The 65,975-nt window shown below is 41.2% G+C and overlaps 2 protein-coding genes across 11 annotated transcripts; one reads left to right on the top strand and one right to left on the bottom strand.

The window, feature by feature from the left end:
• Positions 1-5,240: 5,240 nt before the first annotated feature.
• Mbd3l1 (methyl-CpG binding domain protein 3 like 1) lies at positions 5,241-12,476 on the bottom strand. 8 transcript variants are annotated; one of them, XM_060369990.1, is made up of 5 exons: positions 12,286-12,476; positions 11,455-11,514; positions 10,057-10,120; positions 8,838-8,905; positions 5,241-5,982 (listed from the first exon to the last, which is right to left on the bottom strand). In XM_060369990.1, the coding sequence occupies exon 5, from the start codon at positions 5,962-5,964 to the stop codon at positions 5,395-5,397; it is 570 nt and encodes a 189-aa protein (XP_060225973.1). In that variant the 5' UTR covers positions 5,965-5,982; positions 8,838-8,905; positions 10,057-10,120; positions 11,455-11,514; positions 12,286-12,476; the 3' UTR covers positions 5,241-5,394. The 8 variants fall into 8 exon arrangements, with proteins under 8 accessions (XP_060225973.1, XP_021519265.1, XP_060225971.1 ...); XM_021663590.2 differs by having other exon boundaries at positions 12,337-12,476; XM_060369988.1 differs by lacking the exon at positions 10,057-10,120.
• Positions 12,477-15,546: 3,070 nt separating this feature from the next.
• LOC110565817 (zinc finger protein 558) lies at positions 15,547-42,173 on the top strand. Of its 3 annotated transcripts, none has more exons than XM_060369967.1 (9): positions 15,547-16,032; positions 16,184-16,292; positions 29,030-29,146; positions 29,722-29,810; positions 30,365-30,491; positions 36,290-36,385; positions 37,001-37,095; positions 37,550-38,325; positions 40,804-42,173. In XM_060369967.1, the coding sequence occupies exons 3-9, from the start codon at positions 29,116-29,118 to the stop codon at positions 40,823-40,825; spliced, it is 1,236 nt and encodes a 411-aa protein (XP_060225950.1). In that variant the 5' UTR covers positions 15,547-16,032; positions 16,184-16,292; positions 29,030-29,115; the 3' UTR covers positions 40,826-42,173. The 3 variants fall into 3 exon arrangements, with proteins under 3 accessions (XP_060225950.1, XP_021519262.2, XP_021519260.1); XM_021663587.2 differs by having other exon boundaries at positions 15,547-16,037; XM_021663585.2 differs by having other exon boundaries at positions 15,548-16,032; positions 37,550-42,173.
• Positions 42,174-65,975: the final 23,802 nt, after the last annotated feature.

The raw sequence follows: 65,975 nt of genomic DNA, 5'->3' as shown, positions 1-65,975 counted from the left end.
ATACTGAAAACTGTCTCTATTATCTTTGCAAATGGCAAATATCAAACACATACAGTCTGATAAACTGAGCAAAAAGTCTGGTATGTGTTTACATTAAGTTCTAGGTGAATGATTAATCAAGGACAGAAAAAATAATTAACTGGAGATGGGGTGGATATGACAGTTCAGCAGATAAAAGCTCTTCCTACCAAGCTTAAAATCCTAAGTTGATTCCTAAGATTCTATGGTGGAAGAAGATAAGCAATTCCCTGAGTTATTCTCTGAACTCCACATGGGTGCCTAGCACCACATGCAAATGCATGCACACACATATATAAATGTAACAACAATTAATTAGAGTATAGACATAAAATGTTACTTAGAGATATACTGAAACACTGCATAAAACTAATATTGAGAAGTCTATATCTATCTATCTATCTATCTATCTATCTATAGATATAGACTATATCTGTAGTCTGTATCTATCTATCTATCCATAGATCTGTTTCTATATATAGCACCTATATATATGACATCTATACCTATCTATGAACATATACATAGGCTAGAGAGAGAGGCAGAGAGGGGAATGGATCTATTAGAATGGCTTACAGTATATGGTTCGGCTAGCCTGGACCAACTTGTCTACCAACCTAAGGTCGAAGAATTAAGTAGCTGTTCAGTCCATAAGGCTAGATGTCTCAGCTGGTCTTCAGTATATGCCACTGTCCTGAAGAAGCAGACTCTACTATCAGTGAAAGTATGCATTTGCTAGTAAGAGCAAGAACAAGAAGAGAGAGCAAGCTTCCTTCTTCCAAGTCCACAGGCTGCCAGCAGAAGGTGTGACACACATTAAAGGTGGATTTTCCTATCTCCAAAGAGCTGGATTAAAGATGTAGCTTCCCACCTGAAAGATCCACTTAGGAGTGGGTTTTCCCACTTCAATTAACTAAGTAAAAGAAAAATCCCTCACAGGTGTACCCAGACATTTGAGTTTTAGTTAATTCCATATGTAATCAAGAATAGTCATCACAATCTGTAAGGACAAAACACTGCATAATTCTCTGGCTCTCCCTGTAGCTCTGGAGTCTGTGCTTGCAACTCTGCCACTCCTTCAAATGCTCCCTTCCCCCCCCCCCCCACTTCTACCTCCTCAGCTGCTGGGAATATAAAAGCCTGGGCTCGCAGGTCTGGCTAATTCCATGGCATGTACAATAACTCCTGTTGATCTTAAGCAAAATAAGTTTGACCTAAAAAGAAATATGCAAGCTGAGGGCTCAGCTTAGTGGGTAAATGCTTGCTGGGCAGATATAGAGTTTGAATCCCAGTCTGGACACAGTGGCATTCATCTGTAATCCCTGCATGCCTGTGAAAAGATAGGACAGAGACAAGAGAACACATGGAACTTCATGGGCTTTCGGGCCTGTCTTAAATGAGGTAAGAAGTAAAGATTATCACTAGAGGTTATCCTCTGACATCTGTACATATTCTTTTTATCACATGTGCCACACACACACAAACACATGTTGGGGGTGGTCGACTTCCTTATATAGTTACATAGTCTTTTAGAAAGCCAGATCTATAAAAAATAGAAAATAGAATGGTTGATATTATGGGCAGGACAGAGGAGTATAAACTGATGCAGATTAGAGAGCATAAAACTGAAGATGTGTAGAAAAACTATGTCCAGAGTTCTAATGCGCAGTGAAGGATTCCAGTCAGTTAAACCATTTTACAGCATGGTTATGCTGTATAATGGAAACTGCCTAAGCCAGATTTTAGGTGCTTGTAACAATGTGAAATGCTGTGAGGTGCATTGTCAACCTGACTGGCTCTAGAGTTACCAAGAAGACACAATTCTGGGTATGTCTGTGAGGACATTTTCAGAGGGTTTAATTGAGGAAGAAAGAACAAACTACCGTAAATGGTACTGGCACCATCCCAAGCCACGAGGTCTCAGACTGAATGAGAAGAAAAAGAAGGGGGGGGTGAGTGGAACCCCAGCATTGTCTTGCTGTTTCCTGACTGCAGACACAATGTAAGCAGCAGCCTCACACTCCTGCTGCTATGCTTTCTCACTGTCCCTCAAAATGTGAAGCAAAATTTTCTTTCTTCAAGTTGCTTTTGTCATGTATTTTATTAATGATTAGAAAAGTGGGCTGCTGCACAAAACTAAAGTCAAAGTGGATCAAGGACCTCAACATAAAACCAGATACCCTAAATCAATTGGAAAAAAAAGTGGGGAACAGCCTAGAACTCATTGGCACAGGAGACAACTTCCTGAACAGAACACCAACAGCACAGGCTCTAAGAGCAACAATCAATAAATGGGACCTCATGAAACTGAAAAGTTTCTGTAAAGCAAAGGATACCGTCATCAAAACAAAACGACTGCCTACAGATTGGGAAAGAATCTTCACTAACCCTTTATCTGACAGAGGACTAATATCCAGTATATACAAAGAACTAAAGAAGCTGAAAAGCAGCAATCCAAGTAATCCAATTAAAAAATGGGGAACAGAGCTAAACAGAGAATTCTCGACAGAGGAATATCGAATGGCAGAAAAACACTTAAAGAAATGCTCATCCTCATTAGCCATCAGGGAAATGCAAATCAAAACGACCCTGAGATATCACCTTACACCCATCAGAATGGCCAAGATGAAAAACTCAAGCGATAACACATGCTGGAGAGGTTGTGGAGAAAGGGGAACCCTGCTCCACTGCTGGTGGGAATGTAAACTGGTACAACCACTCTGGAAAGCTATCTGGCGCTTTCTAAGACAAATAGGAATAGTGCTTCCTACAGACCCAGCTATACCACTGCTAGGTATATACCCAAAGTTTGTTCAAGTACACAAAAAGGACACTTGCTCAACCATGTTTATAGCAGCTCTATTTGTAATAGCCAGAACCTGGAAACAACCCAGATGTCCATCAACGGTGGAATGGGTACAGAAATTGTGGTATTTTTATACAATGGAATACTACTCAGCAATCAAAATGGAGGAAATCATGAAATTTGCAGGCAAATGGTGGGATCTAGAAAAGATCATTCTGAGTGAAATATCCCAGAAGGAGAAAGACAAACATGGGATATACTCACTTATATAGACCTATAAGATATGATAAACATAATGAAATCTATACACCTAAAAAAGATAATCAATTGAGCGGACATGGGGTAAGATGATCAATCCTCATTTAGAAAGACAGATGGGATGTGCATTGAACGTATGACAGGAGTCTACTGAGCGCATCTGAAAGACTCTAACTAGCAGTGTTTTCAAAGCAAAGACTCATGACCAAACCTTTGGCAGAGTACAGGGAATCATAAGAAAGAAGGGGAGTTAGTCTGATGGGGAAAGGATAGGAGCTCCACAAGGACCAAATATATCTGGGCACAGGGTCTTTTCTGAGACTGACATTCAACCAAGGACCATGTATGGACATAACCTAGAACCTCCACTCAGATGTAGCCTGTGGTAGCTCAGTAACCAATTGGTTTCCCAAAGTGAGGGGAACAGGGACTATTTCTAACAGGAACTCGATGACTGGCTCTTTGGTCTCCCCACCCCCGAAGGGAGGAGCAGTCCTGTTAGGCCACAGAGGAGGGCTTTGCAGCCAGTCCTGAAGATACCTGATAAAACAGGATCAGATGAATGGGGAGGAGGTCCCCCCCATCAGTGGACTTGGAAAGGGGCACGGTGGAGATGAGGGAGGGAGGGAGGGAGGGACTGGGAGGGAATGAGGGATCGGGACACGGCTGGGATACAGAGTTAATAAAATGTGACTGATAAAAAAAAATAAAAGAAAAAATAAAAAAAAAAAAAAAAGAAAAGTGGGCTGGAGAGATGGCTCAGAGGTTAAGAACACTCGCTATTCTTCCAAAAATCCTGAGTTCAATTCCCAACAACCACATGGTGGCTCAAAACCATCTATAGTAAGATCTGGTGTGCAGGCAGAATATTGTATAAATAATAAATAAATCTTAAAAAAAAATAACAGCCTTGGGTGACTGAATGAAAAGAGAAAAAAAAAGTAACACATAACAACTGTTAATTTGTAAACATTATCATATCATATATGTATATATATATACATATATATACATGTATGTATATCAAAACACTATCATATACCTTTACACAGATTAAGTATTATCCTCACCTACATCAAAGAAACTTTTCTTTGCAACAGATACCATTACAGAAAAGCACAGAGTTGTAGAATACAGTCCCAGGGGACACATGTACAATATACCTGCACCTCAGGTTCAGGGATCATTGCTGAAGAAGGGACAGAAAGATTGTGGCATTTCCTATGACACTGTGCCTCCTAGAAATGACAGAAGATTTAGTAATTTTTAAAACATTGTAAATAAAATACAAGGATGTTAGGTAATTAGTAAATGATGGAGTTAAGAGTACTTGCTACTCTTTGAGAGGACATGATTTGGTTTGCAGAACCTGTATGGCAGCTCACAACTGTCTCTAACTCCAGTTCCAGAGGATCCAATATCCTCTTTTGAACTTCATAGGAATAAACCTCACACACTGTTAATAGGCATACATGCAGATACAACATTCATATAAAAAAATAAGCACTTTTAAAAATAAAATAGTGAATATAGAAATATAATGAGAAAAAGAAAAATCTTTTCTCACATCAAACTCAATTTCTCATCTCAAAAAAAATTATTTGGGCTGGGAGAGATGGTTCAATACTTATGAGTACTTATTACTCTTACAGAGGTTCCAAGATTGGTTCCCAACACCCAATGTTTGATGGTTCACAACTGCCTCACCTCAGCTCCAGGGACTACAATGCCCTCTTCTGGCCACTTCATGTACCTACTCTCTTGTATACATCAGAATGCACAGCAGACACATAATTAAAAATAACTTGCTATGTTTTTGCCTCCCTGAATGTCTACGTACCATGTATGTGTGTGTACCTGGTATGAAGTACCAAAGAGTGCACTGGATCCCCTTGGGATTGGAATTAGACAGCTTTAAACTGCATTCTGGATGCTGGGAATTGAATTTGGGTCCTGTGGAGAACAGCCAGTGCTCTTAATCACAGAGGCATCTCTCCAGCTCCCAAAATAATTAAAAATAAAAATAAAAAATTACTGGGCTGGGTAATATAGCTCTATGGTAGAACATTTTCCTAGTAGGAATGGGAAGTTGGTTTGGATCTTCAGCACAGAGTAAGAAAGAAGGGATAGAGTAAGAGAAAAAAGTAGTAAATTGTACTTTTCACATTGCACAAACACTTTAATAAAGTATTGCTAAGTTTAAAGTTTCAAGGTCTCAAAACAACAAAATACACTGAAAAGAGGTATTAAAACAAGGCCATTCCCCATTTCATCCAGTATCTTCTTCCCACTCCCCCTACCCCTAACCGCATTTATAAGTTTTCCTTACTTAGCCCCCTCACTTTTTCTGCCTCATTTGCTATCCTGTGTGCAATCAATGCAACTGTCAATCTTTCTCTTGCTTTCTTCACTTTTCTTTCCTGGTTACTAATATCCTCTTCAGTTACCAGAAATTGTTTGCAAAGGATCTGTGGGATATTTGCTTCTGGAATCATCTTCGCCAAATGTGAAGTTGACTCAAGGGTGGGCATGAGCCTGGGGTCAATGCTGTTGGTTTGAGTCCCTGAAACAGATGCATCTGTGTCTCTAGGTGTAAGGTCTTGCAGAGCTTTGGCAAGGTCTGAAGTGCTCAAGAGTTCTCCTGCACTGCTGCAGGCCTGGAGTCCTTGCAGTCTCTTCTGCCAGCAGGCTTGTTCAGGCTTCTCCAAGGTCTCCTCCCACTGATGGTATCTTACCTCATTGCCCAGATGCGATGTGATTCTAGTGACTGGCCTCTTGAATGTGTAACTGGACATCCTCAAGGGGATTGAGGTGCTTAAACAAGGCTTTGGCTTTGATGAATTCTCACAGTCACGTTGCTTCCTCTGTGAAGTCTTGCCCATCTGACTCTGTAAGTAACCCTATAAACATAAGTCATGAAGGTGGATCAATGTGATGGTGGCTGTCTTCTTTTATTATTTATGTGGCACTTACCAATCATGAATGCTGCAGTTAATGCCCACCTTCCCCACCTCCCTCTGGTGACAGATCTGACCTATATTAAGGAACATCAAACAGATCTAAGTTAAGCACAAAAAGCTCAAAGTCAAAACTCTCCCACCACTTTGCAGAACTCCCTCCTTTGCTTGAGTGTTCTTTGTTGGTTTGTTTTTTGTTTTTGATTTTTCTGGCTCTACTGCCAACTGCTTGAGTCCTCTTATTCCCTGTCCTGATACATAGTCCGTAGTCTTCCTCTAAGTCCCTAATGTTGCCATTCTTCTTTGTTATTTGACTATGACTTTGTTATGAACCATCTCATTTTCTAGCTACATAAAACACTTAAATCAACAATGAAATTAGGTTACAAGGGCCCGAGGCTGCAATAGAACAGTGTCTCCTGGACACAATAGGGCCATTGCAATCAAAACCAAAGCATCCCTAATTACTTGCACAAAACCTGTACAAGATCAGGCCAGCCAACATTACAGCACAGATATGGGAGAAGCTCATGGCATCTGATGGCTGCTGAGGGAGGAACAGTGAGTTTTCTTCAGAGATATAGCCCCTGGTGGGATGCTCCAGTGGCTGGCCCTGCATCCATGCACATACTGGAAAAACCAGTATCAGTATCAGTAGCTTAAAAAAGGACACAAAATTAGGAGGGAAAAGTATGATGAGAGTATTTGGGTAAAAATGGATAAATACCTTTTTTTTTTTTTTTGCTGAGACAAAGTTTCTCTGTGTAGCCCTGGCCTGGATGTCCTGGACTCTCTTTGTAGACCAGGCTGGCTCACACAGATCCGCCTGGCTCTGCCTCCCTGAGTCCTGGGATTACAGGCATGTGCCACCATTCCTTGCTAATAATTTCATACATGTATGAAACTTTCAAAGAATAAATATTTATTTAAAAAATCAATAGTAAAACTACCAACAATATCACTCTTGAAAAATCACTACAAGACCTGAGACATATTTATCAATCCAAATAGTCATGTTCTTAGTAAGTAATTTAGAAAATCTATTCATATGGGAGCAGAAAGAAAGAAGGAAAAATTTTGATGTCTAGTGGGTTTTGCTCCATTTTATGTAACAGATAGAACTATTAACTATTTCTCAAGATCAAAGTTGACTCCCCACTACTTATTTTCACATTATTTTCCCTTTTTATTTATTTTTGTCAACATACATGAACTACACAAAGAGGCTTCATTGTATTCATAAATAATGCACTTTGATCATAGTCACTACTGCTATTGTTCTGTTACAGTTTTCTTCCTCCTTTTCCTATTTCCCTTCTACATTCCTCATGTTTCCCTTTTCTCATGTCATATTCTTTTCATTTAAAACACACTTTCTATGTCAAGGTGGCTCTGAAGGTAAGGGCTCTTGTTGCTGAACCTGATAACCAGAGCTTGACCTGCAGAACCCACATGACCTGTCCTAATCTCCACATGCTTGTCATGGCATATCTAGACCTGCCCTCTACCAAAAAGAATACAAACGTCAAAATTATTTTAAATATGTAGTTTCCACATGAGAGAAAATATGGCATTTATCTTTTCTTTTGCATGCGTAAGTGTAGCATGTGCTTATGTGGCTGGGAAATGGACTTCCACTTTATTTATTAAGCCAGAGTCTCTCATTGAACCTGGAGGTCACCAATTCTGGGCAGTCTAGCTAGAAAGCTTGCTCCTGAGATCCATTTCTGCCTTCTCAGTGCTGGGATTACAGGTGGCCACTACACTTGCCTAGTTTTTGTTTTAATATATTTTATCTTAATATCAATTATATCATTTCTCCTGTCCCTTTCCTCCGACTAAATCCCCTGTATGCCCTTCCTTGTTTTGTTTTTTTAATTCATGACACCTTTTTTTTTCATTAATTATTGTTACATGCACACCTGTATATCCATATATTACTAAAGATTGGCTGACTTCTTTATGTGGGTTCTGGGGATTCAAACTCTGATCCTCATAATTACACAGCAGTGTTTTATCACTGGGCCGTTTCCCTAGCCTGGTATTTCTTTACAAGTCTGACTTTTTTCACTCAATATGATGATCTCTCGTTCCATCCACTGTCCTACAATTGGCACAATAGTACTCTTCTTTATGGTCAAATAACAGTCCATTGTGTAGGGACTGCCTATGGAGGTCAATTGATATTTGAGTACTTGCCTAGCATGCACAGGACCCTAGGTTTGATCTCCATAAAACAAGAGTATAGTGATACAGGTCAGTAATGATAGCACATGGGATATGGAGGCAGGAAGATCAAAAATTTAAGGCTATCCTTAGATACCCAGTGAGTCTGAGGATATATATATATAGAGAGAGAGAGAGAGAGACAAAATTCTATTGTCTATATATTGCATCTTCTTGATCCATTCATATGATGATGGTTGTCTGGGCTGATACTACAATTTGACTTCTGTGAAAAGTGTTCTTTCAGATTAACATATGAAGTACAAGCATTTACAGATCAATATGATGATGTGGTACATATATACACTGCATTATGATTAAACCAAGATAAGATAATTAGCATTTTAATCATTTTAACATTTGGCACTTCTTTGTGTTGGGAAGCTTCAAATTTCTTTCCTAGTTCATGATATGTATGAAATATTGTGAACTACAGTCACTCACTGTGTTACAGAATGTACCCATAATCCAAGCTCCCTCCCTAGTCCACATTAATATTCAATTCTATGATCTGTGATCTCAAAATATCCATTGGTATTAGTGAAGAGTTTTTTTCCATTTAGCTTACCTACCTTGTAAAACGTCAAATCTGGACCACTGCCATCATCACCATGCCACAGCTATTGCTGGCATTATATACCTGTTGGAAGAAAAATCACACAACAATAGTAGCACTATTTTGGTGCTACTAATATAAGACACTAACACTAACATGGAGAGTCATAATGGCTAGGCATTTTTGCTGGAAGTTGGTCTAATGCTGATTACTAGCCCCGAAAATATGGTTACTGCCCGCTGGATACACCCATCCTTGTTTGTGTAAACCTGCCTAAGACATACTAACTGGTTGATTAAACAGCCTATTCCTGGGCAGGGCAGAATGGGGTGGGCATGGCTAGGGTTCCTGGGATTTTGAGAAGAGAGGAAGAAGGTGGCCACCATGGATTAGCATGGAGAAAACAAACAAACAAACAAAAAAACCATGAACATGGAACTGGAGAAAGGGCTCCAATGATGGTGTGGAAAGGCCCAGATAAAGAATAAAAGCAAGTACCATGGAATTATGGATGAAAAGTGGTCCAGATGAGGAGGATTAAGGTAGATGGCATTGTTTGGGGGCTGGGAGATAGACAGTAAGGCTATTAAGACAGTGTAAGTGAAATATCTGCTTAGCTCAAGGTAAATAAGGCAATTACAAATGTAACAGGTGTCTATGTTTTATTATTTGTGATAGCAGGTTATATAATTCTGCTGTGATAATCACAGGGCAAACAATAAAAAATATATAGCCCAACACCTTTCCTTTTTAACTTACTACAACACATTTTCCTTTCTTTTTATGTGTTAGTTTAGGGACTCATTGAATTTCCCTTAGGCCTGTTTGATACTTTCTCCATTTGTACTTTTTCTTATTCCCCTATTTAGGTCCACTTCCTGTTGCTGTGATAAAATATCTTGAAAAAAGGGATGGGAAGAGGGGCTTATTAGGCTTATAATTCCAGATTATCGTTCACCACTGTGAAGAAGTCAAGGCAGCTATTTACATCCACAGCACAGAGCAAAGGAAAAAACCCTCACATACTTACACACTCAAGTTCTCTTAAGTCCTGCCATCTTCAACATCTCTTTTTCTAATGAATCCTTCCTTCAGCATTTATTCATGTTTACATCTCTCTGAACTATATAAAAATCCCTTGCCTACTCTATCCCTTCCTCTTATCAGAAAGATACATCTGTATTATGTCTGCTCATAAAGGAACACCTACATTATATTTTTCTGTAACATCTCACCTCCACCCAGTGCCTTGGAGTACTTGGAACTTTCATATGCTGTCATCATTCTGTGGCTCCTTCCCTTGAAAAAGTCACAATGACCCTTTGTTATTAGAGCCCAAAGGAACGTTTCACATAATCTTTAAGTGGAAAGCCTTTGAGATGTGAATCTTATTTTACAATTGTGTGGGAAGTAGGGGGTATTTTGTATTTCTTTCTTTCTCTCTTTTCCTCTCTTTCTTTCTTTCTTTTTTTGGAGATAGTTTCTGGCTCCAATAATTCTTATTGGCCTTCAACTTGCTGTATAGTCCAGGCTGGCCTCAAACTCACAATCCTATCTCAGCCTTAGCCTCTCAAATAAATTATCACACCTAGAATAATCACAAATAACATGTGAATACAGAGCATGTACATATGAAAAAATTCAACTCATACATTGATATGTGCTATTAACAGAAAATACACATGTAATTTCTAAAATGTATTTTTTAAAAATGTAAATAACTATAAAAACAATAATGGCTGTATATTTAAAAACTTGGTAAGGTTTTTATATTTTCAGCACAAACAAGTGATAAGTTTTTGAGATCGGCATATTTAACATGATTTCAATATTTTACAATGCACGCGCATATCAAAACATCACATGGGCACATGGTACCTCTTATGGCTTGAATCTAAACTGTATAGGCTTATATAGGCTAATATTTTGAATTCTCAGTCCCTAGCCTATGGCAGTGTTTTGAAGGTGCGGAGCCTTTAACAGGAGGGCTCTGGCTAGAAGAAGGAAATCAGTGAGGACAGGCGATGTGAACATTATAACCATCTCTGGGTGCAGATTAGCTGTCTCTGCCTCCTTGTCTGCCCTTACGCAAACTGTCTCACAACAATCCAAAAGCCATGAGTCCTCCCAGAATAAGACTGTAACTTTCTGAAACTGTAGCACAATAAATTTTCCCTGCCTTAAATCATTTTTATATTTTAACCAGTGATGCAAAAGTAACTAATAAATTGTTCTATAAATATGTAAAATTTCTGTTGTTTTAATAGCTAAAAACAAATTTAATTTACATAAAAAGAATATTAATTCTATGTCACTGCATATAAAATATAACTTTTATGTCTATATAATGCTTCAGGTTTTTGGTAAATTTTACCATTCTTATGTCTTTTTAAATTTTTGAAAAATAAGTATATTTGTGAAGTGCAATGCGATGTTTTGAAGTATTCTCTGTCAGTTTTAACTCTTACAGCTGTTTTTTTAAAGATTTATTTATTATCTATACAGTGTTCTACCTGCATGTACACCTGCACGCCAGAAAAGGGCATTAGATCTCGTTATAGATGGTTATGAGCCATCATGTGGTTGCTGGGAATTGAACTCAGGACCTTTGGAAAATCAGCCTGTGCTCTTACCTCTAAGCCATCTCTCCAGCCCACTCCTACATGGTCAATCAGCTTTGAAGGTAATTCTCCCTTTGGTGGCATGAAAGATACAGGGTACAAAAACAAGGACAAAAACTGAGATTTTCTAACAGAAAGAAAATAATCTGTTTTTATTAGACAGAAAATAGATGAACCAAATGAGAAGGGAAGAAAGAGAGACAAAGAAAGAGTAGACAGATGTTGAGAAATAAATAACAGAGGAAGATAAAATGAAGACCAAAGTGTAAATGGAAGGGGTAGAAAGAAGACAGAGACTGAGAAGAAGATGGAGGAGAATGATGAGGAGGGAGAGAAAGAGATGGAGGAAGAGGAGGGACATTCAGATGAACAGACACAGAGAAACAGAGTACAATCTCAAGATAGCTATAGATCATATTCTTTTGATTTAAAAATTATCATAAAATTTCCAAAACCTGCAATCAGCCCTCTGTCCCGTCCTTCAGTGCCTGGCTCAGTAGTATTAGTATCTTCACAGTGTTGTACAACCATCATCACCATCCATCTGGAGAACTGTCTCATTTCCCAAATAGAAACTCTTTTCCTCCTGTATACTAACTCTTTATCGTTCTTCCCAGGCTAAGGCATCCACTATTCTATCTGCTATGTCTACGGGTTTTACTATACTAGAGATGGCTATATATAGAAACAGACAGCATTCATCTTTTATGACTAGCATACTTCACTCAACAAAATGTTTCATTCGTGTTGTACTATATGTCAAAATTTCCATTTTTAAGGCTGACTCCTATTCTAGCCACAGTTATTTTAACAATGTAAAGGGCGAAGTTGCTGGCAACTCACTGCCTAACTGATGCCTGCACAGGTCTCTACTGAATGCAGATGATCGCTTACAGTACATTTCCTATCACACGGGTGACTGCAGTAGGCATGGAAACAGGAATAGAAATCCATCTCTGTCTGGGAACTGAGGTTGTTATCCTGGCTCCAGTCAGTTCTGCTGCTCGCACTCAGCATTGTGGTCCTTGTTTCTGTTCCTGGGAAAACCATTTCAAGAGAACAGAGAATGTGCAACACATACACTATATATATATATATATATATATATATATATATATATATAAATACACTATATATATATAATAAATACACTATATATATATATATATATAAATAAATAAATAAAGGTTGAGGCAATGACCTCCAACACAGCCAAAGATTAGTCTGTCCTGCATAAAAACCCCCATTTTATCACATCATCATTTATTGGGCTTGAACTATATAGCTCAGTGAGTATGAGTACTTGCCTCCAAGCCTGGCAACTTAAGTTTGATCCCTGGGACCCACATGGTGGAAGAAGAGAAGTGACTCCTGAGGAATGTCCTCTGACCTCTGCATCCAGACACACACAATAAAGAGAACTCATTTTCAAATTAGCACATATTAATTGCACAAAGAAATGGGTTTATGACATTTCACTACTATATTTTCTCCTAGATTCCATGCATAACAGAAAGCACACAATATTTTTTCTTTTTGAGACTGGTTAACTTCCTTTAATATGATGATTTTAGCATAATAATCCCTTTTTATTCACCCGCCCCCCCTTTTTTTTTTAAATAAATGACCTATTCTTTATGGTTGGATAGAGTCCCACTATATATATTTACCACATTTTATCCATTCATCTACCAATGGGACATAGGCAAGTTGCACCTTAGTTCCTGTGAAAAGTGAAGTAACAAACGTGAGTATGCAAATATGTCTATAGCAAGCTAATGTAGAGTCACCGTGGAGGTAAAACCTCAGTTAAGAAAATGCCTCCATCAGATCAGCCTGGGGACAAGTGTGACAAGTATGTGGGGTAATTTAACACTCATGACTGATTTAGGAGAATCCACACCACTGTGGGCAGTGCTGCCCCACGCAGGAAATCGTAGGTTGTGTGAGAAAGTAAGGTGAACAACCTAGGGGACTAACACAATAAGCAGTGTTCCTCCACATTTCCTGGGCAGAAGCTCTGCCCAGACGTCTTTCCATGATGGACATGGACTGTAATCAGGATGTCCTTTCTTCCTTAAGTGGCTTTTGTTATTGTTGTTCTATCCTAGCAGTAGAAAGCAACCTAGAACATTGACTGATTCTTTGTAGTATATGTCCAATAGTATAGCAGGAGCTTTTATCTCTCATTTAGAATGCCTTTCATCAAGTAAACAAACAAACAAAAACAAAACAAACCAAAAACCACCACCAACAAAAAACATGTTGTTAAAGACACAGTGTTAAGAAAATCTTATGCACTGTCTATGATAATGCAAAATAGTGTGTCCAGCATGGGAATCAGTGAGGAGGTTCTTCAAAACATTAGCACTACAACTATCACATGCTCTAAATATAGTAATGTTCTTTATCCCAGGAGGCCCTATCCCATGTTCATGCTAACAGTGTTCTGTTCATTGCTGCAATTATTTTACCACAACCCATTACATAAATATGTGTGAAACTTTCAAGACATAATTAAAGCCATGCACACGCCTGTAATCCCAGCACTCAGGGATCAGAGGCAAGTGAATCTCTGTGAGTTAGGCTAGCCTAGTCTACAAAGTGAGTCCAGGACAGCCAAGTCTACACAAAGAAACCCTGTCTGGAAAAACCAACCAACCAACCAACCAAATAAATAAACCATAATTAAAATATATAAATAAGGAATGTTGGCTTCCAAGAACCAAGCTGCTGAAAAATATGTACAATGCAATTTTGGTAGGCTGCATAATCATGAAGAACAGACCGAAGAAATGTTACTGTTGAGTGGTGTTACCACTCCCTCTGACAGTGTGAGCCTGGGAGAATAGAGCCTAAAAATGAGGTGGACTAAAATCTCATGCAACAGCCAATTTTATTGGGAGCATCAGACAATTTATATCCTGTGGGTATCCTGAGGGTTAAGCAAGGTCCTATGAACAAAGTTCACATGAGTTCAAGCTGTGCACAGTCACAAGGGCAAGGTGTGTTCACGAGTTAAGGCTGTACACCAGTGGTTCTCAACCTTTTCTTAATTCTGCTGTGACCCTTTGGTAAAGTTCCTCAGGTTGTGTTGACCCCCAAACATAAAATTATTTTCGTTGCTACTTCATGACTATACTTTTGCCACTGTTATGAATCATAATGAAAATATCTGTGTTTTCTGATGATCTTGGGACACACCCCCGTGAAAAAGTCATGATTCCGCCCCATGGCGGGGGGGAGAGAGTCGTGACCCACAAGTTAAGAACCACTGCTTATACAGTCATGAGGTCTATCCTTGCTTGGAAACACCATCTGAAGAGCAAAATAAGCTTAAGTAAAGCCACTCCTATTTACTACTCCTGGGAGCAACATGAATGCATACTCCAAGATCAATTTTGCGTTTGGAAGGCTGAGGTCACCGGACTCTGGTCGTGTTCTTTTAAAATTTCCTCACAAGCAGTCAGATTTCTCCTTAGACTGCTTCATTTCATGGACCGTGTTCTGAGAAGATACAATGAGGGTTTTCTCCAGCAGCATCCCTGGGGAAGATCCGTAAGCCCATAGGGCTCACACGCTTCGCAGAACATACGCTCATCCATATCCCTCTCTCTGCATCTCTCTAGTCTCTCAAATTCCTCGAGACAGTAGCAATCCTACCTCACACCCGACAAAACCATATGCCCACCCCTGAAACCAATCTCCATCTACAGTCAACTCAGTTCACTCGCGGCTTTGTTTCTGCCCATCCTCCCGCCCCGGAACGAGTCCCCACCGCGGCCACTTCCTCGGAACTATCTGCCCCGTTACTTACCTAACCTGGTCCTCTAAGCTTGGCTCTTCCAGGTTCAGTCGTGGTCCGTTCCTCCAACAAAGCCCCGCCGCCGAGGCCGCCGCTGGTCTCCCTGGCTGACCTAACCCAAAGTCCAACTGTGTACATTGCCATTAAGCAAACTGGGAAGCACACTTAGAATCTCGAGGGGTCCAAGAATCCCAAACCTGCCCACTAACCCTGCCCTGAAACCCGGACGAACTTCCGGGCGGAAGTGAGTTGGGAAGCAGCCGGCACAGAGGCGGAAGTGGAAGCGCAGGGCGGAACTAAGAGGAGCCCGGCTTAGGGAGCTGGTGAAGCTTCTCTTTGGCGGCGGGGAGGAGCCTTGCAGTGCATGCATCTTCAGGGCTTTTGGTCAGCCGCGGGCATGCTCTGCCCAGAATCCCTGGATTCCTGCTTCCTCCCGGACGCCTCGGGCTGAAAGCCAGAGCTCTGGCACCTCACAGCTCTAGGGTTGCTTTTTGTTCTCACAGAGGCGTGACGGGCAGAGCGACTGTCATCCAGCGGGAGGCTCAGAACGCTGTTCTGTATTCTGGCATGCAAGGAGGAAGCACAGCAAAGCAGCAGTGGTGCTGAGTGTGAAATTCCTTCAGCTTTGTGAAGTTCAGCCCCATCATTTTTAGACCCTCTAAGCGACAAGGCATGTTTAGCCTACATCGAGTGACCAGAAGATACCTTTCCAGTCAAGTTGAGGAATTCAATAGACACACCATTTCAGCTTCTGCCTGCCCTTTTGAGCTCATGCCTGCATAGAGGTCCGGTAATTACGTTTTCCCAGTCTCTTATTACATGTTAAATTTGTAAATACAGGTGGAAGAAGGGTGATGAAAGTTTTGTTTTTGTCACAATTTTAGTTCTTTCTGTAAAAGGCCTCAGCATCAGTTTTTGTGTCTTTTTTTTTTCCAGACCAGAAAAACATCACTCAAACTCTGATTTGTGTTGAAACCTCAGTGTGGTGTTGAAAATGCCTCAGAACCCACCTGCACTCAGTCATTGATGAATTTCCTGTAACCAGGTAAGTATGATGTGGAATGTGAAGCAATAGAGTTCCAGCTGACCCTGCGGCATGGAACTTCTGTAGGGCTTTTCTTTTGCTTGTAACTATACTACAGATGCGACCACTTAATGAGAGTTATCTCAGAAAGCTGTATTTTTTTGTAATGTTTGATGGGTTATATTCAAGGGATGGATACAGATGTGCAATAAGTAAATGTAACTCAGTGTAAATTACACAAAATGAGCATTTATTAACCACGCATATGAATAAGCATATAAATGCAGAATTTTCTTGTGTGCCAAGTACCAAATTTTTCGGGATTTTATATTAAATACAAATATATAAGATATGTACATGTATTTTTAGTACTTACAAGTCTTCCCAGTAAATGCTAGAACTAGCCAGTGGCATTTTTCAAGCCCATTCTATGTGACTTCTGAAAACTTGTATGTCTTCATGAAGTTTTAGAATAAAGGGGCATGTATGAAAAAGATGTTTTGACTTTTTTAGGAACAGCAACCTAAAGTTGAGTAGATTAGCTAGGTGTTGATAAGATTGAAAACATGTGAAAGAATATCAAAGAACAACTTTCATATTAAAGGGTAAGATACAAGGCTGTCCTTCCTACCTTGCTTCCTAAAAGGAATTTAACATTTCTGAAATAGCAGTATATTTTCTATAATACAGAAGATATTTATTAGCTAAATTGTTTGATTTCTTTTTCAGTGCTGGGAATCAAACACTTGTCATGGACAAGCTAGGCAAGTGCTCTTCCGCTGAGCCACATCCCTACTTTTTGCCATTTTTTATTTTAGCTTTCGTATAATCATATTAAGGGAATATTTGATTATTATGTAATTGATTGTCATTATTATGCAAGTTAGGATGATCAAGACCCTAATCTTATTCAAGGCTAAAGAATGTTCTGGGACAGAGGACATTGAGGATTCAGAACAAGCCTAGACAGTCTAGGACAGTTGGTTACTTTTATGAGCTGGGCCCTGGGTTTGATGCCTGAGGCCCGAAACAGACTTTGTTCTGTATCCGTGGAATGCACATTCTAACAGAAAAGAGAGTAAAGATGAGAGTACTGAGGACTGAATCCAAGAGGAGAGCAGAGCCATTTGGAAAGTAGTAGTAATTGGTTTGTAAGCTAACAGTGTCTGTTATAGTCAAATTACTGTTTATAGTCAAATTACTATAAACAGTGGCTTCAGATGGCATGGAAACATAAAAATTCTCTTGAGGTTCTGGAGCTCAGACTTTCTAAGTGCCTCAGGCAGCTTTCCTTCAAGCTTTTAAAAAGGCCTTTCCCATGTTAGACAAACTGTCCACATCCCTTGACTCCTGGTTCTTTCCTGCACACACACACACACACACACACACACACACACACAATAGTCTCTCATTCAATAGAACCCAGGGTGGCCTCCAACTCTTGGATCCTTTAGGCCTCTCCCTCATGAGCGCTTAAAGGCATACACCGTTTTACTTGGCCATCTTTCTCCACTTTTAAAACGAACACGGAGGTATCTTCAGCTTTCTTTGCCTCTGTTTTTGTCTGCCTTTCATCCTGTCTCTATTTCTTTCTCTTTCTGTCCCCTCCTGTCTTTAGCTGTTCTGTTTCCCTTCGTACATCCCTCACCTTCTTTCACTCTGATGCTTTCTGTTGTCAACTCTCAGATTCTGTACAGGCCAGGATAATGTTTTCACCTAACTCAATGTTTTCACCTAAGTTTTCACTCAAAATTTTTAGAATTCTTTCTGCAAAGTACGGGAACATACTCATAAGGGCTGCAGGTTAGAACTGAGTCACATTGGGAGTGAGGGGAGTTATGAATCTGTCTTCCAAAAAGCCTCAGGAGCTGAAGACTCCCTGAAAATCCATGTTATCAAATTGTCCAAACTCCTTAAGTGTTTATGTTCTGTCCTCTATCCTGTCCCATATGCCCTACACTGCTTTTCTTGGAATGCAAAGATGGTCAACTCATCCCCAAAAGCTGCTCTCATGGTGCTTAATTCAGACAAAGGAGACAGAGACCTCCACTTCCTGTAAAAAAAAGAAATATCATGTCTACACATACTACTTTCTTTTTGTTTTTTGTTGTTGTTTGTTTCCAGACAAGGTATCTCTGTGTAGCCTGGGCTGTCATGGACTCACTTTGTAAACTGGGCTGACCCCAAACTCAGAGAGATCCACCTGCCTCTGCCTTCCTGAATGCTGGGATCACAGGTGTGCACCACAGGATGTGGCTTATACACACTACTTTCTTTGTGCCTTGATTTTTTTTTTCCTTCATTTAAATTGGAAATAATTTCTGTCAGTACCTGGAGATGTTTTCATCTTTGCTTTTTGTTTTTTCTGGCTTCATGCTTCTTCATTATGTAGTAGCTTACAGTTTTATTTAAAACTTGCCCATTTGGTGATTTTATTTATGTATGTGCTGGAGCCTGCTGGCAGAGTCAAACAGTTCTTGAGTGGGGAGTGAGAATTGAAAGAAAATTTAAAAACTAACACACTACACATGGGCTCTGTTTGAGAGGGCTACCAGTAAAAACTGTTGCCAGTTTATTCCATAATCCCTTTTCATATTCAGAGCAGAGCACCTCAGTACAATGAAGGGGTTCACAGAGAAGTCACACTTGTTTACCTCAACCACCTGTCTGCATAATCCTCACACAAACAAAAGGAGGTGAACTCAGCAAAACATCCTGTCTGCTGTCTCAAACAAAAGGAGGTAAATTTTGCAAAACATCCTGCCTATCTCTGACTCCAGGTGAAGGCCAGGGTGAAAACATGTTTTTCCACTGAGAGCTCAATAACAAAGCAGCCCGACAAACAAGTGGCTCTCCACATGTCTCCCTTTTTTATATTTTAAAAATTGACCATAGCTTAAGAGCTATGGAGCAGAAGACTGTGCCTGTCTTAGGCTGTCTGTCTAAAGATATATATTATTCTTACCTGTCATTGGTACATGAATTCCATCATTTATGCCCTGTCTTAGGTTGTACTTCCAACCTCCATTAAGGTAGACACTGGAGTTTAATCTTACGCAGATCAACTTTAACATTCCAAAAGGCCTTGATGAAGGTTTTAATTATCACTGGTAGGAGACATGCTCCTAATAAGAGTAATAAGCCAAGTCCTATAACATTCCATAAAAGTGACTTAGAAGATGACCCCTTATCAAAATACCAAACCTGAAAAATATTGACAGGAACTATAGTAAAAAGTTGCTGAACAACCAGAATCTGTTGTCTATTTGAAAGCTTAGAAATACAGTTTGTTAGTTTACATTGATGGCAAGAAACATTAAAGTTTAAATCTTGTATAAAATTGTTAACATTTCCAAACAACAAAGCATAGGAGAATTTACATAGGCAGTTACAAGGCCTCCCAAGAGTTTCTGTGGCAAGCTTCTAAATATAGGTCTGCTGAAAACCAGAATGAGGCCACCAAAGTCCCATAGTCAGTCCACTTTTTCATTCTTCTGATTTTGTTATGAATTGTCCTGATTACCAGATCAAGTCCAGTCACATTGTACCTAAGAGGTTTCTCTGCACATCTTCTCCCAGGAGCAGACTGAAACAAAGGTAGGTCAGGAGCATGAGCCCAATACAATTCTCCATTCACTGTCAGTAAAGAATTCACCATGGTCAGCAGCAGGAACATCCTCCTTCTCGGGAACATCTCCTGCAAACTTCATCAGCCTTTCTGGGATCCACCTGGATTCTTCAGTGTTCTTCAGAAAAACACGAATATGCTCTCTTCCCCATATTAATACAGGGTTGGGGCCCTGCCATATTCGAGTAATTGGATCTTTCCATTTCACTTGGGAATAATTACCTTTGGTATTAGGGTGCCACAATTGATCAGCCACAGAGTGGCCTTGTATAGCCACATTCAAAAAATTTAAAATAAAGAGAGCATGATTAAGATTTGGGGATATGACTCTCCCATTTTTATTCTTTTACAGATTTTTAAAATAGACCCAATGACGAATAATCTAAAACCAAGACATTGAACATGGTAAACTTATGCATCAAAACAGACAGAACACCTTGCTATTTGTTAAATTCAATTTTTATGACCACAGAAGCTTTGTAGAAAAATTAAGCATAGTTTTCTATGCTTAAGTGAGAAGCTGCCTCTTCCCCCCCACCCCCCGCTCAAGTGATTTTCACTGTAGCTTGACATTGCTCAGCAAATTCTAACTTCCATAACAAATGATCTTCTCCTGCTAAACATTCTCTTGCTAATTGCTGCTAGTTCCCTGGGCAGAGAGCCTCAGTAGACAAGGACTCTAACAAAACTTGAGTAAAAGGTGCTATAGGACCATATTGAGAGCATGCAGCTTTCAATTATTTTAATTGTTCAAAAGGTATAGGAGCGTGGACTCTCAACATATTACCCTGTCCATCAGTTTGCTCTATAATTGGAAAGCCATAAAACTTGTATCTTCTCATTCCTGCCTAGCTTGTTGTAAAGAAGCTTGTGAGAGACCAAAAGATAAATTAGCAGCTATTATTAAGACCTAAAGTAGGTACTGTAAAGAAGTTTAGTAATGCCCAGAGGGGAAGAGCCACCTCACTGTGTTCTTTCCCCACCCACTAGAGATACAGTTACTAGGAAACTGGACCATCCCCCTAGGGAGGGACACCTGGTCATTAATGGTCTGGGGACCTTCCTATAGCCAATCGATTCAAAATGTAGCATTTTGACCAATAGATGCTTGCCAGGCAGGAATTGCCCCTGCCTTGGGCACGCTGGGAGGGACCAGAATCTATATATTACCCAACTAACCTGGGTGCAGGGCGCTCAGCTCCCACCGCCGAAGTGTTGCAGGCCCAAGCTGCAGCTTGTAATTTACAATAAAAAGACCCTCATGTGTTTTGCAACGGAGTCGATTCCTGTAGATCTTTTGGGGGCTCGCGAACTGGGTATAACATTTAAAGGTCCCACCGAGATTCCAGGCCCCCCCCAAGACCTCAGGACTGATCCGGAGGGTTTCATACCAGCTGGTAAGTGTCATGTCTGTGTCTTAGTCTCCGTCATTGTCGCTTTGTATGGTGTGCAGTGTTCCCATTGGCGCCTATCTTCTGTATTCTGTTCTGCCTCGAAGCATCTGTATGAGTGACTAAATGTGATTTAGACAGACATGTCAAACAATCACAGTCACTGAAGTTGGGAGAGATGTCCCCCAACTTCATCAGTATCTGGAGGTGGTCTAGAACCACCCACCACTCTGAGGCTTCTGTGGCAGAGGAGCCAGAGTGGGAATCTGAAGGTCTGTTTTTAATTTGGCCAGCTGGTGAGTGTTTTTTGTCTCAATGTCTCTGTGCAATATTTGTTTGTATCTACCTTCTGTTTTCTGTTCTGAAAGGCCTCATGAAACTTGTTTAAAGTGTATGCCTATATGTTTATAAGGTCTATGAACACATATGTATAGGTTACCACGTGGTATATGAAGTGCCTCAGTGCCTCACCGCCATCTTGACTTTACCATGTGGTTTATAATGTGACCGCCATCTTGGTATGGGTTAAAAAAAAGGGGGGGGAACCTTAGTCAGATAATTTTCATTTCCTTCTAGGTTAAAAGGATGAGTTATTTTAAATTGGTATTGGTTTTAGAAATTGAATTGCTTGCACTGGTAAATTCTGGTTTTAAAATCTGGTTTTGACTTTTAAGATAATGGTTATACCTTGTGACTTTCTGACTTCTCTCCTACAAAAGGGGTACTTTATTTTGATATTGCAAGAATGGGTTTTTTAAATTGTTTAAATGTTTAAGGCTATACAATGTTTAAAGTTTATCAGGCATTTGGATATGACAGTGATCTTGGGCAGTCTAACAGAAAATGTGAAAGTTTCTCCATACTTTAGGGGAGAAAATACTTTGGTATTTATTTTATTAATATTACTAAGTAAAACTAAGCCATGTGGTTTGTGTTAATTGAGAAAATTGCAGTTTTTAGAATGTATCTTATGTTTGTTTGTTAAGCTGCTTTTATGGAAAAACATGTTTCCACCTTGTTCTTTACCTTGAGACAAAGAAAAGAGGAAGTTTCACCAAGTTCCTTAAAACTTGTTCTAAGTTCCTTAGAGTTTATGTGACCTTGGACCATCTTATCTGCTACAGGGAAGTAATTTTAGAGAAAGAATTTGGCAGTTTCAGAACTCCTCTTTGTATTAATGTAACTTGTTTTTTTTTTTTTTTTTTTTTTTTTTTTTGCTTTGCCTATAAAAAAGCAAATCGTACATAGACTCTGGACTCCAGCAGGATCATATCAGAATGAAAAGGACCTTGATGAGAGTTTTATTTTGTCTGAAAAGCAAGAGAGAAAGCAAAAAAGTAAGAATGTTTGGTTAAGCCAAAAAAAGGAAGCTAGGAACCTGAAGGTATATAGGATGTTGCAGAAGGTTAGTGTATGGATTATAAAAAGCCAGAGCGTTAATATGATTTGAGAAAAAAACTGTATTTAAATATGTTATAATTCATTTAAAGGCTGGTGATTCCTCATTGCAAAATGTTTCTTACGCTCTTTTAAGGGAAAAAATTCTAGCTGATAGGTTTGGTATGGCTAGAATAATTCTTACAGTTTAAAATTGTTCTGTACTGTTCTGTTATGCAGTTGGTTCTAAAAGTTATTTGATCACTATGTTAGAACTTTTGGTTGTGCGGGATTGTGGATGCTCCACAATGGTTGCTGTATCATCAGCAACACCTAATGGCTATGTTTGGTATTGTCAGTTGCGGCCTGTGCTAACACGTGGCTAGCCGCCATGATGGTTCAGGGATAGAGAGCACATGAAGCTGTAGTTTTGGTGCCATATTTGTTTAGGGCTTCCAGCTGAGTTCAGTTACACGTGGCCAGCCGCCATGCTAGTCCAGAGATAAATAGAGGGGATCCATGAGTTTTCGATCATCTTTGTTTAGGTCTGTGAGTTATGTTCAGTCCTCTGATTAGTGCTAAATGCAAAGCTTTTTACTGTTCAATTTTAATGCAAGTAGTAGGAGCAGGAAGATTTGCTAGCCTCTCTATGAACTGTATCTGATTAAAAGGTTTGCTTTAGTTTTAGTTCAGAAAGAGCAGACTTAAAGTTATGCTAACAACTGCATTTGGTTAAGATGTTGAGCTTTACATAGTGTCTTTGTTTAGGTTTTTTTTTTTTTTTTAAGGTTAAGCCTAGGACGAGTAACTATAAAGTTGCCTTTGTAAATCTACGTAAAATATATAGTCCTAGAACATGCATCTCAGAAATATGCTAGAACTAAAGACTATAGCATTCTGTTTTATAGGACACAGTTTAGAGCAGATGATAAAAACAGAGTAACTCAGATATGCTGGCCCTCAAGCTTGTCAGAAATCTGAATATGGCATTTTTAACATGTGTAAGCTTATTGTGACAGAAAGTCCCAAAATCCCGGCAGTAGCTCCCCAAGGTCTCCAAGAAGGTTTGGGCACAACAACAGATGACTGTGACTCTGGATTGTGGTATGCTAACAACTGGGCAATACTGCCTCAACTGGCCCACTGCATAAGGCCCAGCCAAAATTGTGGACACCTGGAATCAATGTTTCACGTTGCTAAGGGCGAGGTGAGGCTATTCTCTCATTTCTTTCTGCACAGAAACAGTCTCTTATCTTCTGTACTTGGCTGGACTGCCCCTGTTCAAGATGCCGTGAGACACAGGAGCCGGGGACACTGCCTAGGTGATGGACTAACTAGTCATCCCTGTCATTTTGATTGGCATATGAATTGGTATATTTATTTAGCTTATAATTTATCCTTCTCAGGTCTCTGAACACCTTGATGGCTATGCTAGGCTTACGGTAGCTTTGCAGCTAGAGAGAAGACATTTAGATTCACTGTTAGCTCATTGATCGGTTCATTAGCTAGAACTACTAGGTACTAGATCTCTTATTTAGAAAGGAAAACAGGTTTGCCTTGCTCACAGAATTCATGTTAGTTGTCTGTGTCTTAAGATATATATAACTGGATAAAAAATATGGAGCTATGTAGGGTCTGAGGATATAGGAGTTTAGGTTGTAAAAATCTAGAGAGTGTTGTTATTTGGTCTGAGAAAATGTTTCAGGGTTGATAAATGCAAAAGATTGGAGAGTCTAAGTAGGTTTTTTAAGGTATGTAATTATGAGTTATAAAGAGATAAGAAATATTTTAAAGCAGATTAAAAATGGGAGATATTTTAAATTTCTCCCCCCTTTTTGCTGCTGTTGTGCTTATAAGATTTCAGACGTTCAGAATTTTGGCATTAATCAATAGAGTTCTGATAAGTTGATGGAGCACTGACTGATTATTCAGTCACCAGGTTGAGATTTTAATTTCCTTTGGTTGGCTTCTGGAGATAGACTTAAAGGTGCTTCTCATTATGTTAAAAACATCTGTTTAATGTGTATATCTGACCCAAAAGTCATAGCTTTTAGTATGGTATTCTTAATATCTGCCATTTCTGGGGTAGACTTTGACACAGGAATATCTTAAACCTATTCCTTCTAGTTGCTTTGTTAAGGAAAATCCAAGCATCCGGGGTTTAGCACTAAAGCCTGTAATGTATTTCTGCCTAACTTTCCAGTGTGAACATGGAAGTGGGGGTTAAAAGTAGATGCTGAATGTATGAAAAATGGCCAATTCATGGCTGATTACCAACAGCTATGTGCACAGAAAAATATGTTACCGTGAACACACTTAAGTTGTGTATAAAGGTTATAAAACAGCCAACTGATACTCATTCAGTGGGATGCAGTTTTACCTGTTACTCTCAAAATGTTCAATATGCTGATATGTTACATTTCTGAGTATTTAAAATTATGTATTTCCTTTTGTGTACTAAAATTCATGAGTTTCAGGATGTGACCTGGATCTGGCATAGCTCAAAAGGATCGCAGATGAGATTTTCCCTGATCTTTCTCATTTAATAGACAAATTTTAACTTCTGTCTCCAGTCTAAATTTGTCTCACCGGGATCAGCTGTTGACTGCAAGCTGAAATCCAGACTTCCTGGAAACTGACCTGATTGCTCCCTTCCTCTTCGGGTGGATCAACTAACTAGATGCTTGGGACTGCCCTATTGCCCAGCCTTTGACTGCCATTTCAGCCTCCCTAGCCCCTGGTGCCTACGGTCCAACGGTCAGCATTGAAGAAGCTCCAGAAGACGTATCTTCGCCCAAATTCCCCCTAGCAGGCTGAAATGCTAAGTCAAAAGGGGCTGGCTCCCTGGCATTAGCTATTATCTTGGGCATCTGCTTAGCTGAAATGAAAACTAATATTGCAGCAACTGGGCTAAAAGTCTAGAGAAACCCTAGAGAAAAAGGGTAATAGTTCTCTTTGGCTTACTACCCCTATATCTACCCTGAAGGGACCCCTACTCATTTTGATTTTTATCTTTGGGCCTTGTATTTTCAATTGCTTAATGGCTTTCATAAAGAAATGCTTGAGAGCAATATACTAATGGTACTCAGATCCCATTATAAAAAGGTAAATCTACAAGATACAAGGGGTCATATCTGGAAGACCCAAGATTGGGTCTTCAAATGATCATGGGAAAGGGGGAAATGAGAGACCAAAAGATAAATTAGCAGCTATTATTAAGACCTAAAGTAGGTACCGTAAAGAAGTTTAGTAATGCCCTGAGGGGAAGAGCCACCTCACTGCATTCTTTCCCCACCCACTAGAGATACAGTTGCTAGGAAACTGGACCATTCCCCTAGGGAGGGACACCTGGTCATTAATGGTCTGGGGACCTTCCTATAGCCAGTCAATTCAAAATGTAGCATTTTGACCAATAGATGCTTGCCAGGAAGGAATTGCCCCTGCCTTGGGCATGCTGGGAGGGACGAGACTCTATATATCACCCAACTAACCTGGGCATGGCGCTCTCAGCTCCCACCTCTTTGGCAGTGGGGCTGTGTAGGCCCAAGCTGCAGCTTGTAATTTACAATAAAAAGACCCTCATGTGTTTTGCAATGGAGTCAATCCCTGTAGATCTTTTGGGGGCTTGCGAACTGGGTATAACACTTGTAAAGAGGATACAGTTGCTCGCACAGTGAACCAAGGAAAAGGTTCCCTTGTCTTTTGAGCTACAGCAACTGTAGCTGTCCCAGGAGGAGGGTCCAAGCCTGCAATCAATGAGGGAATTGGAGTGGAGGATTGAGCCTCATTTTCCCTAGTAGTTAATTCTCCAGGTGGTGTTGTTGGTGATGGTGATGTTTATTTCCTCCAAGCCCCATTCCAACTTTTTTATTTCTGTTTTGCCAAGGCTTAAGTTTTTTAATTCTCATAGCCTTAATTAGAAGGTATCTCTCAGAATAGTACTTAGCTGCTTCTTCCTCCACCTCTGCAACCTCATCAGAATCCAAGTCATCCTCAAAGTCTTCTTCTAACAAGAAATTATAATTAGGAAGAACATATATCTCTTCGGGAGGAGCCAATGGTTTAATTTCATTTTGTCCTGAAGCCTCCCATCTTTCTTTCCTCTTTCTCTCTAACCCTGAAAGTTTCACTCTCTCAGTCCTGTGCCACATATACAGATTATCTCTAATTAAATTCCATACAAAAAACATGAGGCTACTGCCTTGTCCCATTTTTTTATTTCAAATTTACTCACCACATCATTTTCTCTGTATGATTCCAGCTTGCCAACACCTGCAGTGTTCTTCACTGCTTCCCTATATCTTAGTTCGGGCACCAGACTGCTGGAGCCTGCCAGCAGAGTCAGACATTTCTTGAGTGGGGAGTGAGGATTGAAAGGAAATTTAAAAACCAACACACTACACATGGGATCTGTTTGAGAGGGCTACCAGTAGTAACTGTCGCTGGTGTATTCCATAGTCCCTTTTCATAGTCAGAGCAAAGCACTTCAGTACAATGAAGGGGTTCATGGAGAAGTCAAACTTGTTTACCTCAACCACCTGTTTGTGTGAGCCTCACAAACTAACAAAAGGAGATGAACTTGGCAAAACATCCTACTTATCTCTAACTCTAGGTGAAGGCCAGGGTGAAAACATGTTTTTCCACTAAGAGATCAATAACAAAGCAGTTCTTCACATGTATGTATTTCATTTATGATGTATTTATTATTTCTTTTTAATTTAATTAACTTTTGTTTTTATGTGTACTACTGTGGAGGTGAGAGTACAACTTGCAAGTTGGTTCTCCTACTATATGAGCTTTGTTTTTTTTTTTTTTTAATTTATTTTGTGTGTGAGTGTTATGTGCCATAGTGTGTGGTAAGAGGACAGCTTGCCAGTTCTCGTTTTCTACCGTGTGGGTCCCTACGGTCAAGAAAAGTTGTGAGGCTTGAGAGAAAGTACCTTTACCTCCTAAGCTCTCTTCCCAGATACATTTGTGATTATTTTAATTATTTGCTATTATAAGTACTGTCAGTTATCTTACCCTAGTCTGTAGTATTTGAATCATTGACATAATTCTTAGAAATAGGTTTGACAGGATAAATACTAAAAGTTTTTGGTCTTTATTCTAATGTTGGCAGATTCATTTCATAAGAGCTATACCCAGATGCGTATGAGAAAGCTTTTCCCTATGTCCTCCGGAAAGGATTCCGTAGTTTTGTTTATGGAACACATGGGAGATACTGTCAGGTGACAGTATTTTGTGCCTATGATTTAGGGGTATTTTTGCAGAGATGGAAGTGGTAGATAGTAAATGTTACCATGTGTGGAATAATTAGAACAAGAGGAAAGGAGACATCATGAGAAATATTGGCTAGTATAGGGAAGCAGGCTGAACAGTGACTAAAATGAAAATATGCTTAGGTCATAAGACTATTTCACCACAGAGGATGCTACCTGGCTTGAATAGCAAGATGGATAACTTGAAGGACAAAGATGTATGGGACCATCAAGAGTGAGTGGGTCACCAAAAACTTTCCAACATTGGTGATTGTTCACTAGTACTGGAAACTGGAACTCAATGCACTGCTTGCAGGCAGCTCCATAAGTCAGAGAATGTCTCATCCACACAGCTTAGCTAATCTGTTCCTTTTCAGGCAGCCAGGCTGGTCTGTCTCCTTAGCAGTACTTACTGCTTATATAATCTTGGACGAGACAGGGTTCTTATGAATCTGGTCAATTTCATGGACGTCTGGGGTCTCCTGAGTTGTTCTTTCTATGACTTAAGGCACCTCCTTTTAGAATTTCCAGAGTCTCAATAAGCCTCCTTTAGAACTTCATGAGTCCTAACAAGCCAAAACAGAAAAGGCTACACTCCACCAATAAAGTATTCCCCAAGTTGTGTGATCCTTTCTAGCAAATTAATCAAACCCAAGAAGGGATCATGGGAGCTCCAATTTTCAGCCACTGGCTCAAGAGCATAGGGAACTCTGCCAAGTGACAACTGGCATCTAAAGTTGGGACATCGGGACACTCTGGGGACTGATCCTGCATCTTCTGAGTATTTAAGCTTGATGGTGTATTCAAGCAGATCATTCCAGAAATGAATTGTATTAATGATTTCTCGATGGTGAGAACTTCAGAATTGCTTGGTTACTTGAAGTGAGGAGAATTTTTATTAATGGTGATGTGAAGGCAGAAGGAAAACCAACTCCCCCTTGTCCTCCTACCCCCAGCCAACTTGCCAAGTAGAAAAAGGCTCAGCATAGGAAACAAAATGTGCATTTTGAAGAAGGCCAAGATGGACAAGCTGAAGAAGGCTCATCTTCATGTTCCTGGGAAAGAACATGGCTGTGCAAACTTCCTATCTTTTGTTGATTCCAGAGTGCTGCCTTGGTGTCTTTGAAAGTCAGAAGTGTGGCTGGCCCATCTACTGCCCTGTGTTCAGGAACTCTGATGTTGGAGTCAGGATGGCAGCAACTGACATTCCTCTGATATATGGTAAGTCACTGAGTCCTAGCAGTCCTTACAGTAAAATTCAAAGGCCCCCAAGCCCACAATTCAGAAAGGGATCGAGACTGGGTGGCCATTGAGGAGGCTCAGAAGTAAGAAGGTAAGGCAAGGGTGGAGCCCCGTGGTCCTTGGATGTGATAGCCAGCTCTTAGGACAAGATGTAGCTACTGGGTATTGGATGTGCCATCTTCGTGTTGATTTTGAAAATTTTAGTCTCTTTTGAATTATAGATTTAATTGTTCCTGGAATAAATGGTGATGACTGCAGAACATCAATTTTCTCCTCTGTGGACATGTTCTCTTCCTCATAGGCAGTCAGACTCAGGTGCCATGTATCTTAGCTAAGCTGAAACAAGGTTGTGCAATGTTTATGGAAGCTGTGATTGAGTATCTGTGCAGGGGTGGAGGGATGTGATATGTGTGTGTGTGTGTGTCTGTCTGTCTGTCTGTGTGTGAGTGCATGTGCAGATACATGCTGTAAGTACTGGCAGTTTTATATAGTCGGTCTCATAAACCTCAGCATCCTAGGATGTCCTAGATTCTCATGATTTATTTCTTCTCCAGTTCAATCATCTCTGTATCCAGTGTCTCCTGAGAAAGGACACATGGGCAAAGAAGGGCTAACCAATGAGTTCTTGACAAGCTTGTTACAGGTGAGTAGATTTTAATTTTTTCCAAGTCATTCTTTTCATAAACCTGTTAAATGCAGACTTACATAGTTCAACCAGCATTCCCAGGCATCTGGCAAGGGCTAGGAGACACCCCAGAAAATGTGTCTTATATAATATGCACTGCTTTGTCAAAGCTCCTTCCAGAGTCTCTAAGGATATCAAAACTACTTAAAAGTTTGCGGTGAGGTCAAGTAAAGGTTTGACTCTGTCCTACTTTCTGGCAGTTTGTCACAGCCATGGGGGAATTATTAATGTACCAGTTGTTTCTCCTCTGTTGTAGATTGTCCCAGGCCTGTGCTCAGCCCCAGGAAATGAGATTTCAGGAGCAAATAGTCAAAGTGGAAAAAAGAAGGGACTTTGGGAAGTTGGGTATTATACAGGAGAGGGGCCAGAACACCAAGGCCAGAAGCCAAGGCAGATAGCATTCAACCTGCCTACCTGTATTATGCTCTGAGTCACCATCTGTGGGTCTACTATCTTGGGCTCCTTCTTTTTGATGGGGCCCTTGGCTAAGCTGTGATGTGTAAATAATTTAGGAGTTGGTGTCCTTCGAAGATGTGACTGTGCAGTTCACACAGGAGGAGTGGGATTTGTTGGATCCTTTACAAAGAACTCTGTATAGGACAGTAATGCTGGAAAACTGGAAGAACCTAGCCTCACTCGGTAAGCCACCATCGGCTGATTTGTCCACATTTGTTCAGGTTATTTATTGATACAAAACAAAACAATCATTTTAGAATATACAAGTGAGAGGCTTTTAGTGTGCTCTCCATAGTATATACAGCAGTGAACTTCAGAATATTTCATTACTTCTGCTGTGGTTTGGTTTAGCCTCCCAAAGGTTTATGTGCTAGACACTTAGTTCGCTATGAAAGGCAATGATAAAGTAGTGAAAACTTCTAATGGTGGGGCATGTTGGAAGGTGTCAGGATCAAGAGACCATCTCAGAAAAGATTCATACTGTTTCTCGGGCATCAGTCAGGTCTCATGGGACCAAGTTAATTCTCTTCAGAATGGGTTGTTGTATAGACAGGCAACCCACATGCTTAGTCGTATCTCTATACACCTGGTCAGCTTTCTACTTCTCTTCCGTATTAAACTTTTTAAAAAACAAAAACATTTGTCATTTTTAATTATGAGTATATGTGTGGCAGGTGTATTTGATTGCCATTGCCTACAGGGGCCAGATGTGTCACATCCTTCTGGTGCTGGAATTACAGGCAGGTGTGAACTGCTAGGTGTAAGTGCTACAAATTGAACCTGAATCTCTCAAAGAGCAGAATATGCTTGTAACCACTCCACCCTCTCTTTATCCCTTCTCTGCCATATTGGGACAAAGCCAAGAGTCCATCATCAAATGCAAGCGCCATGCTGTTTGGACTTTTTGGACATCGAAATCTTGAAAGTGCTTAGCCACAACATTTTGTTACAGCATAAAAAAGGGGACTAATCTGAAGACACCTGATAAACCAGTATCAGATGGAAGGGGAGGAAGTTCTCCCTTATCAGTGGCCTTGGAAAGGGGCAGGGAGGAGATGAGGGTGGGAAGGTGGGGTTGGGAGTGGGATACAGCAGGGACACAAAGTTAACAAACTGTAACTAATATTAAAAAAATAAAAATTAAAAGAAGAAAGGGGACCAAGACAACGATATTTTTATGTGTGGGTGTTCTTTGAAAGTTTCATACATGTATTCAGTGTATATTGACAATGTCCATCCATCACTACTTCCTTCCACCTTTCCTAAATCACACCACCTTAACTCCCTTTCAACTTTGTCATCTTTTCTGTTTCTTGGTTTTGTTATTAATAATCCCCTGAATCTAAGTAGTACTGCTTATATGCATATGGATATGTGGCTGTCTACTCCAGCATGAGCAAGCCAATTAATTCCCAGTAACTCATCCATTAGGGACAGGGTCTTGGAGACCTGAGCTATGCCATAATTTTGACTAACTTGTTTTTGTATAGATAATCATATCTGTTATGAATTGACACATGCAATGACCATATAATACCTAGAAGTCAGCATTTCATCATCACCCCCTCGATCTGCCAGGTCCTATATTCTTTCTGGCCCCTCATCCACTTGAGTTCCATGAGCTTTGGATGATATGACTCTGATATAGATGACCCATTCCTTGCATCTTAACTAGTTGTGATTCTCTTCATTAACTACTGCCCAAGGAAGAAAGAAGCTTCTCTGAACAAAGTTGAGAAAAGAACAGATCTGTGCATAGAGACGTAAATATTTAGAGTACAATTTGACAGCACAGCCTTTTGGCAGAAAGAAAAATATGTTCCGCCCAAGGATCTTATTTTCCAGTCATGGGCCTTTGACCAGGTTTACAGTGTCAAACATGTGAAACTGGCCAATCAGAAAGCAGTTGCTTAACCCCATAATCATCATGCCACTCACTGCTGCACAATGTGGGCATTTTTTTTTTTATGCCATCAAAGCAGTATTATAGTATTCAGGGTCTAGCACTGAGTTAAACTGCTGATGTCTTTTCTCCCTCAGCACCACCTGGCACTATCCAACCTAGTCACCAGGGAAAGAGGATCCTGATCATTTTTTATTATTATATTAATTTTTATTTTTTCTGTATAATTTATTCATTATATATCCCAATTGAAGCCCCCTCCCTCAACTCCCCCAGTTCCACCCTCCCTCCTTCTTTCTCTCATCCCCTTCCCCTAGTCCAGTGAAAGGGAGAGTTCTCCACTATTGCCATCTGCCCATAGCTTGTTAAGTCTCATCAGGACTGTTTGGATCCTCTTCCTCCATGGCCTAGCAAGGCTGCGTTATTAGGGGCAAGTGATCAGAGAGCAGTCAACTGAGTTCATAATAGAGGCAGCCCCTGGAGACTGAGCTGCCAGTCAGCCATATCTGAGCGGGGGGGGGAGTGGGAGGGGCTGGGTCCTCTCCATGCATGGTCTTCCATTGGTACATCGGTTTCTGCAGGCAAATGGATGGAACTAGAAGAGATCATCCTGGGTGAGGTAACCCAGATACAGAAACACAGGCATGGTATACACTTACTAATAAGCAGATATTAGCCATATGATATAGGACAGCCATCTACAGATCTAAAGAAGCTAAACACTAAGGAGGACCCTAGGGTGGATGCTTAAATCCCATTCAGAATGGCAAACAGGATGGACACCAGAAGAAGTGGAAGAGAGGAAACAGTATGGGAACCTATGATAGAGGGTCCTCTGAAAGGATCCACCCAACAGGGGATCAAAGCAGATGCTGAGACTCATAGCCAAACTTTGGACAGAGTGCAGGGGGTGTTATGGAGGAAGAGAGGGGTGGGATTAGAGGGACATACTGGGGACAGGAGCCCCATAAGGAGACCAACAAAACTAAAAGATCTGAGCCCCAGGGGGTCCTGCAGAGACTGATCCTGATTATTTTAAAGTTGACTTTTTTACACTGTGCATCCAAAATGAGTGGAATAGGGTCTTACTGTCTAATTATGGTGGGCGGTTAAACAGTGGCAATCGCCTCTGGGCCTCTTGACCAATAACTTGTAGGGAGATATTTCATGCCTGGCAATAAGATTTCCACCTATGCAATGTACTTCTCTTCAAATTCTTTGTGTGTGTGTGTATATGTATATATATATATATATATGTGTGTGTGTGTGTGTGTATGTATATATAAAGGGTACGAACAAAATGGATTTCCATAAGGCTTGTCTTAGTTACTATTTTGTCACTATGAAGAGGCACTGTGACCAAGGCAACTTATAAAAGAAAGCATTTGAGTACTTGCTTACAGTCTCAGAGGATTAGTCCTTGGCCATCATGGTGCATATCATGGCAGCAGGCAGGCAGGCAGGCAAGACTATGGAGTAGTAAGCTGAGAACTTACATCATCTGCAATATTGAGGCAGAGAGTAAGAGACTGTGATTGGTGTGGGCATTTGAAACCTAAAAGTCTACCCCAGTGACAGAACGCCTCTATCAAGGCCACACTTCTCAATCCCTCCTAAACAGTGCTACCAACTGGGAACCAAGTATTTAAGTTTATAGGGGTCACTCTCTCTCAAACCACCACCGCAAGGATTCTTTATAGATCCTAATTTGTCTAATATACTCTTTACCATCTCCTCTCTCCAATCACCCTATCTCTACTTAATTAAACCATTAACCTTGAATATATCTCCCATGTCCTTTCATGCTACCTGTGTCCAACTAGTTCTTATAATTGAGGGTTCCCCCTCCCACATTGGGTTGGAAGATTATAGGTTTTCATATAGCTTTTTGTTATTGTTGTTGCTTGCTTGTTTGTTTTGAGACATTCTCCCTATGTAAAAGGCTAGCCTGGAACGCTTTATGAAGACCATGTTGGCTTCAAACTTGCAATGATCTTATTCCTTTAATATATATATATATATTCCTTTAATATATAATATATATAATATACATAATATTATATATTAATATATATATTATATATTAGCAGCATTCAAGTAAAAGCCCATGGTTGGGGAGGTTATAGACTCTGGAATGGAACCTGTTATTGTTATTTTGCTAATGGTCATGCTATCAAAGTACCTTCTAAATATTTGTGCTTACACCCATAGACCTGAGCTACTTTCAACCTTGGTTAAAGAAGATGTTTTTTGCAGTGGGCAGCAATCAACAGAGAGATGCATTAACTGGTCAAATGCTGAGACTCAGAAGCTCAGTACCCAGTTGTAAATGGGGTCTCTATATTACCATTGCCCCCTAAGACTTAAGGAAGATCACAGAAGATGAGGTGGGAAAAATCTAAAATTTGGAGGCTAGGGAGGAACATATGAAATATGGCTTTCTGGGCATGATGTGTCTAGCACATTAATGAACTCACAGCAGCTGTGATCACTTGAATAAAACATGCGTAAGCTCAAGCCAGCCACCTTCGTTCATAGTTAGGATAGATGGTATCTAGGCCCACCACTTACTGGGGAGCTAGGGCAGTTGATGGAAACTGAGACACATAAGTTTGAGAGAGGGACACATTGAGGAGGATATAATGTGACCATGCTTCATTGTATTTATGTATGCAATTCTCAATAATAAACATTTAAAAACGAGCTTTGGATTTTAGAGTGTTTGGAATTTTTCATTAGGTTATTGAATCTGCAGCAATTCTGGCATCTGATTTTTCTCTATCTTTAGGGTTACAGGTCATTGTATGTAACATTACTGATGTTTCAAAACTAATTTTTTAGTACCTGTATTTATCAGGTGTGGGTACAGATAATTTGTTGGCTATTTCTTTGAAGTCCTAGAACCAAAAATGTAAATCTCTTAATCTCTTCAAAATGAACTTTATATTTACATGAGGATACTAAATACTAAAACTAAGCAAGATGGTTTCTAACACTGCCTTGACCTTCTACTTCATGCATAGCTAGAGAGCAACCAAGAATGTGAGCCTAGTGCCTTAGAAGGTCTTTTCTGAATGCATGGTATGGCACTGGTTATGACTGTAACAATCTTAATTCTGGAGAATATTAGGCATCTTTGCAGTACCCTTCTAGGCAAACATCTTTTATCTGCTTTTCTTCCTGGGCTGTTTTTGTTAATGCTTGTTTTTGTCTACTGTTTTTTTCTTATACATTGACTTTTAAATGTGTTTAGCACATGTCTCAGAGTGTGCAGTTAAACAAATAAAGGAAAGCCCTTTAAGTTCCTGGAGGTCAGAAGAAAGTATTATGTACCACACTCCATTTTGTTCCTGCCCTTCTCAGGTAGACAGCTAGAACAGAGATGAGATGTGTGTGAGCCAGCTTAAAATGGCCTAGAGCTCTTTAACTCAGATTTAGTCACGGGTGGAGTGTTATTTAGATTTTGCTTCTATAAATAAACATTAAATCTACTAATAGATTTTATTTTTTTTGAAGTTTGTTGTTCCACAAAGGTAACTAATTTCTATAAGTTTCACTTGCTTTTTTTGTTTTGTTTTGTTTTGTTATGCTTTGCGGGGAATGGGGGTGAAATGACGAGTTATGAGATCCCCTTGTCACCATTTTCATTGTCAGTTTTGTAAATTTTAAGCACTTTTATGTCCTTAAATGTGAACAGGGAATTTGAAGCAAAGTGGTAAAAAACAGATGTGGCCCATTTTCATGGAACTTTCTGTCTAATGTCTTCCTTGAGAAATGACTATCTATCTCTTTCCCTGATTTGATATTCTCCTTTTAGGGCCCTTTAAATGTATATTTGAACTTAAGCATGTATATCTGGGATTATTAATAACACATTACTTTGAATATTGAGATAGAGATACTTAAATTTTTGTTCCTTATGAAAGTTACTGTGTTCATTAGAATTTAGACAAAATTATACCACTGCTGCTAAAGTCACGTTTTTTTTTTCATCTTCAAAAATTTGGCTTCAGGTTTGTGGAGTTGAGTATCCCTTGAATAATTTTCCTAACATTACATGCATTTGCTCCATAAATAGGGCATCACCTTGATAAACCAAATCTGATATCCCATTTGGAACAAAAAGACAGGGATATGAGAGAGGACAGAGGAATTATTCCGGTCATCTGTCCAGGTAAGCATAAGTGGGCCTGGGCTGTTCAAGGAGGTGCCTATGGCCTGGGAAGCCGGGGTGGAAAGTATTCTTTTCCACTGACAAAGATGTTCACGAACATTTCACATGAACTTCCACTGTTTTTATTCTTCTCTGAAGTCTGTGTTCATCATTTTATACTTTCACCTGTGAAGAAAAAACAAAGATGCAGTTCTTTGCATTTTCATTTTTAAGCCACAGGCTGGAAAGATGTCTAAAAGGCTAAGAGCATGTACTGCTCTTGCAAAGGAGCAGAGTTCAGTTCCCAGCAACCACACAGCTGCCTATAACTCCAGCTTCAGCAAAACCCAATCATTTTGTTTTCAATACATTTGCACACATAAATACAACTAAAAATAAGAAAGAAATGGTAAATTTTAAGTCACAATTCCCATTCTTGATCATTTATCTTTTGTCTGTGTCTTAGCAATCTCAACATATATCTAGAATGTATTGTCTTTAACTCCTCAACTTTCCAGAACCAACTGCCCCTTCCTGTTAGTCTTTAACAAGTATTCTAATCTCTCAGAGTCTATATGAACCTCACCATTTTTCCTTTTCTTCTCTTCACTTATATTTTTTTTCAATTTGTTTCAGATTTGGAGACTGTACTTAAAGACAAATGGCTAACTCCTAAGAAGCATATTTTTAGAAAAGAACATGCTAATGGTGGAAAAACAGTAAAACTAGAGGTAACGAGTTTTGGTTTTTTTATGTTAAAACAGCTAGAAAACCCAGAGAATCATTATGAAGTGTGTCACTGAAACTTGAGGAAATGATGTCTCTGGGAAGACTCTGTGAAACTATATTTTTAGAGAAAAGATTAAGCCAGTTTTAAACATATTTCTTCACTAAGAGCTCTCACAAGTTTGTATTCCATTAAGTCTGAATCAAGTGGTGGGTGTTTGAACATACGTGGTCCTAAGTTTATCCAAAAAAAACTTTTTTGAATAAGAATTTGTAACCAAGTGTCTGTGTCTTTAAACATTCTCAGACTAAGCAGAAGTCTTATAAGCTCTAAAAAGATTCAAAGTGTTTTTTATAAGGTCATAGATTTTAGGGGGAGAGGCATTCTCATTATAGTATGATAAATTAATAATATAAATTCATATTCTTAACTAATTTTATTTATCTTGTAACTAACAGAAAAGAGGTCATCATGGAATGAAAATCAATGAATGCAATCAATGTTTTAAAGTCTTCAGCACGAAATCTAACCTTACTCAGCACAAGAAAATTCATACTGGAGAAAAACCCTACGATTGTAGTCAGTGTGGAAAATCCTTCCGCAGCAAATCTTACCTTACTGTACACAGAAGAATCCATAATGGGGAGAAGCCCTTTGAATGCAGTCACTGTGGAAAAGCATTCAGTGATCCCTCATCCCTCAGACTTCATGTAAGAATTCACACTGGAGAAAAGCCCTATGAATGCAACCAGTGTTTTCATGTCTTTCGTACCAGTTGTAACCTCAAAAGTCACAAGAGAAGTCACACGGGGGCTGAAAATCACCATGAGTGTACTCAGTGTGGAAAGGCCTTTACTACAAGGTCCTCGCTCACTGGACATAATAGCATTCATACTGGAGAAAAACCATTCGAGTGCCAGGATTGTGGGAAAACCTTCAGGAAGAGCTCATATCTAGCCCAGCACTTAAGAACTCACACTGGAGAGAAGCCCTATGAATGTAATGAGTGTGGGAAGTCGTTCAGCAGTAGCTTTTCTCTAACTGTACACAAGAGAATACATACTGGAGAGAAACCATATGAATGCAGTCACTGTGGAAAAGCTTTTAATAATCTCTCAGCTGTAAAGAAGCACTTAATGACTCATACTGGGCAAAAGCCCTATAGATGTAACCATTGTGGAAAATCTTTCACCAGTAACTCTTACCTCTCCGTGCACAAAAGAATACATAACAGGTAGATATGAATTGTGGTGAGAAATTACTAAGGGAATTTCTGTCAGAAAGCTTTGTTGATCCTAAGATAACTTGAGAGAAGTTACATCAGGTGTATACATTGTTATTGCTTTATAATATATATCCCCTCCCAAGTTTTGTGGCTTCAAACAAATACCTCACATTTTGTAGGTCAGAAATATGAGGGCACCTTTAGTTTGGTAGTTGCCCCTCCCCTCAGGACTTCCCATGAACGTATATTGAAGACATCAACCAGAGCTGCAATCTTCTAAAGTTCTTTTTGAAGGAACCACTTCTAGGATGGCTCACTCACATGCATAGGAATTTTCTGCTGGTTATTGACAGGAGACCTTCAGTGCCTCACCATATCTTTATAATACCATCAAGTAAGTCTTCTAAGAGAAACCAATTAAAAAAATGAAATCTTGCCTCCAGAAGGTATAGTTTCACTTCTTTCTTTTATTAGTCGATCACAGACCAGTTTTGAACAGTGTGGGAGAAAAACTACAAAATATCTGAGAACCAGGAGACAGCTCTCTGAGAACCCTCTGAGAAACTTGCCATGAAATTAATGAAGAGAAGTCTTCAGTAGACCTTTGTCCTTTTGATCATCAGTAAATTGTTAAATCTCTCTACAAAGATACCTGTGTGATAAAGCTTTTTAGTTCACTTTTTGTAATATGCCCCAAAGATGATGTTGGGAAAACCCTTTTGAGGAGAATAGTGAGCATATAGTAAGGGCCTTTAGTGGTATCAGACTTTTCAGTCTTTCTTGTGGGCAATCACACGACTGGGGAATATAAGAAATTCAGGAAACTGTACAGCAAAGGGTTCACATTACTGACCACAAGTAGTGAGGTGCTCTCCAGTGATAATAGGAAACCTTTGACTTTTCCTTTCTTGAAGAGGTATGAGAATATGCTTTCTGAAAAGCACCCTTGAGTGACATAGGCATTGGCAAGCCTTCAAGGAATTTCTTCAAGGAATCCTCTGATGTAGGAAAAAGTTGACAGTGATTCCTCCCAAGCATATAAACTGGAGGGACATGTTAGAAAAGTAAAGTAATACATGTTAGATTGCTTTAGCATCAGGTCTCTGTTGAACAATTATGTAATAATTTATAGTGGAAATGAAATGGGTGAATATGGGGTACCTCTACCAGTAGGTAGTTTCTGTAGGTTCAGTTACCACATTATATTCAATTTTTGTTTTATAAGCATGTATGTTTATATGCATAGCACACACCACATCCCAAAAAAACAGCCCTTAACAGTTCCAAATTTTCACTGCAGTGTATGTGCAGCTTCCGAAGAGTTGGTTGGCACAAACTAGTAATGCTAGTACTTGGAAGGCTGGCAATGTGGATTGTGAATTTTATGCCAGCCTGACTGGCTGGCATAGTAGTTTTCTCAGAGTATGGGACTTTTTGACATTGATCCTTTTTTTTTCTTTCTGTCCTGCAAGTATCCAGTGTCCATTTTGTCCTGTGTAGAGCAACAAGATGGCTCAGTGGGGGAAGGTGCTTGCCACCAAACCTGATCACCTCAGTTCAGTCCCCAGAACCCAGATAATGAGTAGAGAATGGACTGCCAGTTTTCCTCTGACATCACACACATGTCAGCCCAACAACAACAACTACCAAAAATTGTTTTAATCTGTAAGTGGTATTAAAATAATATGCCAGGTTTTTTTTTTTTTTTAAGCCTGAAGAATGGTGCCATGTAATTTGGATGCTGAAGAATTTATTTTCTCTTTTCACACTTTCACTTGTCAAGTAGCTGTGAGATCTGGAGTGGGAAGAATTGTTTTGTCAAACAGTAATGACATAAACAGTGGGACAGTAACAGTGATTTAGTTTCCTCAGAAACCTCTGACCAGCATGATTTGCTGTTTGTGTTTGAGTTGATGTTAAGTTCTAGCTAAAATGATAAACGTATTTGTCAAATGATATCCATAATTCTTATGAGAGTAATTTATGTTCTCTTACATGTTGATATAGAATGTATACACATTAACATAGTCTTTTTTACTGATATGTACAAATTGATTTATTTTAAAATAATTTGTGGTAGAGCCTTGTGATTTTGCCTTATTTATTTACTTTGAAGTTCTGTAACTAGGTACATACAAGATTAGGTGTTTTTGTGTGAAGTGTTTCTTTTTATATAGAAGCCACACTTTTTCATAACACAGTACTATAATGCATTGATAATAAATGGTCAAAACCATGTGGTGCTTCTCATAGACAAGCAGGAATGCCTTGCAAGTAACTGTCAACTACTCTGGATAAGCATTAATATGTTCAGTTATTTTTACCAGTTCATATGGCACATATCAGCCTGAGTTCTCTGGTTAATAATAGTAGAATCTTGATTTGAGCATAAAACAGTCCATTATCTTAAATACTACCTAATCTATTGAGTATGCTCTGGGAACTATTGTGTAAGTATTTGCTCAGTTGAAATATTCTCTTCTATAGGAAAGAAGGATGCCCTAAATGACATTGGAATAGGAAGCTAATGAAACAAACTCATCAAACCTTCAGGACTCAAAATATTCAAGGGCCATCGTCCAGGATATGAATAGTAAATAATTACTGCTCAAGAGATTGTTTGTGTGTAGAGTTTCCAATAAATTGAGAAGGGAGCCCCACGGATGCAGCTACATTGTTGCCTCACATGTTGGGGTAGTGTTTTTGGTGTTACAGACGCCTTTGAGTCATCCTTACTTCAGTAAGTAACCTTCAGGAATTCATTAGTTTGTCAAGCCAGGCTTGATGGAATTCTTTCCTTGAGCTGACTCTGGTGCCCTATCTAGGGAATAGACATTTGTTTATATCTCCACCAACAGTCACACAACACAAACAGGGCACTCATACAGGGACAGACACAACTAAAGATGTCTTTGGGTGGAAGAGTAGCCACATTAGCTCTGTATGGGATTTGAGATGTACAGCTGAAGCTGATCCTTGTGCAGGTGGAGTATCCTTTTGGGCAGTCCTGAGAAGGGAATCCCATGTAGTAGGAGATAGTATGGCTCCTTGCTTTAGTGGTGGTTTTATGCTGTCTGTTATCAATGATAAGATGTGCAACCAAGGCAGAGCCATCTGAATGTGGAGTATCTCCAGGGTAACTGAATTTAATTTCTGTGGCTGTGATAAAACACAGAAAAAAAAAGCTACTTAGGGGAGGACAGGATATATTTTATCTTGCACTTGAAGTCACAACCTATTATTGAGGGAAGTTAGGGTAACAACTCTAAGCAGAAACCATAGAGGAATGCTTCTTGTTCACTTCCTGGTTCAACCGTAGGATCATCTTCAACTAGCTTACATAACCAAGTACCACCTCCATATGTCCCACTCACAGTAAGGCCCTCCTCTGCCAATTAATACATCTCCCAACAGGCCAATTTGATGTAGGCAATTGCTCAAATGAGGCTCTGAAGTCTCATGACTTGAGTTTGTAAAGTTGACAGTTAAAGCTAATTAGGACAGTCTTTCTCTTCCTGGGATGAGGTGACATACCTTATTGGAGTCCACTACAAAAGCATGGCTGTGCTAGTTAGTAAAAATGCCAATGGATTTGAGAACATAGAATTCCCAATAATGGTACTCTGGGACTATATTGTAAGCAGCTTGTGACAGTTGTATGCCCTTTTGTGTGGTTGATGAGATATACCAGGCTCCACTGCTTACCTGTAAAGAACTTGTACAAGTAATGGGAAAATTGCAAAGAGAAAAACATAATACTATCCTTCATACCAAGACAGTTTACACACATTCCGTCCATCTTTAAGAATGCTATTCCTTTCTTTTCATTTTTTTAAAATAAAAATATTTGTAATTAATTTATTCCTTTATTATAATTTATTCACTTTGTTTCTCCACTGCACCCCCCCATCTCCTCATAGTCTCACCCACCCTCCTTCTTTTCCCCCTATACCCTTTCCCTAGTCCCCTGAGAGGGGAAGACCTCCTCCCCTTCTATCTAACACTAACATATCAGGTCTCCTGAAAGCTGGCTATATTGTCTTCCTCTGTGCCCTGGCAAGGCAAAACAAAACCAAACCAAACAAACAAACAAAAATACCAGGGCCAGACAGTTTCAGCACAGAATTCTACAGGACCTTCAAAGAGGGGCTAACACCGATACTCTTCAAACTATTCCACAAAATAGAAACAGAAGGAACATTGCCAACTTCATTCTATAAAGCCACCGTCACCTTGATACCTAAACCACACAAAGACCTTCCAAAAAAAAAAAAAAAAGTCAGGCCAATCTCTTTATGAACAGTGACACAAAATACTCAATAAAATACTTGCAAAACGAGGCCAAGAACACATTAAAGATATTATACACCAACACATTAAAGATATGATACACCAAAACCAAGCAAGCTTCATCCCAAGCATGTAGCTGTAGTATTTTTCATTCTGCTGCTCACTTCACACTGAAGTTCCAAAACTACCCTCTGTGACACACTGTAGAAGTACAGAAGCACATTTTCTTTGTGCAAGAACAATAGCTGTTCATACATGGACACAAACCATCCAGCCATGCATAGAACATATTTCATAGAACAAAACATTCTCATGACAGACTGATGAAGTTTATGTTATATTTCTCGAAACAGATCTAAACCTGTAGTTAACAAGTTTCCATAGGACATCAAGTTATCTGAGATCCTTGCCAACCTGATCTACACAGTAAGTTCAGGACAGCCACAGTTCTGTTACACAGAGAAAGTAAGTCTCAAAAAAAAATGAATGAATAAAAGGAAGGAAGGAAGAAGGAAAGAAGGAAGGAAGGAAAGGAAGGAAGGAAGGAAGGAAGGAAGGAAGGAAGGAAGGAAGGAAGGAAGGGAAGGGAAGGGAAGAAGGAAAGAGAGAGAGAAAGAAAGAAAGGAAGGAAGGAAGGAAAGAAAGAAAGAAAGAAAGAAAGAAAGAAAGAAAGAAAAAGAAAGAAAGAAAGAGACAAGAAAAGAAAGAAGAATGAACAGCAACAGAACAGTCAGGGAAATAAACAGTTGTTGGATACTCCATCCCATGAAGAGATTGGATAGTAGGTTATACTATTTTGGATAAAATGATAAATGGACAATACCCAATGTCCCTTCACATACCCACAGGACATGAAGATACTCAAGTCTTTATACAAAAGCAAAAGTATTATTGATGATTTTAATAGAAACGTTTTAAATGCCTGAGATGACAGTCCTGTTCATAGTTAATGTCAACGTTTCAATGTGTTAAAACCCTTACAGATTCAATTTGAAAACTTGTTAATCTTCCACGATAGGGGCATACACCATTAAATAGAGCACTTGGGAGGCAGAGGCTGGTGGATCCTGGTAAGTTTGAGGCCAGCATGATAACTACAGACCTAGTTACAAAACAGCCAAACGGATCTTGGAATTACAGCCGCCATTGTTACTGCCATCCCATTGGCAGCTGTTGGAACTACTACCGCGACATTAGCCATGAGTCATACTGTGCAGACTGCTTAGACCCTGAATAATCTTTTAGCCAATGTAGCTCATGCCTGAGATGTACAAAAAGGAATTAATGCTCAACTAAAAGGAGGCTTGATGGTGTTCAATCAGAGGATTGACCTCATGCAGGAGCAAATTGATACCCTATGACAAATCGCTCAACTTGGCTGTCAATGGAAGTATGCTGGACTTTGGGTCACTAGCATACAATATGAGAATTTTTCCCATGCTACAAATCTGTCTAAACAATTGTCTAGCTATATTTTAGGTAATTGGACTGGAGAATTCGATACTACGATGGAGCAGCTGACAGTGGCCATTGTTACGGCAAATTCTACCAGAGTGGACTCAGGACTAGCCACAGGATTATCATCATAGATTGCTGCAGCCATGAATCATCTGAAGGAATGGGCGGGCATGGGAGCATTAGCAGGCCTTCTGGTATTGGTCTCCTTGGTTTGCCTGTGGTGTATATGCAAGATTAGAGTCTCACAACAGTGTAATGCAGCCATGATCATTCAGGCCTTTACAACCATTGAAGCAGGACAGTCTCCCCAAGCATGGTTGGCTACCATAAAAAGCTAAAATGTTATGCTCAGGATGTGAGGCTAAGCACTACACTCAGGGTCAGCCGCTTTCAACCCAGAGAAGAACATGTCTGATTGCATGCAGGTTGATGCCCCAGGTCCCGCCTCTGAGAAAAAGGTATCAGATGGGTCTGATGCTTTTTGGGTGGATGACACCTAAATGAACATTGGTACAAAGTCCCAATTTATTTCTAATATCAGAGATCAGACCTCTACTCTTGCCTGACGCGTCTAAAACAAAAAGGGGGAACTGTAGAGAGCTGCATAATGCCATGCCTTAAAGATGGAGCTGGTTTCCGCCTTTCACCTTCTCCATGGTGAGTGCTCTCTGTCACAAACAACTCCATATTTGGCTTGCTTCCGTGTATGTGGACCTATCTGCATTACCCACCAGGAACACTGGGGTTGGCTACCCAGAGGCTACTTTAAACTGTGGGCTGGCTTTCCCCAGGGTCAGAAGATTGTTCAAGGTAACTGAATAAACTGCATTGAGAAGAACAAAAAAAAAAAAGATCAGAAGGAGGGGAGGACCTCCCCTATAAGTGGACTTGGGGAGAGGCATACATGCAGAAAGAGGGGGAGGGTGAGACCAGGAGGGGAGGAGGGAGGGGCTTATGGGGGGATACAAAAGGAATAAAGTGTAATGAATAAAAGTTAAATAAAAAATTTAAAAAAATCCAGCAAAACAAAAAAAGAAAAGTAAAGGAAAGAAAGAAACAAAGAAAGAAAGAAAATAAGAAAGAAACAAAGAAACAAAGAAACAAAGAAAGAAAGAACAGCAACACAACTGTCAGGAAAGTAAACTGTTGTTGGATACTCCAAGCCATGAAGAGGTTGGATAGTAGGTTCTACTATTTTGGATATAGTGATGAATGGACAGTGCCCAAAATGTCCGTTCTCATACCCAGGGGATGTGAAGATACTCAAGTCTTTATACCAAACCAAAATGATGATTGATACTTTTAATAGACAGAATGTTTTAAAAGCGCGAGGTGACAGTAGGGTTTGTAGTTAATATCAGCATTTCAGTATATTAAAACCCTGAAAGATTCCATTTTAAAACTTGCTAATCTTCCATTGCAAGAGCACACACCTTTAATACTAGCGCTTGGGAGGCAGAGCCTGGTAGAACTTGGTGGAATATCCTGGTGAGTTTGAGGCCAGCCTGATCTACAGAGCTATATCCAACACAGCCAAAACGGTTACACGGAGAAACCCTGTCTCCAAAAACAAAGGCAAAAGCAAAAACAACACAACAGTAAGAGAGTAGTTTGCAAAGAACAATGGAATGTTCTGATCTCTCTATCCAGTAGAAAGACAGCACGGATCCCATCATCCTGCCCATTATCTCACCAACGTTTTAGGTCAGCATTTTATGAATATTCATTTCTCTCAAGAGTTCCGCATCTCCAAATACATTGCATAAACATGAAAATAAAATGTTTCTATGTGGATAACATTGCATGCATTCTTTTAAACACAGGTTCTTCCTATGGAGCTCCTTTTGGACCTGAACTCACAGAGATCCTCCTGCCTCTGCTTTCCTCATGCTGGGATTAAAAGAAGGTGTGTGTCCATGGCTGCACCCACACCAACAGATTTTATACAGGACAAAACTAGAGAATTTGTGTATGTTCCTCAGGACTGAGTGTGGTGCTCCACTCCTTTAAGCTCAGTACTAGGGAAGGAGAGAAGGAAAGATCTGTGAGATGACCAGCCAGAGCCTTTCTCAAAACTCCAACAAAAATTTATAAAGTAAGTTTTCATCAATGAGATATCCAAAACGCTTACCAGCTGCTTGATCGGAAGAGCACAAATGGATGTGTTAATACAACGCATGGGTCTTTAAACAGAATTGGCTAGTTTGCATATTGGAATTTCAGGGCTGTCCGGATAAAGCATGCACATATCCTAACCGTTTATGAGCCTCTTGCTCAATTTTCTTTTAATACAACTTAGAAGGACATACATATCCAGTTTATTCAGATGGAGATTCTGCGTAGGCCTGGCTGTCCTCAAACTCATTCTGTTGACCTGGTTGACCTCAACTCACAGCTCTGCCGGCCTCTGCCTCCTAAGTGCTGGAATTAAACCTGTGTGCCACCACGGCACACATAGAATTCTATATTCTTATTCTAACGTGTTCTGTATAAACTTGACATACTAACATACAGATCTATGTTTTTAACCTAACTGTTAAGCCATTATTTATGTACTGCAATGAGAATGTGCTATGCCTTAAGCAAAAAATTAATTCTATGTATGTGTTTATGTATGTGTGTATGTATGTATGCATGTATGTATGTATGTATGTATGTATATAAGTGTTAGTTTTACACTTTCCAAGACAGGGTACCTCTGTTTAACCTTGCCTGTTCTGGACTCCTTTTGTGGACCCTTGAGGCTGACCTCAAACTCAGAGAAGATCTCCAGCATCTTACCCCAGAGTGCTGGGATTAAAGGCCTGGGTTTAACATCATGCCCAGCTGTTCACCCTTTTTTCTAATCAGGTTGTTTTATCCGGATGCAGGCTAGGTCAGCCTTGTGTGCCTTTAATGAAAGCACTGGCAAGGCAGAGGCAGAGAGATCTCTGAGAGTTTGAGACCTGCCTGATCTACATTCTGAGTTCCAGGGCACACAGAACGACATAACAGAGAGACCCTGTCCCAAAACACACCCACAGGCATGCCCCCAATCCACACAAACACACCCACCCACACTCACCTTCTCTACTTTGAAGCACCAGAGACGAGCCTTAGCTGCTTTAAACTCAGCATCTGGAGGCACGGCAGGGTTCCATGCTGGTCAGCTGTACCTCTAGAAACCCTGTCTTGAGAAACCAAAACCAAGCCGGGTCGGTGCTGTGGTGCACACCTGTGAGGACAATACTCAGGGAGGCAGAGGCATCCCCATCTCTGTGAGTTCCAGGCCAGCCGACTGGGTCTACAGTTCAAGTCCAGGACAGGCAGCCCTGGCTACAGAGAGAAACCATATCAAAACACAAAAAGACCTACAAGGAAAACAAAGTTCCTTCAAGGAGAAATCACATAGGCCACGATAGGTGCCTTCCATTTTTTGGTTTTTTATTTTTTATTTTTATTTTCATTTTACTTCTATTTGGTAGTCAGAATGCCCATCTCTGTTAAGTCCCACATGTTCTCTGCCTGCCTGGCAAGCCTGTCTGCCTGCAAGGCCTCAGCCAGTCTCTTCCTGGCTCTCTTCACCTTCCAGGTCTGTCTGCGGATGTCTGCAGCAGTCACCCCTTGTCTGTAGAAAGATGGTGACAGCTGAACAGCCATTGGCGTTGTCACCCCTTGGCTGTAGGAAGAGTGTGACAGCTGGGGATCCACTTGCTCAGTCTTTCCTGAACATGGGGCTTGGACAGAGGTGAACTCTGGGGAAGCTTGCAGATCTTTGGCAGCACCTTGGACATCGGCTTCCTCCGGCATCCCCACTGCAACTGTCTTTCCAGGATCTGTAAGATCCAGTGAACCCAGAAAGCTCCCTCCTCTGCCTCCAATGCGAAGGTCCTGCAGTCTCTTCAAAGCGTACCGCTGCCGGGGCTTCTCCAGATCCTTTTGGTCCTTCCTGTACTTGGTGACATTCCCAGGGTGAGAAGTGATTTTATTCACTGGCCTCCGGAAGATGCAAGTGGTCTCCCTCACAAGCGTTTCGGGGGCTTTGGCACCTCGGCGCTTGGCCCCGACCTTTCTCTGGGCAGCACGTTCCTCTCTCCTCTTCTGTAATTGCCAGGGTATCATACTTCTGCTGAGTCTTTCCTGTGAACACAAAGTGAAATTTAAGCAAGAGAGGAGGAAATCTCCTAGTGCCTATGCAAAATTTCCTCTCTTCGTGGCTCTCCTCTCAGCCCCTTTCTCTGAAGAAATCTGTCTCGGATCACAGTGAGGACTACAGTCATCTGTGAAAGGTTCTGAACGTCAAGTATTTAGGACCCAAAATGTCTAGGGTGAGGCTCCACTATTTGAATTTTTGCTCGGTCACAAAGAATGCTGTAATAAAGGGACTAGTTACCAGGATCCGAGGATCTCTAGTTCATGTGACTATCCAGGACAAGAGGTGAGGGTCTCTACCAAGACAGTGACACACGCATTCCCTCCATCTTCCTTTCAGGATGCTCTTCTTGTCTATTCTTTCTTGTGGTCACTTCACACTCAAGATCCAAACCTACCCTCTGGGACACACGGGCATCACCAGTGAAGAGGTATACCTTTGGATTTTGTGCAAGTACACTAGCTGTCGGTTCAAGGACACAAACCATCTGGCAATGCATAGAACAGATTTCATAGAACAAAGCTTTGTCATTACGGGCTGATAAAGTCCATCCTCCATTTCTTCCAACCGGAATTAACAGGTAGTTAACTGGTTTGCATAGGACTTCATGTTATGTGAAAGTACAGCTGGAAACTAGATTATGGAGGTTTAAGTATAAAGAAAAGGCACGAGGATGACCGTTCCACGGTCATTAGTGTGAACTATGTACTCACTAGCAAAAGCTTGTTTGGAGCTGAGTTTCCTGAAGGCCCTTCCATGGTGGTGGAGTGTGTCCTACAGCCTCTACTACAGAGATACAGACAGGGCTGGAGTTGCTGGAAATGGCAGTGACTTTCCCCATCCAATTCTCCTTTTATATAGGGAAAGGGAAGGGATAGGTATGCTAATTCTCAGATAATCCAATCAACAGGAAAGCCAAAGAGCTTTAAAATTAGCAGGGGATGTGGGAGTGGTGGCAAAAGCCTTTAATCCCAGCACTCAGGGACTTCTAGGCAGGGAGATCTCTGAGAGTTCTTTGCCAGCCTGGTCTACACAGTAAGTGCAGAACAGCCACAGTTCTGTTACACAGAGAAAGTAATTGTTAAGAAAAAAAGAAAAGAAAAGAAAAGTAAAGTAAAGAAAAGGAAAGGAAAGGAATGAAAAGAAAAGGAAAGAAAGAAAGAAACAAACAAAGAAAGAAAGAAAATAAGAAAGAAAGAAAGAAAGAAAGAAAGAAAGAAAGAAAGAAAGAAAGAAAGAAAGAGCAGTAACACAACTGTCAGGAAAGTAAACTGTTGTTGGATACTCCAAGCCATGAAGAGGTTGATTAGTAGGTTCTACTATTTTGGATATAGTGATGAATGGACAGTGCCCAAAATGTCCCTTCTCATACCCAGGGGATGTGAAGATACTCAAGTCTTTATACCAAACCAAAATGATGATTGATACTTTTAATAGACAGAATGTTTTAAAAGCGCGAGGTGACAGTAGGGTTTGTAGTTAATATCAGCATTTCAGTATATTAAAACCCTGAAAGATTCCATTTTAAAACTTGCTAATCTTCCATTGCAAGAGCACACACCTTTAATACTAGTGCTTGGGGAGGCAGAGCCTGGTAGAACTTGGTGGAATATCCTGGTGAGTTTGAGGCCAGCCTGATCTACAGAGCTATATCCAACACAGCCAAAACGGTTACACGGAGAAACCCTGTCTCCAAAAACAAAGGCAAAAGCAAAAACAACACAACAGTAAGGGAGTAGTTTGCAAAGAACAATGGAATGTTCTGATCTCTCTATCCAGTAGAAAGACAGCACTGATCCCGTCATCCTGCCCATTATCTCACCAACGTTTTAGGTCAGCATTTTATGAACATCCATTTTTCTCAAGAGTTCTGCATCTCCAAATACATTGCATAAACATGAAAATAAAATGTTTCTATATGGATAACATTGCATGCATTCTTTTAAACACAGGTTCTTCCTATGGAGCTCCTTTTGGACCTGAACTCACAGAGATCCTCCTGCCTCTGCTTTCCTCATGCTGGGATTAAAAGAAGGTGTGTGTCCATGGCTGCACCCACACCAACAGATTTTATACAGGACAAAACTAGAGAATTTGTGTATGTTCCTCAGGACTGAGTGTGGTGCTCCACTCCTTTAAGCTCAGTACTGGGGAGGGAGAGAAGGAAAGATCTGTGAGATGACCAGCCAGAGCCTTTCTCAAAACTCCAACCAAAAATTTATAAAGTAAGTTTTCATCAATGAGATATCCAAAACGCTTACCAGCTGCTTGATCGGAAGAGCACAAATGGATGTGTTAATACAACGCATGGGTCTTTAAACAGAATTGGCTAGTTTGCATATTGGAATTCAGGGCAGTCCTGATAAAGCGTGCTCATATCCTAACCGTTTATGAGCCTCTTGCTCAATTTTCTTTTAATACAACTTAGAAGGACATACATATCCAGTTTATTCAGATGGAGATTCTGTGTAGGCCTGGCTGTCCTCAAACTCATTCTGTTGACCTGGATGGCCTTAACTCACAGCTCTGCCTGCCTCTGCCTCCTAAGTGCAGGAATTAAACCTGTGTGCCACCACGGCACACATAGAATTCTATATTCTTATTCTAACTTGCTCTGTATAAACTTGACATACTAACATACAGATCTATGTTTTTAACCTAACTGTTAAGCCATTAATTCTTTATGTACTGCAATGCAAATGTGCCATGCCTTAAGAAAACAAATTAATTCTATGTATGTGTGTATGTATGTGTATATGTATGTATGCATGTTTGTATGTATGTATGTATGTATGTATGTATGTATGTAAGTGTTAGTTTTACACTTTCCAAGACAGGGTACCTCTGTTTAACCTTGCCTGTTCTGGACTCCTTTTGTGGACCCTTGAGGCTGACCTCAAACTCAGAGAAGATCTCCAGCATCTTACCCCAGAGTGCTGGGATTAAAGGCCTGGGTTTAACATCATGCCCAGCTGTTCACCTTTTTTTTTCTAATCAGGTTGTTTTATCCGGATGCAGGCTTGTTGGCCCTTGTGTGCCTTTAATGAAAGCACTGGCGAGGCAGAGGCAGAGAGATCTCTGAGAGTTTGAGACCTGCCTGATCTACATTCTGAGTTCCAGGGCACACAGAACGACATAACAGAGAGACCCTGTTCCAAAACATACTGACACACCCACAGGCATGCCCCCAATCCACACGAACACACCCACCCACACTCAGCCTTCTCTACTTTGAAGCACCAGAGACAAGCCTTAGCTGCTTTAAACTCAGCATCTGGAGGCAAGGCAGGGTTCCATGCTGGTCAGCTGTACCTCTAGAAACCCTGTCTTGAGAAACCAAAACCAAGCCGGCTGGGTGCTGTGGTGCACACCTGTGAGGACAATACTCAGGGAGGCAGAGGCATCCCCATCTCTGTGAGTTCCAGGCCAGCCGACTGGGTCTACAGTTCAAGTCCAGGACAGGCAGTCCTGGCTACAGAGAGAAACCATATCAAAACACAAAAAGACCTACAAGGAAAACAAAGTTCCTTCAAGGAGAAATCACATGGGCCACGATAGGTGCCTTCCAGTTTTTTTTTTTTTTTTTTTATTTTAATTTTACTTCTAATTGGTAGTCAGAATGCCCATCTCTGTTCAATCCCACATGTTCTCTGCCTGCCTGGCAAGCCTGTCTGCCTGCAAGGCCTCAGCCAGTCTCTTCCTGGCTCTCTTCACCTTCCAGGTCTGTCTGCGGATGTCTGCAGCAGTCATCCCTTGTCTGTAGAAAGATGGTGACAGCTGAACAGCCATTGGCGTTGTCACCCCTTGGCTGTAGGAAGAGTGTGACAGCTGGGGATCCACTTGCTCAGTCTTTCCTGAACATGGGGCTTGGACAGAGGTGAACTCTGGGGAAGCTTGCAGATCTTTGGCAGCACCTTGGACATCGGCTTCCTCCGGCATCCCCACTGCAACTGTCTTTCCAGGATCTGTAAGATCCAGTGAACCCAGAAAGCTCCCTCCTCTGCCTCCAATGCGAAGGTCCTGCAGTCTCTTCAAAGCGTACCGCTGCCGGGGCTTCTCCAGATCCTTTTGGTCCTTCCTGTACTTGGTGACATTCCCAGGGTGAGAAGTGATTTTATTCACTGGCCTCCGGAAGATGCAAGTGGTCTCCCTCACAAGCGTTTCGGGGGCTTTGGCACCTCGGCGCTTGGCCCCGACCTTTCTCTGGGCAGCACGTTCCTCTCTCCTCTTCTGTAATTGCCAGGGTATCATACTTCTGCTGAGTCTTTCCTGTGAACACAAAGTGAAATTTAAGCAAGAGAGGAGGAAATCTCCTAGTGCCTATGCAAAATTTCCTCTCTTCGTGGCTCTCCTCTCAGCCCCTTTCTCTGAAGAAATCTGTCTCGGATCACAGTGAGGACTACAGTCATCTGTGAAAGGTTCTGAACGTCAAGTATTTAGGACCCAAAATGTCTAGGGTGAGGCTCCACTATTTGAATTTTTGCTCGGTCACAAAGAATGCTGTAATAAAGGGACTAGTTACCAGGATCCGAGGATCTCTAGTTCATGTGACTATCCAGGACAAGAGGTGAGGGTCTCTACCAAGACAGTGACACACGCATTCCCTCCATCTTCCTTTCAGGATGCTCTTCTTGTCTATTCTTTCTTGTGGTCACTTCACACTCAAGATCCAAACCTACCCTCTGGGACACACGGGCATCACCAGTGAAGAGGTATACCTTTGGATTTTGTGCAAGTACACTAGCTGTCGGTTCAAGGACACAAACCATCTGGCAATGCATAGAACAGATTTCATAGAACAAAGCTTTGTCATTACGGGCTGATAAAGTCCATCCTCCATTTCTTCCAACCCGAATTAACAGGTAGTTAACTGGTTTGCATAGGACTTCATGTTATGTGAAAGTACAGCTGGAAACTAGATTATGGAGGTTTAAGTATAAAGAAAAGGCACGAGGATGACCGTTCCACGGTCATTAGTGTGAACTATGTACTCACTAGCAAAAGCTTGTTTGGAGCTGAGTTTCCTGAAGGCCCTTCCATGGTGGTGGAGTGTGTCCTAAAGCCTCTACTACAGAGATACAGACAGGGCTGGAGTTGCTGGAAATGGCAGTGACTTTCCCCATCCAATTCTCCTTTTATATAGGGAAAGGGAAGGGATAGGTATGCTAATTCTCAGATAATCCAATCAACAGGAAAGCCAAAGAGCTTTAAAATTAGCAGGGGATGTGGGAGTGGTGGCAAAAGCCTTTAATCCCAGCACTCAGGGACTTCTAGGCAGGGAGATCTCTGAGAGTTCTTTGCCAGCCTGGTCTACACAGTAAGTGCAGAACAGCCACAGTTCTGTTACACAGAGAAAGTAATTGTTAAGAAAAAAAGAAAAGAAAAGAAAAGTAAAGTAAAGAAAAGAAAAGGAAAGGAAAGGAAAGGAATGAAAAGAAAAGGAAAGAAAGAAAGAAACAAACAAAGAAAGAAAGAAAATAAGAAAGAAAGAAAGAAAGAAAGAAAGAAAGAAAGAAAGAAAGAAAGAAAGAGCAGTAACACAACTGTCAGGAAAGTAAACTGTTGTTGGATACTCCAAGCCATGAAGAGGTTGGTTAGTAGGTTCTACTATTTTGGATATAGTGATGAATGGACAGTGCCCAAAATGTCCCTTCTCATACCCAGGGGATGTGAAGATACTCAAGTCTTTATACCAAACCAAAATGATGATTGATACTTTTAATAGACAGAATGTTTTAAAAGCGCGAGGTGACAGTAGGGTTTGTAGTTAATATCAGCATTTCAGTATATTAAAACCCTGAAAGATTCCATTTTAAAACTTGCTAATCTTCCATTGCAAGAGCACACACCTTTAATACTAGTGCTTGGGGAGGCAGAGCCTGGTAGAACTTGGTGGAATATCCTGGTGAGTTTGAGGCCAGCCTGATCTACAGAGCTATATCCAACACAGCCAAAACGGTTACACGGAGAAACCCTGTCTCCAAAAACAAAGGCAAAAGCAAAAACAACACAACAGTAAGGGAGTAGTTTGCAAAGAACAATGGAATGTTCTGATCTCTCTATCCAGTAGAAAGACAGCACTGATCCCGTCATCCTGCCCATTATCTCACCAACGTTTTAGGTCAGCATTTTATGAACATCCATTTTTCTCAAGAGTTCTGCATCTCCAAATACATTGCATAAACATGAAAATAAAATGTTTCTATATGGATAACATTGCATGCATTCTTTTAAACACAGGTTCTTCCTATGGAGCTCCTTTTGGACCTGAACTCACAGAGATCCTCCTGCCTCTGCTTTCCTCATGCTGGGATTAAAAGAAGGTGTGTGTCCATGGCTGCACCCACACCAACAGATTTTATACAGGACAAAACTAGAGAATTTGTGTATGTTCCTCAGGACTGAGTGTGGTGCTCCACTCCTTTAAGCTCAGTACTGGGGAGGGAGAGAAGGAAAGATCTGTGAGATGACCAGCCAGAGCCTTTCTCAAAACTCCAACCAAAAATTTATAAAGTAAGTTTTCATCAATGAGATATCCAAAACGCTTACCAGCTGCTTGATCGGAAGAGCACAAATGGATGTGTTAATACAACGCATGGGTCTTTAAACAGAATTGGCTAGTTTGCATATTGGAATTCAGGGCAGTCCTGATAAAGCGTGCTCATATCCTAACCGTTTATGAGCCTCTTGCTCAATTTTCTTTTAATACAACTTAGAAGGACATACATATCCAGTTTATTCAGATGGAGATTCTGTGTAGGCCTGGCTGTCCTCAAACTCATTCTGTTGACCTGGATGGCCTTAACTCACAGCTCTGCCTGCCTCTGCCTCCTAAGTGCAGGAATTAAACCTGTGTGCCACCACGGCACACATAGAATTCTATATTCTTATTCTAACTTGCTCTGTATAAACTTGACATACTAACATACAGATCTATGTTTTTAACCTAACTGTTAAGCCATTAATTCTTTATGTACTGCAATGCAAATGTGCCATGCCTTAAGAAAACAAATTAATTCTATGTATGTGTGTATGTATGTGTGTATGTATGTATGCATGTTTGTTTGTATGTATATATGTATGTATGTATGTAAGTGTTAGTTTTACACTTTCCAAGACAGGGTACCTCTGTTTAACCTTGCCTGTTCTGGACTCCTTTTGTGGACCCTTGAGGCTGACCTCAAACTCAGAGAAGATCTCCAGCATCTTACCCCAGAGTGCTGGGATTAAAGGCCTGGGTTTAACATCATGCCCAGCTGTTCACCTTTTTTTTTCTAATCAGGTTGTTTTATCCGGATGCAGGCTTGTTGGCCCTTGTGTGCCTTTAATGAAAGCACTGGCGAGGCAGAGGCAGAGAGATCTCTGAGAGTTTGAGACCTGCCTGATCTACATTCTGAGTTCCAGGGCACACAGAACGACATAACAGAGAGACCCTGTTCCAAAACATACTGACACACCCACAGGCATGCCCCCAATCCACACGAACACACCCACCCACACTCAGCCTTCTCTACTTTGAAGCACCAGAGACAAGCCTTAGCTGCTTTAAACTCAGCATCTGGAGGCAAGGCAGGGTTCCATGCTGGTCAGCTGTACCTCTAGAAACCCTGTCTTGAGAAACCAAAACCAAGCCGGCTGGGTGCTGTGGTGCACACCTGTGAGGACAATACTCAGGGAGGCAGAGGCATCCCCATCTCTGTGAGTTCCAGGCCAGCCGACTGGGTCTACAGTTCAAGTCCAGGACAGGCAGTCCTGGCTACAGAGAGAAACCATATCAAAACACAAAAAGACCTACAAGGAAAACAAAGTTCCTTCAAGGAGAAATCACATGGGCCACGATAGGTGCCTTCCAGTTTTTTTTTTTTTTATTTTATTTTAATATTACTTCTAATTGGTAGTCAGAATGCCCATCTCTGTTCAATCCCACATGTTCTCTGCCTGCCTGGCAAGCCTGTCTGCCTGCAAGGCCTCAGCCAGTCTCTTCCTGGCTCTCTTCACCTTCCAGGTCTGTCTGCGGATGTCTGCAGCAGTCATCCCTTGTCTGTAGAAAGATGGTGACAGCTGAACAGCCATTGGCGTTGTCACCCCTTGGCTGTAGGAAGAGTGTGACAGCTGGGGATCCACTTGCTCAGTCTTTCCTGAACATGGGGCTTGGACAGAGGTGAACTCTGGGGAAGCTTGCAGATCTTTGGCAGCACCTTGGACATCGGCTTCCTCCGGCATCCCCACTGCAACTGTCTTTCCAGGATCTGTAAGATCCAGTGAACCCAGAAAGCTCCCTCCTCTGCCTCCAATGCGAAGGTCCTGCAGTCTCTTCAAAGCGTACCGCTGCCGGGGCTTCTCCAGATCCTTTTGGTCCTTCCTGTACTTGGTGACATTCCCAGGGTGAGAAGTGATTTTATTCACTGGCCTCCGGAAGATGCAAGTGGTCTCCCTCACAAGCGTTTCGGGGGCTTTGGCACCTCGGCGCTTGGCCCCGACCTTTCTCTGGGCAGCACGTTCCTCTCTCCTCTTCTGTAATTGCCAGGGTATCATACTTCTGCTGAGTCTTTCCTGTGAACACAAAGTGAAATTTAAGCAAGAGAGGAGGAAATCTCCTAGTGCCTATGCAAAATTTCCTCTCTTCGTGGCTCTCCTCTCAGCCCCTTTCTCTGAAGAAATCTGTCTCGGATCACAGTGAGGACTACAGTCATCTGTGAAAGGTTCTGAACGTCAAGTATTTAGGACCCAAAATGTCTAGGGTGAGGCTCCACTATTTGAATTTTTGCTCGGTCACAAAGAATGCTGTAATAAAGGGACTAGTTACCAGGATCCGAGGATCTCTAGTTCATGTGACTATCCAGGACAAGAGGTGAGGGTCTCTACCAAGACAGTGACACACGCATTCCCTCCATCTTCCTTTCAGGATGCTCTTCTTGTCTATTCTTTCTTGTGGTCACTTCACACTCAAGATCCAAACCTACCCTCTGGGACACACGGGCATCACCAGTGAAGAGGTATACCTTTGGATTTTGTGCAAGTACACTAGCTGTCGGTTCAAGGACACAAACCATCTGGCAATGCATAGAACAGATTTCATAGAACAAAGCTTTGTCATTACGGGCTGATAAAGTCCATCCTCCATTTCTTCCAACCCGAATTAACAGGTAGTTAACTGGTTTGCATAGGACTTCATGTTATGTGAAAGTACAGCTGGAAACTAGATTATGGAGGTTTAAGTATAAAGAAAAGGCACGAGGATGACCGTTCCACGGTCATTAGTGTGAACTATGTACTCACTAGCAAAAGCTTGTTTGGAGCTGAGTTTCCTGAAGGCCCTTCCATGGTGGTGGAGTGTGTCCTAAAGCCTCTACTACAGAGATACAGACAGGGCTGGAGTTGCTGGAAATGGCAGTGACTTTCCCCATCCAATTCTCCTTTTATATAGGGAAAGGGAAGGGATAGGTATGCTAATTCTCAGATAATCCAATCAACAGGAAAGCCAAAGAGCTTTAAAATTAGCAGGGGATGTGGGAGTGGTGGCAAAAGCCTTTAATCCCAGCACTCAGGGACTTCTAGGCAGGGAGATCTCTGAGAGTTCTTTGCCAGCCTGGTCTACACAGTAAGTGCAGAACAGCCACAGTTCTGTTACACAGAGAAAGTAATTGTTAAGAAAAAAAGAAAAGAAAAGAAAAGTAAAGTAAAGAAAAGAAAAGGAAAGGAAAGGAAAGGAATGAAAAGAAAAGGAAAGAAAGAAAGAAACAAACAAAGAAAGAAAGAAAATAAGAAAGAAAGAAAGAAAGAAAGAAAGAAAGAAAGAAAGAAAGAAAGAAAGAAAGAAAGAAAGAGCAGTAACACAACTGTCAGGAAAGTAAACTGTTGTTGGATACTCCAAGCCATGAAGAGGTTGGTTAGTAGGTTCTACTATTTTGGATATAGTGATGAATGGACAGTGCCCAAAATGTCCCTTCTCATACCCAGGGGATGTGAAGATACTCAAGTCTTTATACCAAACCAAAATGATGATTGATACTTTTAATAGACAGAATGTTTTAAAAGCGCGAGGTGACATTAGGGTTTGTAGTTAATATCAGCATTTCAGTATATTAAAACCCTGAAAGATTCCATTTTAAAACTTGCTAATCTTCCATTGCAAGAGCACACACCTTTAATACTAGTGCTTGGGGAGGCAGAGCCTGGTAGAACTTGGTGGAATATCCTGGTGAGTTTGAGGCCAGCCTGATCTACAGAGCTATATCCAACACAGCCAAAACGGTTACACGGAGAAACCCTGTCTCCAAAAACAAAGGCAAAAGCAAAAACAACACAACAGTAAGGGAGTAGTTTGCAAAGAACAATGGAATGTTCTGATCTCTCTATCCAGTAGAAAGACAGCACTGATCCCGTCATCCTGCCCATTATCTCACCAACGTTTTAGGTCAGCATTTTATGAACATCCATTTTTCTCAAGAGTTCCGCATCTCCAAATACATTGCATAAACATGAAAATAAAATGTTTCTATATGGATAACATTGCATGCATTCTTTTAAACACAGGTTCTTCCTATGGAGCTCCTTTAGGACCTGAACTCACAGAGATCCTCCTGCCTCTGCTTTCCTCATGCTGGGATTAAAAGAAGGTGTGTGTCCATGGCTGCACCCACACCAACAGATTTTATACAGGACAAAACTAGAGAATTTGTGTATGTTCCTCAGGACTGAGTGTGGTGCTCCACTCCTTTAAGCTCAGTACTGGGGAGGGAGAGAAGGAAAGATCTGTGAGATGACCAGCCAGAGCCTTTCTCAAAACTCCAACCAAAAATTTATAAAGTAAGTTTTCATCAATGAGATATCCAAAACGCTTACCAGCTGCTTGATCGGAAGAGCACAAATGGATGTGTTAATACAACGCATGGGTCTTTAAACAGAATTGGCTAGTTTGCATATTGGAATTCAGGGCAGTCCTGATAAAGCGTGCTCATATCCTAACCGTTTATGAGCCTCTTGCTCAATTTTCTTTTAATACAACTTAGAAGGACATACATATCCAGTTTATTCAGATGGAGATTCTGTGTAGGCCTGGCTGTCCTCAAACTCATTCTGTTGACCTGGATGGCCTTAACTCACAGCTCTGCCTGCCTCTGCCTCCTAAGTGCAGGAATTAAACCTGTGTGCCACCACGGCACACATAGAATTCTATATTCTTATTCTAACTTGCTCTGTATAAACTTGACATACTAACATACAGATCTATGTTTTTAACCTAACTGTTAAGCCATTAATTCTTTATGTACTGCAATGCAAATGTGCCATGCCTTAAGAAAACAAATTAATTCTATGTATGTGTGTATGTATGTGTGTATGTATGTATGCATGTTTGTATGTATGTATGTATGTATGTATGTATGTATGTATGTAAGTGTTAGTTTTACACTTTCCAAGACAGGGTACCTCTGTTTAACCTTGCCTGTTCTGGACTCCTTTTGTGGACCCTTGAGGCTGACCTCAAACTCAGAGAAGATCTCCAGCATCTTACCCCAGAGTGCTGGGATTAAAGGCCTGGGTTTAACATCATGCCCAGCTGTTCACCTTTTTTTTTCTAATCAGGTTGTTTTATCCCGATGCAGGCTTGTTGGCCCTTGTGTGCCTTTAATGAAAGCACTGGCGAGGCAGAGGCAGAGAGATCTCTGAGAGTTTGAGACCTGCCTGATCTACATTCTGAGTTCCAGGGCACACAGAACGACATAACAGAGAGACCCTGTTCCAAAACATACTGACACACCCACAGGCATGCCCCCAATCCACACGAACACACCCACCCACACTCAGCCTTCTCTACTTTGAAGCACCAGAGACAAGCCTTAGCTGCTTTAAACTCAGCATCTGGAGGCAAGGCAGGGTTCCATGCTGGTCAGCTGTACCTCTAGAAACCCTGTCTTGAGAAACCAAAACCAAGCCGGCTGGGTGCTGTGGTGCACACCTGTGAGGACAATACTCAGGGAGGCAGAGGCATCCCCATCTCTGTGAGTTCCAGGCCAGCCGACTGGGTCTACAGTTCAAGTCCAGGACAGGCAGTCCTGGCTACAGAGAGAAACCATATCAAAACACAAAAAGACCTACAAGGAAAACAAAGTTCCTTCAAGGAGAAATCACATGGGCCACGATAGGTGCCTTCCAGTTTTTTTTTTTTTTTTTTTTTTTTTTTTAATTTTACTTCTAATTGGTAGTCAGAATGCCCATCTCTGTTCAATCCCACATGTTCTCTGCCTGCCTGGCAAGCCTGTCTGCCTGCAAGGCCTCAGCCAGTCTCTTCCTGGCTCTCTTCACCTTCCAGGTCTGTCTGCGGATGTCTGCAGCAGTCACCCCTTGTCTGTAGAAAGATGGTGACAGCTGAACAGCCATTGGCGTTGTCACCCCTTGGCTGTAGGAAGAGTGTGACAGCTGGGGATCCACTTGCTCAGTCTTTCCTGAACATGGGGCTTGGACAGAGGTGAACTCTGGGGAAGCTTGCAGATCTTTGGCAGCACCTTGGACATCGGCTTCCTCCTGCATCCCCACTGCAACTGTCTTTCCAGGATCTGTAAGATCCAGTGAACCCAGAAAGCTCCCTCCTCTGCCTCCAATGCGAAGGTCCTGCAGTCTCTTCAAAGCGTACCGCTGCCGGGGCTTCTCCAGATCCTTTTGGTCCTTCCTGTACTTGGTGACATTCCCAGGGTGAGAAGTGATTTTATTCACTGGCCTCCGGAAGATGCAAGTGGTCTCCCTCACAAGCGTTTCGGGGGCTTTGGCACCTCGGCGCTTGGCCCCGACCTTTCTCTGGGCAGCACGTTCCTCTCTCCTCTTCTGTAATTGCCAGGGTATCATACTTCTGCTGAGTCTTTCCTGTGAACACAAAGTGAAATTTAAGCAAGAGAGGAGGAAATCTCCTAGTGCCTATGCAAAATTTCCTCTCTTCGTGGCTCTCCTCTCAGCCCCTTTCTCTGAAGAAATCTGTCTCGGATCACAGTGAGGACTACAGTCATCTGTGAAAGGTTCTGAACGTCAAGTATTTAGGACCCAAAATGTCTAGGGTGAGGCTCCACTATTTGAATTTTTGCTCGGTCACAAAGAATGCTGTAATAAAGGGACTAGTTACCAGGATCCGAGGATCTCTAGTTCATGTGACTATCCAGGACAAGAGGTGAGGGTCTCTACCAAGACAGTGACACACGCATTCCCTCCATCTTCCTTTCAGGATGCTCTTCTTGTCTATTCTTTCTTGTGGTCACTTCACACTCAAGATCCAAACCTACCCTCTGGGACACACGGGCATCACCAGTGAAGAGGTATACCTTTGGATTTTGTGCAAGTACACTAGCTGTCGGTTCAAGGACACAAACCATCTGGCAATGCATAGAACAGATTTCATAGAACAAAGCTTTGTCATTACGGGCTGATAAAGTCCATCCTCCATTTCTTCCAACCCGAATTAACAGGTAGTTAACTGGTTTGCATAGGACTTCATGTTATGTGAAAGTACAGCTGGAAACTAGATTATGGAGGTTTAAGTATAAAGAAAAGGCACGAGGATGACCGTTCCACGGTCATTAGTGTGAACTATGTACTCACTAGCAAAAGCTTGTTTGGAGCTGAGTTTCCTGAAGGCCCTTCCATGGTGGTAGAGTGTGTCGTAAAGCCTCTACTACAGAGATACAGACAGGGCTGGAGTTGCTGGAAATGGCAGTGACTTTCCCCATCCAATTCTCCTTTTATATAGGGAAAGGGAAGGGATAGGTATGCTAATTCTCAGATAATCCAATCAACAGGAAAGCCAAAGAGCTTTAAAATTAGCAGGGGATGTGGGAGTGGTGGCAAAAGCCTTTAATCCCAGCACTCAGGGACTTCTAGGCAGGGAGATCTCTGAGAGTTCTTTGCCAGCCTGGTCTACACAGTAAGTGCAGAACAGCCACAGTTCTGTTACACAGAGAAAGTAATTGTTAAGAAAAAAAGAAAAGAAAAGAAAAGTAAAGTAAAGAAAAGAAAAGGAAAGGAAAGGAAAGGAATGAAAAGAAAAGGAAAGAAAGAAAGAAACAAACAAAGAAAGAAAGAAAATAAGAAAGAAAGAAAGAAAGAAAGAAAGAAAGAAAGAAAGAAAGAAAGAAAGAAAGAAAGAGCAGTAACACAACTGTCAGGAAAGTAAACTGTTGTTGGATACTCCAAGCCATGAAGAGGTTGGTTAGTAGGTTCTACTATTTTGGATATAGTGATGAATGGACAGTGCCCAAAATGTCCCTTCTCATACCCAGGGGATGTGAAGATACTCAAGTCTTTATACCAAACCAAAATGATGATTGATACTTTTAATAGACAGAATGTTTTAAAAGCGCGAGGTGACAGTAGGGTTTGTAGTTAATATCAGCATTTCAGTATATTAAAACCCTGAAAGATTCCATTTTAAAACTTGCTAATCTTCCATTGCAAGAGCACACACCTTTAATACTAGTGCTTGGGGAGGCAGAGCCTGGTAGAACTTGGTGGAATATCCTGGTGAGTTTGAGGCCAGCCTGATCTACAGAGCTATATCCAACACAGCCAAAACGGTTACACGGAGAAACCCTGTCTCCAAAAACAAAGGCAAAAGCAAAAACAACACAACAGTAAGGGAGTAGTTTGCAAAGAACAATGGAATGTTCTGATCTCTCTATCCAGTAGAAAGACAGCACTGATCCCGTCATCCTGCCCATTATCTCACCAACGTTTTAGGTCAGCATTTTATGAACATCCATTTTTCTCAAGAGTTCTGCATCTCCAAATACATTGCATAAACATGAAAATAAAATGTTTCTATATGGATAACATTGCATGCATTCTTTTAAACACAGGTTCTTCCTATGGAGCTCCTTTTGGACCTGAACTCACAGAGATCCTCCTGCCTCTGCTTTCCTCATGCTGGGATTAAAAGAAGGTGTGTGTCCATGGCTGCACCCACACCAACAGATTTTATACAGGACAAAACTAGAGAATTTGTGTATGTTCCTCAGGACTGAGTGTGGTGCTCCACTCCTTTAAGCTCAGTACTGGGGAGGGAGAGAAGGAAAGATCTGTGAGATGACCAGCCAGAGCCTTTCTCAAAACTCCAACCAAAAATTTATAAAGTAAGTTTTCATCAATGAGATATCCAAAACGCTTACCAGCTGCTTGATCGGAAGAGCACAAATGGATGTGTTAATACAACGCATGGGTCTTTAAACAGAATTGGCTAGTTTGCATATTGGAATTCAGGGCAGTCCTGATAAAGCGTGCTCATATCCTAACCGTTTATGAGCCTCTTGCTCAATTTTCTTTTAATACAACTTAGAAGGACATACATATCCAGTTTATTCAGATGGAGATTCTGTGTAGGCCTGGCTGTCCTCAAACTCATTCTGTTGACCTGGATGGCCTTAACTCACAGCTCTGCCTGCCTCTGCCTCCTAAGTGCAGGAATTAAACCTGTGTGCCACCACGGCACACATAGAATTCTATATTCTTATTCTAACTTGCTCTGTATAAACTTGACATACTAACATACAGATCTATGTTTTTAACCTAACTGTTAAGCCATTAATTCTTTATGTACTGCAATGCAAATGTGCCATGCCTTAAGAAAACAAATTAATTCTATGTATGTGTGTATGTATGTGTGTATGTATGTATGCATGTTTGTATGTATGTATGTATGTATGTATGTATGTAAGTGTTAGTTTTACACTTTCCAAGACAGGGTACCTCTGTTTAACCTTGCCTGTTCTGGACTCCTTTTGTGGACCCTTGAGGCTGACCTCAAACTCAGAGAAGATCTCCAGCATCTTACCCCAGAGTGCTGGGATTAAAGGCCTGGGTTTAACATCATGCCCAGCTGTTCACCTTTTTTTTTCTAATCAGGTTGTTTTATCCGGATGCAGGCTTGTTGGCCCTTGTGTGCCTTTAATGAAAGCACTGGCGAGGCAGAGGCAGAGAGATCTCTGAGAGTTTGAGACCTGCCTGATCTACATTCTGAGTTCCAGGGCACACAGAACGACATAACAGAGAGACCCTGTTCCAAAACATACTGACACACCCACAGGCATGCCCCCAATCCACACGAACACACCCACCCACACTCAGCCTTCTCTACTTTGAAGCACCAGAGACAAGCCTTAGCTGCTTTAAACTCAGCATCTGGAGGCAAGGCAGGGTTCCATGCTGGTCAGCTGTACCTCTAGAAACCCTGTCTTGAGAAACCAAAACCAAGCCGGCTGGGTGCTGTGGTGCACACCTGTGAGGACAATACTCAGGGAGGCAGAGGCATCCCCATCTCTGTGAGTTCCAGGCCAGCCGACTGGGTCTACAGTTCAAGTCCAGGACAGGCAGTCCTGGCTACAGAGAGAAACCATATCAAAACACAAAAAGACCTACAAGGAAAACAAAGTTCCTTCAAGGAGAAATCACATGGGCCACGATAGGTGCCTTCCAGTTTTTTTTTTGTTTTTTTTTTTTTTTAATTTTACTTCTAATTGGTAGTCAGAATGCCCATCTCTGTTCAATCCCACATGTTCTCTGCCTGCCTGGCAAGCCTGTCTGCCTGCAAGGCCTCAGCCAGTCTCTTCCTGGCTCTCTTCACCTTCCAGGTCTGTCTGCGGATGTCTGCAGCAGTCACCCCTTGTCTGTAGAAAGATGGTGACAGCTGAACAGCCATTGGCGTTGTCACCCCTTGGCTGTAGGAAGAGTGTGACAGCTGGGGATCCACTTGCTCAGTCTTTCCTGAACATGGGGCTTGGACAGAGGTGAACTCTGGGGAAGCTTGCAGATCTTTGGCAGCACCTTGGACATCGGCTTCCTCCTGCATCCCCACTGCAACTGTCTTTCCAGGATCTGTAAGATCCAGTGAACCCAGAAAGCTCCCTCCTCTGCCTCCAATGCGAAGGTCCTGCAGTCTCTTCAAAGCGTACCGCTGCCGGGGCTTCTCCAGATCCTTTTGGTCCTTCCTGTACTTGGTGACATTCCCAGGGTGAGAAGTGATTTTATTCACTGGCCTCCGGAAGATGCAAGTGGTCTCCCTCACAAGCGTTTCGGGGGCTTTGGCACCTCGGCGCTTGGCCCCGACCTTTCTCTGGGCAGCACGTTCCTCTCTCCTCTTCTGTAATTGCCAGTGTATCATACTTCTGCTGAGTCTTTCCTGTGAACACAAAGTGAAATTTAAGCAAGAGAGGAGGAAATCTCCTAGTGCCTATGCAAAATTTCCTCTCTTCGTGGCTCTCCTCTCAGCCCCTTTCTCTGAAGAAATCTGTCTCGGATCACAGTGAGGACTACAGTCATCTGTGAAAGGTTCTGAACGTCAAGTATTTAGGACCCAAAATGTCTAGGGTGAGGCTCCACTATTTGAATTTTTGCTCGGTCACAAAGAATGCTGTAATAAAGGGACTAGTTACCAGGATCCGAGGATCTCTAGTTCATGTGACTATCCAGGACAAGAGGTGAGGGTCTCTACCAAGACAGTGACACACGCATTCCCTCCATCTTCCTTTCAGGATGCTCTTCTTGTCTATTCTTTCTTGTGGTCACTTCACACTCAAGATCCAAACCTACCCTCTGGGACACACGGGCATCACCAGTGAAGAGGTATACCTTTGGATTTTGTGCAAGTACACTAGCTGTCGGTTCAAGGACACAAACCATCTGGCAATGCATAGAACAGATTTCATAGAACAAAGCTTTGTCATTACGGGCTGATAAAGTCCATCCTCCATTTCTTCCAACCCGAATTAACAGGTAGTTAACTGGTTTGCATAGGACTTCATGT

Source organism: Meriones unguiculatus, chromosome 1 (genome assembly GCF_030254825.1).
Source record: "Meriones unguiculatus strain TT.TT164.6M chromosome 1, Bangor_MerUng_6.1, whole genome shotgun sequence".
NCBI classification, from domain to species: domain Eukaryota; kingdom Metazoa; phylum Chordata; class Mammalia; order Rodentia; family Muridae; genus Meriones; species Meriones unguiculatus.
Note: the sequence above shows the minus strand (reverse complement) of the source record. Positions and strands in the feature narration are given on the sequence as shown.

What these genes read in the sequence shown, in the direction of transcription:
- Mbd3l1 (XM_060369990.1), bottom strand. Translation starts at nt 5,964, where the DNA reads ATGGGCAAGACTTCACAGAGGAAGCAACGTGACTGTGAGAATTCATCA.
- LOC110565817 (XM_060369967.1), top strand. Translation starts at nt 29,116, where the DNA reads ATGGCAGCAACTGACATTCCTCTGATATATG. An exon ending in TGACATTCCTCTGATATATG is followed by an intron (nt 29,147 to 29,721) that starts GTAAGTCACTGA and finishes TTTCTTCTCCAG; the next exon opens with TTCAATCATCTCTGTATCCA. An exon ending in CACAAAAGAATACATAACAG is followed by an intron (nt 38,326 to 40,803) that starts GTAGATATGAAT and finishes TCTCTTCTATAG; the next exon opens with GAAAGAAGGATGCCCTAAAT.